Source organism: Ictidomys tridecemlineatus, chromosome 5 (genome assembly GCF_052094955.1).
Source record: "Ictidomys tridecemlineatus isolate mIctTri1 chromosome 5, mIctTri1.hap1, whole genome shotgun sequence".
NCBI lineage: Eukaryota > Metazoa > Chordata > Mammalia > Rodentia > Sciuridae > Ictidomys > Ictidomys tridecemlineatus.
Genome location: NC_135481.1, coordinates 130,144,300 through 130,216,388, shown reverse-complemented (window position 1 = coordinate 130,216,388; position 72,089 = coordinate 130,144,300).

The window sequence follows — 72,089 nt, the reverse complement described above, 5'->3', positions numbered from 1 at the left end:
GTGCATCAACTAAGAAATACTAATGTACCAGTGTTGAATAAAAATGAATTTCAAAATAAACATCATGTCCCATAGGAGTCTACTTGCATTGATGTTAAACAGGGTCAGTTACTGTAGAAATGTTAGGATTTCTTTGCACCATTCACTGAAGTCAGTATTCAGTACTAGAAAACAAATATGTATTTCAGGTGGATGAATATTTCTGAGACTAGTCTTGTGAAAAGTTGATTATAAATCCACATACATGTACATAAATTTAGGGAGTGTAAAATAAGACACATATATTTTATATTTTGAATAATCTGGAGAGTGTGTGTGTGTGTATATATACATATATATACACACAAAACACACACACACAGACACATTAAAAAGTAGAAATATATATGCCAATTGAAATTCATCATGAAATATATATCATCCACAGATCCAAAAATATTTATTTTACTGAACATGGATTTATGTATCATGTTGTTCAAGTAGGAAGCTTACCCATAGGTTGATTTTCAGTTCCAACAGCATTTAGGAGGAGTGATCTCTTCTCACAGTTTGTATCTGCCAAGTCAGCCACCTCACAAGAATGTAGCTGGGAAACCAGGTAGGATTCTATATGTGCATGTAAAAATACATGTGTTGAATAGGATACAGAGAAAGGGAGACAGGAATTCACATACTTGTTAACTTTAAAAACACATGGAGAACTATTACATTGGACTAGATTCATAACACCTACTCTTTATAATGCAAAAGGCCTGTCCAACTACACACCATGCCTCCTCTGAAGTTCTTGTATTTCTATTCTGTTTGGGTTATTTTTCTCCATCATATTAGGATTCGTAGTCAGAGTCTAGTAGGGTATGGGTTAGTGTCAGGGATTCAGTATTTGGAATGGAAAATAGGAAAATGAATCCAATGTGTATGCAAATATGTGCTACCCAAAAATCTTCCCACCTTCATCCAGAACAATGCCTTGACATTACCCTCGCCCCAAGTAAGATGCAATTGGAGGAGAAGAGTTAGAAAATCTTTGAATACATATGTGGAATGAAAAATGCTCAGGAGTTCACAACTTTGGAGGTGGTAGAGGAGTTTCCATAAGTAAGGGACAGGATAAACACTCCACAAACATGGAGCTCTGCTGGCCTAAAGACTTCTTGAGCAACTGCCTCTGAGGTTGGGCTCTTGAAATATATGTTGTTGTCAGGAGCTTTAGCTTCCTTTGTAGTGAGACCATCAAAGCTGGGTCTGCATCTATGTGACCTGGAGGACATGGTTTCTGATTTTCCAATGAACATGAGGCAGAAGTGCTGAATTCTCTCTTTGTAGGTAAACTGTGGCCACTGGGGGCTAAGTGTCTCCCCGTGGGGACTGTGAATCCATTTGGTAATCCTCATCTTTCTTGGTGTTTCTTGCTGCTACACTAGGAGTTTAAAATTTCCTTCACGAAATACAAGGAGTTCAACTGGGACACAGTGGTGGAGGGAATTCTGTGAAGTGTGGTGGGTCAAGGTCCTAGGAGTATGCACCAACCAGGCTTCTATCCCACAGAGCTTGCCCTCTTGACCATAGCAACCTCATTCTGAACATTGCCCTGAAACCTCTCCATATAACAAGATGCCTTTACATACAAGGGTCTGCTGGCTGCACCATGTCAGTCACAAGCCATTTGGAAGCCCATGGCAGATCCACATGGCCCCACCACAGATGTTTTATCACACACCTGCACACCACTGCTCTAGGCCCACTAATCAGCAGGCCCCAACTTACTGGCATCTCTTTCTAAACCATTTTCATGCAACCCAGTCAATCAAGGCCCCTGCATGGTACACTCATGATCAGCAACAGGACATCCAAAAGTTCTCCAGTGCCACCTGGTGGGAATTTCAAAGATTCCATGGTATTTATCTAGCCATTTTTAAAGGATGAATTCGGAGGAACTGTGGGTTTCCATTCATTCAGGAACCATTAAATGGTGAGGAAGATCATTTCAATGAAATCTCTGGAGAACTCTCACAAACAAGGCTTCCCAAAGAGTGGCCAAAAAGTCACATGAAACCAGGCCCACTGAGGTCTACAATGTAAGGTCCATGTGTGTCTTGACTCTCAACTATTGCTGCCAGGTCTTTAAGAATAAAATCATGTTATATCCTGGCTGATATTCCCAGTGTTTTGTGGAAAGTCACCCTGGGCTTCTATCTCAGTTTCCAAGGGTGACTCTCATGCGTGACCTCCAATAATCCCAACACAATTCATGGCAATACTTCTCGGAGGTCAGTTCCAGAACTCAGTCTCCAAGGGGAATCACACCAGAGTTCAAGCCCAGGGGGACCCAGTCATCTCTTCCACAGCCACACAAATGACCACATTTCAAACCGAAACACTGCCACAAGGCCCTCATCTTCTTCCATATAGACAATCCTCACAACCTCTGGCTGGAGGTTTCCAGGAGGGGAACAGCCTAAGACAGTGTTTACAATAAGCTTCCTTGCCCCTCATTAGCCTAATGTCAGGGTGGCCTGTACACCCTTCCTTTGAACCAGGAGTGATCAAATAATCCTGCCTTTAATACTGCTCACCTTTCCACATTGAGGCCTGCTGATGGTGGGGTATAGATTCTTTGTGTGAATTGGAGTCATGAGAAAATCTAAGCACATAATGCCTAGCCACTGCAGGGCTTTGAAGAACTCATTTGACCCAAAGGATCCCTATTCTCACTTGATGGAGGTCAGGAACCTTACAGAGGAAGGCGAGAGACTTCATCCACAATGACTGCTTTTTTGCTCTATTGGCTTTGGATGCACATATAAGATCTTTCTTGAGATCCATCAGGTGCTGACAATCTAAGCCACAGCATCACAGAAGGCCAAGAGGCTGATTCAGACACATCCCTTTGCAAAGCAATTAATCAAAGAGCCACAGGTGATGCCCATTCGTTTGCATTTGAATATGGTTTTCTTGAGGATTCACAAAGGGGTGTCCTGGGGCAAAAACCTTGCTGACATCAAGGGAAACAGAACAATAGGTAAGCAAAAGGCCCAAAGCAGAATTTCTCCACTGAGACTTTACTGGGCCCACTGATATCTGAGTTTTCTGAGATGCTGGCCATTCCTTTCAGCTATCCAGTACATAACCATGTCACCAAGTTTGCAGGTGGTACATATCTTAGACACAAAACCTTGAGCCTACTCTGAAGAGTGGCCATAATTCAGGAAGAAAAGTGGAAATTAGGAAGACAGGAGGTGTTGCCCATGGATAAGGCAAGCTGCAGTCCATTCATAAATTGAGCAGGATGAATGCTGGAAGCTTTCTACTAGACAGGACACATCCATTGATGCATTCTCTTTTCTAATGTCTACAACCACGGACACAGTGTGATACACAGACATAGCAACACTCGCCTTGTCAAAAGACATCCTAGAAACAGTCCACTTTGAACCAAACAAACCTCCTTTCCTAGCTCTTCTCAGAACATTGGACAAAACCACAAATTCACACCCTCACCCACAAAGCCACCTCCTTCCCCGAAGGAGGTGTGTGACTACCCGCAGTGTCCTCTGACTGGTGGGCCATACTATGTTCCCCTGAAATGGCCTGTCCTGTCTCAGATCTGGCCTCCGTGGCCACTTCTGTGAAGTTGACAGGAGCCAGGGGTGAGCCACTACCTGCTTTCCCAGGAAAGACCCCCTTCGGAGCTTTCCTGGCAATTGGCCATCCTCACATCTGTAGGTACCAAGAAAGACTGACTCTGCCCGTGGTAAATCCAGACAAGTGAGCCCACTGGGACTGGCACTGGGACTGCCTCTGGGTGCCTGGCTTCCTGGATCCCAAGTTCAGAGAGTTCCATCACCAAGGAAGTGTGGTGAGGTCACTTCCTTCAGGAACTGAATGAGGTCACTGCCTTGGAAACCACTTTGTCCTAACTGTTGCTTCTAAGGGTCTCATGAGATGGAGGCTGCCCCTTCTTCCTGTGACACTTTCACAAGTTAGAATGGTATATCGACCATAGGCACCAAGGAAAAGCTCTCCACACAGGCCTGGTTGGGTCCATCTTGTCTACATTAAGAAGAGAGAGGCTCATTGAGACACATCCCTTCATCCTGACCAGGTTGTCTGCCACCGAAGATGACTTTTGCTCTCTCAGATCCTTCCTAGCTGCCTACACCTTCTCCAGGGATCATTTCTCCATGGACCTTTGAGGTTCTCAGCAGGTGGAAGATCCCCTACATTCTTGTATTGTAAGACCAACTCTGTCCCTGCTCTTCTGTAAAGTTAGATTGAGGGAACAGTGTATGCTTGGGGTTAAGAACATGTTCCATTTGGGTTAGGAAACATTCTGCTGGATAAAGAATGGTATTGGGAACCTGTGATATTTATAATAATACCGAGGTGAAATATATGTATGAAAACAGAAATCTAAGTAAGATTTGAAGGCCAGAAGGGCATTGGGCCCTTGATTGGGATACTTAGCTTTCAATTACATTCTGTACAGATGTCTCTGATAAATCCATATACAATGGCACAGGACCTTGTACCTTGGATGATTCAATGTAGAAGAGAACATCCAGTCAAAAAGGGATAGTAGGTAGGATTAGGAAGATAGTAGGTTTAGGAAGAAGAGTGAGTATAAAATTTGGACCAAAAGTTCTTTAGCAATAGGCTGTCTGTTAGAGAGTGAATGTAAATGTCAGCACATGTGAAGAGTCAGTCACAATGATGAACTGGGGAAAATCGGTAGGAAAGCAAAAATGAATATCTACATTAGGAAATCAGGCAGAGTATAAAGTGAGTGATAGGATCAGACATTTTTAACAGGGTTGAGGTTGAATATATATTCTTAGGCAGAAACAAATGTGTAGTCACAAATAAAATTGACATTTGAGAGCATGTGGCAACCTGGACAAGGTTGTTTTTAGTAATCCATGCTCACTTTTAGGCTTTGGAACAATCATAAGTGTGACCTTTGCATTTTGTGTGCAGAATATCAGAATACACACCATGCCTCCTCTGAAGTGCTTGTATTTCTATTCTGTTTGGGTTATTTTTCTCCATCATATTAGGATTCGTAGTCAGAGTCTAGTAGGGTATGGGTTAGTGTCAGGGATTCAGTATTTGGAATGGAAAATAGGAAAATGAATCCAATGTGTATGCAAATATGTGCTACCCAAAAATCTTCCCACCTTCATCCAGAACAATGCCTTGACATTACCCTCGCCCCAAGTAAGATGCAATTGAAGGAGAAGAGTTAGAAAATCTTTGAATACATATGTGGAATGAAAAATGCTCAGGAATTCACAACTTTGGAGGTGGTAGAGGAGTTTCCATAAGTAAGGGACAGGATAAACACTCCACAAACATGGAGCTCTGCTGGCCTAAAGACTTCTTGAGCAACTGCCTCTGAGGTTGGGCTCTTGAAATATATGTTGTTGTCAGGAGCTTTAGCTTCCTTTGTAGTGAGACCATCAAAGCTGGGTCTGCATCTATGTGACCTGGAGGACATGGTTTCTGATTTTCCAATGAACATGAGGCAGAAGTGCTGAATTCTCTCTTTGTAGGTAAACTGTGGCCACTGGGGGCTAAGTGTCTCCCCGTGGGGACTGTGAATCCATTTGGTAATCCTCATCTTTCTTGGTGTTTCTTGCTGCTACACTAGGAGTTTAAAATTTCCTTCATGAAATACAAGGAGTTCAACTGGGACACAGTGGTGGAGGGAATTCTGTGAAGTGTGGTGGGTCAAGGTCCTAGGAGTATGCACCAACCAGGCTTCTATCCCACAGAGCTTGCCCTCTTGACCATAGCAACCTCATTCTGAACATTGCCCTGAAACCTCTCCATATAACAAGATGCCTTTACATACAAGGGTCTGCTGGCTGCACCATGTCAGTCACAAGCCATTTGGAAGCCCATGGCAGATCCACATGGCCCCACCACAGATGTTTTATCACACACCTGCACACCACTGCTCTAGGCCCACTAATCAGCAGGCCCCAACTTACTGGCATCTCTTTTCTAAACCATTTTCATGCAACCCAGTCAATCAAGTCACCTGCATGGTACACTCATGATCAGCAACAGGACATCCAAAAGTTCTCCAGTGCCACCTGGTGGGAATTTCAAAGATTGCATGGTATTTATCTAGCCATTTTTAAAGGATGAAGTTGGAGGCACTGTGGGTTTCCATTCATTCAGGAACCATTAAATGGTGAGGAAGATCATTTCAATGAAAGCTCTGGAGAACTCTCACAAACAAGGCTTCCCAAAGAGTGGCCAAAAAGTCACATGAAACCAGGCCCACTGAGGTCTACAATGTGAGGTCCATGTGTGTCTTGACTCTCAACTATGGCTGCCAGGTCTTTAAGAATAAAATCATGTTATATCCTGGCTGAGATTCCCAGTGTTTTGTGGAAAGTCACCCTGGGCTTCTATCTCAGTTTCCAAGGGTGACTCTCATGCGTGACCTCCAATAATCCCAACACAATTCATGGCAATACTTCTCTGAGGTCAGTTCCAGAACTCAGTCTCCAAGGGGAATCACACCAGAGTTCAAGCCCAGGGGGACCCAGTCATCTCTTCCACAGCCACACAAATGACCACAATTCAAACCGAAACACTGCCACAAGGCCCTCATCTTCTTCAATATAGACAATCCTCACAACCTCTGGCTGGAGGTTTCCAGGAGGGGAACAGCCTAAGACAGTGTTTACAATAAGCTTCCTTGCCCCTCATTAGCCTAATGTCAGGGTGGCCTGTACACCCTTCCTTTGAACCAGGAGTGATCAAATAGTCCTGCCTTTAATACTGCTCAGCTTCTTCACATTGAGGCCTGCTGATGGTGGGGTATAGATTCTTTGTGTGAATTGGAGTCATGAGAAAATCTAAGCACATAATGCCTAGCCGCTGCAGGGCTTTGAAGAACTCATTTGACCCAAAGGATCCCTATTCTCACTTGATGGAGATCAGGAACCTTACAGAGGAAGGCGAGAGACTTCATCCACAATGACTGCTTTTTTGCTATATTGGCTTTGGATGCACATATAAGATCTTTCTTGAGATCCATCAGGTGCTGACAATCTAAGCCACAGCCTCACACAGGGCCAAGAGGCTGATTCAGACACATCCCTTTGCAAAGCAATTAAGCAAAGAGCCACAGGTGATGCCTGTTCGTTTGCATTTGAAAATGGTTTTCTTGAGGCTTCACAAAGGGGTGTCCTGAGGCAAACACCTTGCTGACATCCAGGGAAACAGAACAATAGGTAAGCAGAAGGCCCAAAGCAGGGTTTCTCCACTGAGACTTTACTGGGCCCACTGATATCTGAGTTTTCTGAGATGCTGGCCATTCCTTTCAGCTATCCAGTACATGGCCATGTCACCAAGCTTGGAGGTGGTACATATCTTGGACACAAAACCATGAGCCTATTCTGAAGAGTGGCCAGAATTCAGGAAGAAAACAGGACATTAGGAAGATAGGAGGTGTTGCCCATGGATAAGGCAAGCTGCAGTCCATTCATAAATTGAGCAGGATGAATGCTGGAAGCTTTCTACTAGACAGGACACATCCATTGATGCATTCTCTTTTCTAAAGTCTACAACCACGGACACAGTGGGATACACAGACAGCAACACTCGCCTTGTCAAAAGACATGCTAGAAACAGTCCACTTTGAACCAAACAAACCTCCTTTCCTACCTCTTCTCACAACATTAGACAAAACCCCAAATTCACACCCACACCCACAAAGCCACCTCCTTCCCCCAAGGAGGTCTGTGACTACCCGCAGTGTCCTCTGACTGGTGGGCCATACTATGTTCCCCCGAAATGGCCTGTCCTGTCTCAGATCTGGCCTCCGTGGCCACTTCTGTGAAGTTGACAGGAGCCAGGGGTGAGCCACTACCTGCTTTCCCAGGAAAGACCCCCTTCGGAGCTTTCCTGGCAATTGGCCATCCTCACATCTGTAGGTACCAAGAAAGACTGACTCTGCCCGTGGTAAATCCAGACAAGTGAGCCCACTGGGACTGGCACTGGGACTGCCTCTGGGTGCCTGGCTTCCTGGATCCCAAGTTCAGAGAGTTCCATCACCAAGGAAGTGTGGTGAGGTCACTTCCTTCAGGAACTGAATGAGGTCACTGCCTTGGAAACCACTTTGTCCTAACTGTTGCTTCTAAGGGTCTCATGAGATGGAGGCTGCCCCTTCTTCCTGTGACACTTTCACAAGTTAGAATGGTATATCAACCATAGGCACCCAGGAAAAGCTCTCCACACAGGCCTGGTTGGGTCCATCTTGTCTACATTAAGAAGAGAGAGGCTCATTCAGACACATCCCTTCATCCTGACCAGGTTGTCTGCCACCGAAGATGACTTTTGCTCTCTCAGATCCTTCCTAGCTGCCTACATCTTCTCCAGGGATCATTTCTCCATGGACCTTTGAGGTTCTCAGCAGGTGGAAGATCCCCTACATTCTTGTATTGTAAGACCAACTCTGTCCCTGCTCTTCTGTAAAGTTAGATTGAGGGAACAGTGTATGCTTGGGGTTAAGAACATGTTCCATTTGGGTTAGGAAACATTCTGCTGGATGAAGAATGGTATTGGGAACCTGTGATATTTATAATAATACCGAGGTGAAATATATGTATGAAAACAGAAATCTAAGTAAGATTTGAAGGCCAGAAGGGCATTGGGCCCTTGATTGGGATACTTAGCTTTGAATTACATTCTGTACAGATGTCTCTGATAAATCCATATACAATGGCACAGGACCTTGTACCTTGGATGATTCAATGTAGAAGAGAACATCCAGTCAAAAAGGGATAGTAGGTAGGATTAGGAAGATAGTAGGTTTAGGAAGAAGAGTGAGTGTAACATTTGGACCAAAAGTTCTTTAGCAATAGGCTGTCTGTTAGAGAGTGAATGTAAATGTCAGCACATGTGAAGAGTCAGTCACAATGATGAACTGGGGAAAATCGGTAGGAAAGCAAAAATGAATATCTACATTAGGAAATCAGGCAAAGTATAAAGTGAGTGATAGGATTAGACATTTTCAACAGGGTTGAGGTTGAATATATATTCTTAGGCAGAAACAAATGTGTAGTCACAAATAAAATTGACATTTGAGAGCATGAGGCAACCTGGACAAAGATGTTTTTAGTAATCCATGCTCACTTTTAGGCTTTGGAACAATCATAAGTGTGACCTTTGCATTTTGTGTACAGAATATCAGAATACACACCATGCCTCCTCTGAAGTGCTTGTATTTCTATTCTGTTTGGGTTATTTTTCTCCATCATATTAGGATTCGTAGTCAGAGTCTAGTAGGGTATGGGTTAGTGTCAGGGATTCAGTATTTGGAATGGAAAATAGGAAAATGAATCCAATGTGTATGCAAATATGTGCTACCCAAAAATCTTCCCACCTTCATCCAGAACAATGCCTTGACATTACCCTCGCCCCAAGTAAGATGCAATTGGAGGAGAAGAGTTAGAAAATCTTTGAATACATATGTGGAATGAAAAATGCTCAGGAGTTCACAACTTTGGAGGTGGTAGAGGAGTTTCCATAAGTAAGGGACAGGATAAACACTCCACAAACATGGAGCTCTGCTGGCCTAAAGACTTCTTGAGCAACTGCCTCTGAGGTTGGGCTCTTGAAATATATGTTGTTGTCAGGAGCTTTAGCTTCCTTTGTAGTGAGACCATCAAAGCTGGGTCTGCATCTATGTGACCTGGAGGACATGGTTTCTGATTTTCCAATGAACATGAGGCAGAAGTGCTGAATTCTCTCTTTGTAGGTAAACTGTGGCCACTGGGGGCTAAGTGTCTCCCCGTGGGGACTGTGAATCCATTTGGTAATCCTCATCTTTCTTGGTGTTTCTTGCTGCTACACTAGGAGTTTAAAATTTCCTTCACGAAATACAAGGAGTTCAACTGGGACACAGTGGTGGAGGGAATTCTGTGAAGTGTGGTGGGTCAAGGTCCTAGGAGTATGCACCAACCAGGCTTCTATCCCACAGAGCTTGCCCTCTTGACCATAGCAACCTCATTCTGAACATTGCCCTGAAACCTCTCCATATAACAAGATGCCTTTACATACAAGGGTCTGCTGGCTGCACCATGTCAGTCACAAGCCATTTGGAAGCCCATGGCAGATCCACATGGCCCCACCACAGATGTTTTATCACACACCTGCACACCACTGCTCTAGGCCCACTAATCAGCAGGCCCCAACTTACTGGCATCTCTTTTCTAAACCATTTTCATGCAACCCAGTCAATCAAGTCACCTGCATGGTACACTCATGATCAGCAACAGGACATCCAAAAGTTCTCCAGTGCCACCTGGTGGGAATTTCAAAGATTGCATGGTATTTATCTAGCCATTTTTAAAGGATGAAGTCGGAGGCACTGTGGGTTTCCATTCATTCAGGAACCATTAAATGGTGAGGAGGATCATTTCAATGAAAGCTCTGGAGAACTCTCACAAACAAGGCTTCCCAAAGAGTGGCCAAAAAGTCACATGAAACCAGGCCCACTGAGGTCTACAATGTAAGGTCCATGTGTGTCTTGACTCTCAACTATTGCTGCCAGGTCTTTAAGAATAAAATCATGTTATATCCTGGCTGATATTCCCAGTGTTTTGTGGAAAGTCAACCTGGGCTTCTATCTCAGTTTCCAAGGGTGACTCTCATGCGTGACCTCCAATAATCCCAACACAATTCATGGCAATACTTCTCTGAGGTCAGTTCCAGAACTCAGTCTCCAAGGGGAATCACACCAGAGTTCAAGCCCAGGGGGACCCAGTCATCTCTTCCACAGCCACACAAATGACCACAATTCAAACCGAAACACTGCCACAAGGCCCTCATCTTCTTCAATATAGACAATCCTCACAACCTCTGGCTGGAGGTTTCCAGGAGGGGAACAGCCTAAAACAGTGTTTACAATAAGCTTCCTTGCCCCTCATTAGCCTAATGTCAGGGTGGCCTGTACACCCTTCCTTTGAACCAGGAGTGATCAAATAGTCCTGCCTTTAATACTGCTCAGCTTCTTCACATTGAGGCCTGCTGATGGTGGGGTATAGATTCTTTGTGTGAATTGGAGTCATGAGAAAATCTAAGCACATAATGCCTAGCCGCTGCAGGGCTTTGAAGAACTCATTTGACCAAAAGGATCCCTATTCTCACTTGATGGAGATCAGGAACCTTACAGAGGAAGGCGAGAGACTTCATCCACAATGACTGCTTTTTTGCTATATTGGCTTTGGATGCACATATAAGGTCTTTCTTGAGATCCATCAGGTGCTGACAATCTAAGCCACAGCCTCACACAGGGCCAAGAGGCTGATTCAGACACATCCCTTTGCAAAGCAATTAAGCAAAGAGCCACAGGTGATGCCTGTTCATTTGCATTTGAAAATGGTTTTCTTGAGGCTTCACAAAGGGGTGTCCTGAGGCAAACACCTTGCTGACATCCAGGGAAACAGAACAATAGGTAAGCAGAAGGCCCAAAGCAGGGTTTCTCCACTGAGACTTTACTGGGCCCACTGATATCTGAGTTTTCTGAGATGCTGGCCATTCCTTTCAGCTATCCAGTACATGGCCATGTCACCAAGCTTGGAGGTGGTACATATCTTGGACACAAAACCATGAGCCTATTCTGAAGAGTGGCCAGAATTCAGGAAGAAAACAGGACATTAGGAAGATAGGAGGTGTTGCCCATGGATAAGGCAAGCTGCAGTCCATTCATAAATTGAGCAGGATGAATGCTGGAAGCTTTCTACTAGACAGGACACATCCATTGATGCATTCTCTTTTCTAATGTCTACAACCACGGACACAGTGGGATACACAGACAGCAACACTCGCCTTGTCAAAAGACATGCTAGAAACAGTCCACTTTGAACCAATCAAACCTCCTTTCCTACCTCTTCTCACAACATTAGACAAAACCCCAAATTCACACCCACACCCACAAAGCCACCTCCTTCCCCCAAGGAGGTCTGTGACTACCCGCAGTGTCCTCTGACTGGTGGGCCATACTATGTTCCCCCGAAATGGCCTGTCCTGTCTCAGATCTGGCCTCCGTGGCCACTTCTGTGAAGTTGACAGGAGCCAGGGGTGAGCCACTACCTGCTTTCCCAGGAAAGACCCCCTTCGGAGCTTTCCTGGCAATTGGCCATCCTCACATCTGTAGGTACCAAGAAAGACTGACTCTGCCCGTGGTAAATCCAGACAAGTGAGCCCACTGGGACTGGCACTGGGACTGCCTCTGGGTGCCTGGCTTCCTGGATCCCAAGTTCAGAGAGTTCCATCACCAAGGAAGTGTGGTGAGGTCACTTCCTTCAGGAACTGAATGAGGTCACTGCCTTGGAAACCACTTTGTCCTAACTGTTGCTTCTAAGGGTCTCATGAGATGGAGGCTGCCCCTTCTTCCTGTGACACTTTCACAAGTTAGAATGGTATATCAACCATAGGCACCCAGGAAAAGCTCTCCACACAGGCCTGGTTGGGTCCATCTTGTCTACATTAAGAAGAGAGAGGCTCATTCAGACACATCCCTTCATCCTGACCAGGTTGTCTGCCACCGAAGATGACTTTTGCTCTCTCAGATCCTTCCTAGCTGCCTACATCTTCTCCAGGGATCATTTCTCCATGGACCTTTGAGGTTCTCAGCAGGTGGAAGATCCCCTACATTCTTGTATTGTAAGACCAACTCTGTCCCTGCTCTTCTGTAAAGTTAGATTGAGGGAACAGTGTATGCTTGGGGTTAAGAACATGTTCCATTTGGGTTAGGAAACATTCTGCTGGATGAAGAATGGTATTGGGAACCTGTGATATTTATAATAATACCGAGGTGAAATATATGTATGAAAACAGAAATCTAAGTAAGATTTGAAGGCCAGAAGGGCATTGGGCCCTTGATTGGGATACTTAGCTTTGAATTACATTCTGTACAGATGTCTCTGATAAATCCATATACAATGGCACAGGACCTTGTACCTTGGATGATTCAATGTAGAAGAGAACATCCAGTCAAAAAGGGATAGTAGGTAGGATTAGGAAGATAGTAGGTTTAGGAAGAAGAGTGAGTATAACATTTGGACCAAAAGTTCTTTAGCAATAGGCTGTCTGTTAGAGAGTGAATGTAAATGTCAGCACATGTGAAGAGTCAGTCACAATGATGAACTGGGGAAAATCGGTAGGAAAGCAAAAATGAATATTGACATTAGGAAATCAGGCAAAGTATAATGTGAGTGATAGGATTAGACATTTTTAAGAGGGTTGAGGTTGAATATATATTCTTAGGCAGAAACCAATGTGTAGTCACAAATAAAATTGACATTTGAGAGCATGAGGCAACCTGGACAAGGATGTTTTTAGTAATCCATGCTCACTTTCCAATTAGGCTTTGGAACAATCATAAGTGTGACCTTTGCATTTTGTGTGCAGAATATCAGTGTGATACAATGTATATGTAGATAAGGTGATGTATTTCTTTCACTATTTTTGGGAGCAATATGTTGAAGACCTATAAATTAGCATTCAGGGGTACAAATAGGTGTACCCTGGGTCTGTGAGTATAGAGATAATGCATGAATAGACCATACTGTGAATGAAGAATATAAATAGTTAAAATTTAAATAATGGATTGAATTGATATCTGAAAATATATAGGAAATCTTATACCGACACAGGATCATTCATGCCAACCCGTTATACATCTAATAGTAATATTAGGGTTATGGTTTACCCTTAATGGTGTGTGAGTTTTGCTTCAAAAGTGATTATGGAAATCCAAAATAATGTGTTTGGAAAGAAGTCTCATTAAAAGACCAGTCAAGAAACATGAAGGGATACATGTGTTCTGAAGTAGGATTTGATTGAAAGTGAACCAAATGCCTAGAAATTTGTGAACTTGAGGATGAAATATATATCCTATGATGTGCATCAACTAAGAAATACTAATGTACCAGTGTTGAATAAAAATGAATTTCAAAATAAACATCATGTCCCATAGGAGTCTACTTGCATTGATGTTAAACAGGGTCAGTTACTGTAGAAATGTTAGGATTTCTTTGCACCATTCACTGAAGTCAGTATTCATTACTAGAAAACAAATATGTATTTCAGGTGGATGAATATTTCTGAGACTAATCTTGTGAAAAGTTGCTTATAAATCCACATACATGTACATAAATTTAGGGAGTGTAAAATAAGACACATATATTTTATATTTTGAATAATCTGGAGAGTGTGTGTGTGTGTATATATACATATATATATACACACAAAACACACACACACAGACACATTAAAAAGTAGAAATATATATGCCAATTGAAATTCATCATGAAATATATATCATCCACAGATCCAAAAATATTTATTTTACTGAACATGGATTTATGTATCATGTTGTTCAAGTAGGAAGCTTACCCATAGGTTGATTTTCAGTTCCAACAGCATTTAGGAGGAGTGATCTCTTCTCACAGTTTGTATCTGCCAAGTCAGCCACCTCACAAGAATGTAGCTGGGAAACCAGGTAGGATTCTATATGTGCATGTAAAAATACATGTGTTGAATAGGCTACAGAGAAAGGGAGACAGGAATTCACATACTTGTTAACTTTAAAAACACATGGAGAACTATTACATTGGACTAGATTCATAACACCTACTCTTTATAATGCAAAAGGCCTGTCCAACTACACACCATGCCTCCTCTGAAGTGCTTGTATTTCTATTCTGTTTGGGTTATTTTTCTCCATCATATTAGGATTCGTAGTCAGAGTCTAGTAGGGTATGGGTTAGTGTCAGGGATTCAGTATTTGGAATGGAAAATAGGAAAATGAATCCAATGTGTATGCAAATATGTGCTACCCAAAAATCTTCCCACCTTCATCCAGAACAATGCCTTGACATTACCCTCGCCCCAAGTAAGATGCAATTGGAGGAGAAGAGTTAGAAAATCTTTGAATACATATGTGGAATGAAAAATGCTCAGGAGTTCACAACTTTGGAGGTGGTAGAGGAGTTTCCATAAGTAAGGGACAGGATAAACACTCCACAAACATGGAGCTCTGCTGGCCTAAAGACTTCTTGAGCAACTGCCTCTGAGGTTGGGCTCTTGAAATATATGTTGTTGTCAGGAGCTTTAGCTTCCTTTGTAGTGAGACCATCAAAGCTGGGTCTGCATCTATGTGACCTGGAGGACATGGTTTCTGATTTTCCAATGAACATGAGGCAGAAGTGCTGAATTCTCTCTTTGTAGGTAAACTGTGGCCACTGGGGGCTAAGTGTCTCCCCGTGGGGACTGTGAATCCATTTGGTAATCCTCATCTTTCTTGGTGTTTCTTGCTGCTACACTAGGAGTTTAAAATTTCCTTCACGAAATACAAGGAGTTCAACTGGGACACAGTGGTGGAGGGAATTCTGTGAAGTGTGGTGGGTCAAGGTCCTAGGAGTATGCACCAACCAGGCTTCTATCCCACAGAGCTTGCCCTCTTGACCATAGCAACCTCATTCTGAACATTGCCCTGAAACCTCTCCATATAACAAGATGCCTTTACATACAAGGGTCTGCTGGCTGCACCATGTCAGTCACAAGCCATTTGGAAGCCCATGGCAGATCCACATGGCCCCACCACAGATGTTTTATCACACACCTGCACACCACTGCTCTAGGCCCACTAATCAGCAGGCCCCAACTTACTGGCATCTCTTTTCTAAACCATTTTCATGCAACCCAGTCAATCAAGTCACCTGCATGGTACACTCATGATCAGCAACAGGACATCCAAAAGTTCTCCAGTGCCACCTGGTGGGAATTTCAAAGATTGCATGGTATTTATCTAGCCATTTTTAAAGGATGAAGTCGGAGGCACTGTGGGTTTCCATTCATTCAGGAACCATTAAATGGTGAGGAGGATCATTTCAATGAAAGCTCTGGAGAACTCTCACAAACAAGGCTTCCCAAAGAGTGGCCAAAAAGTCACATGAAACCAGGCCCACTGAGGTCTACAATGTAAGGTCCATGTGTGTCTTGACTCTCAACTATTGCTGCCAGGTCTTTAAGAATAAAATCATGTTATATCCTGGCTGATATTCCCAGTGTTTTGTGGAAAGTCAACCTGGGCTTCTATCTCAGTTTCCAAGGGTGACTCTCATGCGTGACCTCCAATAATCCCAACACAATTCATGGCAATACTTCTCTGAGGTCAGTTCCAGAACTCAGTCTCCAAGGGGAATCACACCAGAGTTCAAGCCCAGGGGGACCCAGTCATCTCTTCCACAGCCACACAAATGACCACAATTCAAACCGAAACACTGCCACAAGGCCCTCATCTTCTTCAATATAGACAATCCTCACAACCTCTGGCTGGAGGTTTCCAGGAGGGGAACAGCCTAAAACAGTGTTTACAATAAGCTTCCTTGCCCCTCATTAGCCTAATGTCAGGGTGGCCTGTACACCCTTCCTTTGAACCAGGAGTGATCAAATAGTCCTGCCTTTAATACTGCTCAGCTTCTTCACATTGAGGCCTGCTGATGGTGGGGTATAGATTCTTTGTGTGAATTGGAGTCATGAGAAAATCTAAGCACATAATGCCTAGCCGCTGCAGGGCTTTGAAGAACTCATTTGACCAAAAGGATCCCTATTCTCACTTGATGGAGATCAGGAACCTTACAGAGGAAGGCGAGAGACTTCATCCACAATGACTGCTTTTTTGCTATATTGGCTTTGGATGCACATATAAGGTCTTTCTTGAGATCCATCAGGTGCTGACAATCTAAGCCACAGCCTCACACAGGGCCAAGAGGCTGATTCAGACACATCCCTTTGCAAAGCAATTAAGCAAAGAGCCACAGGTGATGCCTGTTCATTTGCATTTGAAAATGGTTTTCTTGAGGCTTCACAAAGGGGTGTCCTGAGGCAAACACCTTGCTGACATCCAGGGAAACAGAACAATAGGTAAGCAGAAGGCCCAAAGCAGGCTTTCTCCACTGAGACTTTACTGGGCCCACTGATATCTGAGTTTTCTGAGATGCTGGCCATTCCTTTCAGCTATCCAGTACATGGCCATGTCACCAAGCTTGGAGGTGGTACATATCTTGGACACAAAACCATGAGCCTATTCTGAAGAGTGGCCAGAATTCAGGAAGAAAACAGGACATTAGGAAGATAGGAGGTGTTGCCCATGGATAAGGCAAGCTGCAGTCCATTCATAAATTGAGCAGGATGAATGCTGGAAGCTTTCTACTAGACAGGACACATCCATTGATGCATTCTCTTTTCTAAAGTCTACAACCACGGACACAGTGGGATACACAGACAGCAACACTCGCCTTGTCAAAAGACATGCTAGAAACAGTCCACTTTGAACCAATCAAACCTCCTTTCCTACCTCTTCTCACAACATTAGACAAAACCCCAAATTCACACCCACACCCACAAAGCCACCTCCTTCCCCCAAGGAGGTCTGTGACTACCCGCAGTGTCCTCTGACTGGTGGGCCATACTATGTTCCCCCGAAATGGCCTGTCCTGTCTCAGATCTGGCCTCCGTGGCCACTTCTGTGAAGTTGACAGGAGCCAGGGGTGAGCCACTACCTGCTTTCCCAGGAAAGACCCCCTTCGGAGCTTTCCTGGCAATTGGCCATCCTCACATCTGTAGGTACCAAGAAAGACTGACTCTGCCCGTGGTAAATCCAGACAAGTGAGCCCACTGGGACTGGCACTGGGACTGCCTCTGGGTGCCTGGCTTCCTGGATCCCAAGTTCAGAGAGTTCCATCACCAAGGAAGTGTGGTGAGGTCACTTCCTTCAGGAACTGAATGAGGTCACTGCCTTGGAAACCACTTTGTCCTAACTGTTGCTTCTAAGGGTCTCATGAGATGGAGGCTGCCCCTTCTTCCTGTGACACTTTCACAAGTTAGAATGGTATATCAACCATAGGCACCCAGGAAAAGCTCTCCACACAGGCCTGGTTGGGTCCATCTTGTCTACATTAAGAAGAGAGAGGCTCATTCAGACACATCCCTTCATCCTGACCAGGTTGTCTGCCACCGAAGATGACTTTTGCTCTCTCAGATCCTTCCTAGCTGCCTACATCTTCTCCAGGGATCATTTCTCCATGGACCTTTGAGGTTCTCAGCAGGTGGAAGATCCCCTACATTCTTGTATTGTAAGACCAACTCTGTCCCTGCTCTTCTGTAAAGTTAGATTGAGGGAACAGTGTATGCTTGGGGTTAAGAACATGTTCCATTTGGGTTAGGAAACATTCTGCTGGATGAAGAATGGTATTGGGAACCTGTGATATTTATAATAATACCGAGGTGAAATATATGTATGAAAACAGAAATCTAAGTAAGATTTGAAGGCCAGAAGGGCATTGGGCCCTTGATTGGGATACTTAGCTTTGAATTACATTCTGTACAGATGTCTCTGATAAATCCATATACAATGGCACAGGACCTTGTACCTTGGATGATTCAATGTAGAAGAGAACATCCAGTCAAAAAGGGATAGTAGGTAGGATTAGGAAGATAGTAGGTTTAGGAAGAAGAGTGAGTATAACATTTGGACCAAAAGTTCTTTAGCAATAGGCTGTCTGTTAGAGAGTGAATGTAAATGTCAGCACATGTGAAGAGTCAGTCACAATGATGAACTGGGGAAAATCGGTAGGAAAGCAAAAATGAATATTGACATTAGGAAATCAGGCAAAGTATAATGTGAGTGATAGGATTAGACATTTTTAAGAGGGTTGAGGTTGAATATATATTCTTAGGCAGAAACAAATGTGTAGTCACAAATAAAATTGACATTTGAGAGCATGAGGCAACCTGGACAAGGATGTTTTTAGTAATCCATGCTCACTTTCCAATTAGGCTTTGGAACAATCATAAGTGTGACCTTTGCATTTTGTGTGCAGAATATCAGTGTGATACAATGTATATGTAGATAAGGTGATGTATTTCTTTCACTATTTTTGGGAGCAATATGTTGAAGACCTATAAATTAGCATTCAGGGGTACAAATAGGTGTACCCTGGGTCTGTGAGTATAGAGATAATGCATGAATAGACCATACTGTGAATGAAGAATATAAATAGTTAAAATTTAAATAATGGATTGAATTGATATCTGAAAATATATAGGAAATCTTATACCGACACAGGATCATTCATGCCAACCCGTGATACATCTAATAGTAATATTAGGGTTATGGTTTACCCTTAATGGTGTGTGAGTTTTGCTTCAAAAGTGATTATGGAAATCCAAAATAATGTGTTTGGAAAGAAGTCTCATTAAAAGACCAGTCAAGAAACATGAAGGGATACATGTGTTCTGAAGTAGGATTTGATTGAAAGTGAACCAAATGCCTAGAAATTTGTGAACTTGAGGATGAAATATATATCCTATGATGTGCATCAACTAAGAAATACTAATGTACCAGTGTTGAATAAAAATGAATTTCAAAATAAACATCATGTCCCATAGGAGTCTACTTGCATTGATGTTAAACAGGGTCAGTTACTGTAGAAATGTTAGGATTTCTTTGCACCATTCACTGAAGTCAGTATTCAGTACTAGAAAACAAATATGTATTTCAGGTGGATGAATATTTCTGAGACTAATCTTGTGAAAAGTTGATTATAAATCCACATACATGTACATAAATTTAGGGAGTGTAAAATAAGACACATATATTTTATATTTTGAATAATCTGGAGAGTGTGTGTGTGTGTATATATACATATATATATACACACAAAACACACACACACAGACACATTAAAAAGTAGAAATATATATGCCAATTGAAATTCATCATGAAATATATATCATCCACAGATCCAAAAATATTTATTTTACTGAACATGGATTTATGTATCATGTTGTTCAAGTAGGAAGCTTACCCATAGGTTGATTTTCAGTTCCAACAGCATTTAGGAGGAGTGATCTCTTCTCACAGTTTGTATCTGCCAAGTCAGCCACCTCACAAGAATGTAGCTGGGAAACCAGGTAGGATTCTATATGTGCATGTAAAAATACATGTGTTGAATAGGATACAGAGAAAGGGAGACAGGAATTCACATACTTGTTAACTTTAAAAACACATGGAGAACTATTACATTGAACTAGATTCATAACACCTACTCTTTATAATGCAAAAGGCCTGTCCAACTACACACCATGCCTCCTCTGAAGTGCTTGTATTTCTATTCTGTTTGGGTTATTTTTCTCCATCATATTAGGATTCGTAGTCAGAGTCTAGTAGGGTATGGGTTAGTGTCAGGGATTCAGTATTTGGAATGGAAAATAGGAAAATGAATCCAATGTGTATGCAAATATGTGCTACCCAAAAATCTTCCCACCTTCATCCAGAACAATGCCTTGACATTACCCTCGCCCCAAGTAAGATGCAATTGGAGGAGAAGAGTTAGAAAATCTTTGAATACATATGTGGAATGAAAAATGCTCAGGAGTTCACAACTTTGGAGGTGGTAGAGGAGTTTCCATAAGTAAGGGACAGGATAAACACTCCACAAACATGGAGCTCTGCTGGCCTAAAGACTTCTTGAGCAACTGCCTCTGAGGTTGGGCTCTTGAAATATATGTTGTTGTCAGGAGCTTTAGCTTCCTTTGTAGTGAGACCATCAAAGCTGGGTCTGCATCTATGTGACCTGGAGGACATGGTTTCTGATTTTCCAATGAACATGAGGCAGAAGTGCTGAATTCTCTCTTTGTAGGTAAACTGTGGCCACTGGGGGCTAAGTGTCTCCCCGTGGGGACTGTGAATCCATTTGGTAATCCTCATCTTTCTTGGTGTTTCTTGCTGCTACACTAGGAGTTTAAAATTTCCTTCACGAAATACAAGGAGTTCAACTGGGACACAGTGGTGGAGGGAATTCTGTGAAGTGTGGTGGGTCAAGGTCCTAGGAGTATGCACCAACCAGGCTTCTATCCCACAGAGCTTGCCCTCTTGACCATAGCAACCTCATTCTGAACATTGCCCTGAAACCTCTCCATATAACAAGATGCCTTTACATACAAGGGTCTGCTGGCTGCACCATGTCAGTCACAAGCCATTTGGAAGCCCATGGCAGATCCACATGGCCCCACCACAGATGTTTTATCACACACCTGCACACCACTGCTCTAGGCCCACTAATCAGCAGGCCCCAACTTACTGGCATCTCTTTCTAAACCATTTTCATGCAACCCAGTCAATCAAGGCCCCTGCATGGTACACTCATGATCAGCAACAGGACATCCAAAAGTTCTCCAGTGCCACCTGGTGGGAATTTCAAAGATTCCATGGTATTTATCTAGCCATTTTTAAAGGATGAATTCGGAGGAACTGTGGGTTTCCATTCATTCAGGAACCATTAAATGGTGAGGAAGATCTGGAGAACTCTCACAAACAAGGCTTCCCAAAGAGTGGCCAAAAAGTCACATGAAACCAGGCCCACTGAGGTCTACAATGTAAGGTCCATGTGTGTCTTGACTCTCAACTATTGCTGCCAAGTCTTTAAGAATAAAATCATGTTATATCCTGGCTGATATTCCCAGTGTTTTGTGGAAAGTCACCCTGGGCTTCTATCTCAGTTTCCAAGGGTGACTCTCATGCGTGACCTCCAATAATCCCAACACAATTCATGGCAATACTTCTCGGAGGTCAGTTCCAGAACTCAGTCTCCAAGGGGAATCACACCAGAGTTCAAGCCCAGGGGGACCCAGTCATCTCTTCCACAGCCACACAAATGACCACATTTCAAACCGAAACACTGCCACAAGGCCCTCATCTTCTTCCATATAGACAATCCTCACAACCTCTGGCTGGAGGTTTCCAGGAGGGCAACAGCCTAAGACAGTGTTTACAATAAGCTTCCTTGCCCCTCATTAGCCTAATGTCAGGGTGGCCTGTACACCCTTCCTTTGAACCAGGAGTGATCAAATAATCCTGCCTTTAATACTGCTCACCTTTCCACATTGAGGCCTGCTGATGGTGGGGTATAGATTCTTTGTGTGAATTGGAGTCATGAGAAAATCTAAGCACATAATGCCTAGCCACTGCAGGGCTTTGAAGAACTCATTTGACCCAAAGGATCCCTATTCTCACTTGATGGAGGTCAGGAACCTTACAGAGGAAGGCGAGAGACTTCATCCACAATGACTGCTTTTTTCCTCTATTGGATTTGGATGCACATATAAGATCTTTCTTGAGATCCATCAGGTGCTGACAATCTAAGCCACAGCCTCACAGAAGGCCAAGAGGCTGATTCAGACACATCCCTTTGCAAAGCAATTAATCAAAGAGCCACAGGTGATGCCCATTCGTTTGCATTTGAATATGGTTTTCTTGAGGCTTCACAAAGGGGTGTCCTGAGGCAAAAACCTTGCTGACATCAAGGGAAATAGAACAATAGGTAAGCAAAAGGCCCAAAGCAGAATTTCTCCACTGAGACTTTACTGGGCCCACTGATATCTGAGTTTTCTGAGATGCTGGCCATTCCTTTCAGCTATCCAGTACATACCCATGTCACCAAGTTTGCAGGTGGTACATATCTTAGACACAAAACCTTGAGCCTATTCTGAAGAGTGGCCATTATTCAGGAAGAAAAGAGGAAATTAGGAAGATAGGAGGTGTTGCCCATGGATAAGGCAAGCTGCAGTCCATTCATAAATTGAGCAGGATGAATGCTGGAAGCTTTCTACTAGACAGGACACATCCATTGATGCATTCTCTTTTCTAATGTCTACAACCACGGACACAGTGTGATACACAGACATAGCAACACTCGCCTTGTCAAAAGACATCCTAGAAACAGTCCACTTTGAACCAAACAAACCTCCTTTCCTAGCTCTTCTCAGAACATTGGACAAAACCACAAATTCACACCCTCACCCACAAAGCCACCTCCTTCAGCCAAGGAGGTGTGTGACTACCCGCAGTGTCCTCTGACTGGTGGGCCATACTATGTTCCCCTGAAATGGCCTGTCCTGTCTCAGATCTGGCCTCTGTGGCCACTTCTGTGAAGTTGACAGGAGCCAGGGGTGAGCCACTACCTGCTTTCCCAGGAAAGACCCCCTTCGGAGCTTTCCTGGCAAATGGCCATCCTCACATCTGTAGGTACCAAGAAAGACTGACTCTGCCCGTGGTAAATCCAGACAAGTGAGCCCACTGGGACTGGCACTGGGACTGCCTCTGGGTGCCTGGCTTCCTGGATCCCAAGTTCAGAGAGTTCCATCACCAAGGAAGTGTGGTGAGGTCACTTCCTTCAGGAACTGAATGAGGTCACTGCCTTGGAAACCACTTTGTCCTAACTGTTGCTTCTAAGGGTCTCATGAGATGGAGGCTGCCCCTTCTTCCTGTGACACTTTCACAAGTTAGAATGGTATATCGACCATAGGCACCAAGGAAAAGCTCTCCACACAGGCCTGGTTGGGTCCATCTTGTCTACATTAAGAAGAGAGAGGCTCATTCAGACACATCCCTTCATCCTGACCAGGTTGTCTGCCACCGAAGATGACTTTTGCTCTCTCAGATCCTTCCTAGCTGCCTACATCTTCTCCAGGGATCATTTCTCCATGGACCTTTGAGGTTCTCAGCAGGTGGAAGATCCCCTACATTCTTGTATTATAAGACCAACTCTGTCCCTGCTCTTCTGTAAAGTTAGATTGAGGGAACAGTGTATGCTTGGGGTTAAGAACATGTTCCATTTGGGTTAGGAAACATTCTGCTGGATAAAGAATGGTATTGGGAACCTGTGATATTTATAATAATACCGAGGTGAAATATATGTATGAAAACAGAAATCTAAGTAAGATTTGAAGGCCAGAAGGGCATTGGGCCCTTGATTGGGATACTTAGCTTTGAATTACATTCTGTACAGATGTCTCTGATAAATCCATATACAATGGCACAGGACCTTGTACCTTGGATGATTCAATGTAGAAGAGAACATCCAGTCAAAAAGGGATAATAGGTAGGATTAGGAAGATAGTCAGTAGGTTTAGGAAGAAGAGTGAGTATAAAATTTGGACCAAAAGTTCTTTAGCAATAGGCTGTCTGTTAGAGAGTGAATGTAAATGTCAGCACATGTGAAGAGTCAGTCACAATGATGAACTGGGGAAAATCGGTAGGAAAGCAAAAATGAATATCTACATTAGGAAATCAGGCAAAGTATAAAGTGAGTGATAGGATTAGACATTTTCAACAGGGTTGAGGTTGAATATATATTCTTAGGCAGAAACAAATGTGTAGTCACAAATAAAATTGACATTTGAGAGCATGAGGCAACCTGGACAAAGATGTTTTTAGTAATACATGCTCACTTTTAGGCTTTGGAACAATCATAAGTGTGACCTTTGCATTTTGTGTGCAGAATATCAGAATACACACCATTCCTCCTCTGAAGTGCTTGTATTTCTATTCTGTTTGGGTTATTTTTCTCCATCATATTAGGATTCGTAGTCAGAGTCTAGTAGGGTATGGGTTAGTGTTCGGGATTCAGTATTTGGAATGGAAAATAGGAAAATGAATCCAATGTGTATGCAAATATGTGCTACCCAAAAATCTTCCCACCTTCATCCAGAACAATGCCTTGACATTACCCTCGCCCCAAGTAAGATGCAATTGGAGGAGAAGAGTTAGAAAATCTTTGAATACATATGTGGAATGAAAAATGCTCAGGAGTTCACAACTTTGGAGGTGGTAGAGGAGTTTCCATAAGTAAGGGACAGGATAAACACTCCACAAACATGGAGCTCTGCTGGCCTAAAGACTTCTTGAGCAACTGCCTCTGAGGTTGGGCTCTTGAAATATATGTTGTTGTCAGGAGCTTTAGCTTCCTTTGTAGTGAGACCATCAAAGCTGGGTCTGCATCTATGTGACCTGGAGGACATGGTTTCTGATTTTCCAATGAACATGAGGCAGAAGTGCAGAATTCTCTCTTTGTAGGTAAACTGTGGCCACTGGGGGCTAAGTGTCTCCCCGTGGGGAGTGTGAGTCCATTTGGTAATCCTCATCTTTCTTGGTGTTTCTTGCTGCTACACTAGGAGTTTAAAATTTCCTTCACGAAATACAAGGAGTTCAACTGGGACACAGTGGTGGAGGGAATTCTGTGAAGTGTGGTGGGTCAAGGTCCTAGGAGTATGCACCAACCAGGCTTCTATCCCACAGAGCTTGCCCTCTTGACCATAGCAACCTCATTCTGAACATTGCCCTGAAACCTCTCCATATAACAAGATGCCTTTACATACAAGGGTCTGCTGGCTGCACCATGTCAGTCACAAGCCATTTGGAAGCCCATGGCAGATCCACATGGCCCCACCACAGATGTTTTATCACACACCTGCACACCACTGCTCTAGGCCCACTAATCAGCAGGCCCCAACTTACTGGCATCTCTTTTCTAAACCATTTTCATGCAACCCAGTCAATCAAGGCACCTGCATGGTACACTCATGATCAGCAACAGGACATCCAAAAGTTCTCCAGTGCCACCTGGTGGGAATTTCAAAGATTGCATGGTATTTATCTAGCCATTTTTAAAGGATGAAGTTGGAGGCACTGTGGGTTTCCATTCATTCAGGAACCATTAAATGGTGAGGAAGATCATTTCAATGAAAGCTCTGGAGAACTCTCACAAACAAGGCTTCCCAAAGAGTGGCCAAAAAGTCACATGAAACCAGGCCCACTGAGGTCTACAATGTAAGGTCCATGTGTGTCTTGACTCTCAACTATTGCTGCCAGGTCTTTAAGAATAAAATCATGTTATATCCTGGCTGATATTCCCAGTGTTTTGTGGAAAGTCAACCTGGGCTTCTATCTCAGTTTCCAAGGGTGACTCTCATGCGTGACCTCCAATAATCCCAACACAATTCATGGCAATACTTCTCTGAGGTCAGTTCCAGGACTCAGTCTCCAAGGGGAATCACACCAGAGTTCAAGCCCAGGGGGACCCAGTCATCTCTTCCACAGCCACACAAATGACCACATTTCAAACCGAAACACTGCCACAAGGCCCTCATCTTCTTCCATATAGACAATCCTCACAACCTCTGGCTGGAGGTTTCCAGGAGGGGAACAGCCTAAGACAGTGTTTACAATAAGCTTCCTTGCCCCTCATTAGCCTAATGTCAGGGTGGCCTGTACACCCTTCCTTTGAACCAGGAGTGATCAAATAATCCTGCCTTTAATACTGCTCACCTTTCCACATTGAGGCCTGCTGATGGTGGGGTATAGATTCTTTGTGTGAATTGGAGTCATGAGAAAATCTAAGCACATAATGCCTAGCCACTGCAGGGCTTTGAAGAACTCATTTGACCCAAAGGATCCCTATTCTCACTTGATGGAGGTCAGGAACCTTACAGAGGAAGGCGAGAGACTTCATCCACAATGACTGCTTTTTTGCTCTATTGGCTTTGGATGCACATATAAGATCTTTCTTGAGATCCCTCAGGTGCTGACAATCTAAGCCACAGCCTCACAGAAGGCCAAGAGGCTGATTCAGACACATCCCTTTGCAAAGCAATTAAGCAAAGAGCCACAGGTGATGCCCATTCGTTTGCATTTGAATATGGTTTTCTTGAGGCTTCACAAAGGGGTGTCCTGAGGCAAAAACCTTGCTGACATCAAGGGAAACAGAACAATAGGTAAGCAAAAGCCCCAAAGCAGAATTTCTCCACTGAGACTTTACTGGGCCCACTGATATCTGAGTTTTCTGAGATGCTCGCCATTCCTTTCAGCTATCCAGTACATAACCATGTCACCAAGTTTGGAGGTGGTACATATCTTAGACACAAAACCTTGAGCCTATTCTGAAGAGTGGCCAGAATTCAGGAAGAAAAGAGGAAATTAGGAAGACAGGAGGTGTTGCCCATGGATAAGGCAAGCTGCAGTCCATTCATAAATTGAGCAGGATGAATGCTGGAAGCTTTCTACTAGACAGGACACATCCATTGATGCATTCTCTTTTCTAATGTCTACAACCACGGACACAGTGGGATACACAGACATAGCAACACTCGCCTTGTCAAAAGACATGCTAGAAACAGTCCACTTTGAACCAAACAAACCTCCTTTCCTACCTCTTCTCACAACATTAGACAAAACCCCAAATTCACACCCACACCCACAAAGCCACCTCCTTCCCCCAAGGAGGTCTGTGACTACCCGCAGTGTCCTCTGACTGGTGGGCCATACTATGTTCCCCCGAAATGGCCTGTCCTGTCTCAGATCTGGCCTCCGTGGCCACTTCTGTGAAGTTGACAGGAGCCAGGGGTGAGCCACTACCTGCTTTCCCAGGAAAGACCCCCTTCGGAGCTTTCCTGGCAATTGGCCATCCTCACATCTGTAGGTACCAAGAAAGACTGACTCTGCCCGTGGTAAATCCAGACAAGTGAGCCCACTGGGACTGGCACTGGGACTGCCTCTGGGTGCCTGGCTTCCTGGATCCCAAGTTCAGAGAGTTCCATCACCAAGGAAGTGTGGTGAGGTCACTTCCTTCAGGAACTGAATGAGGTCACTGCCTTGGAAACCACTTTGTCCTAACTGTTGCTTCTAAGGGTCTCATGAGATGGAGGCTGCCCCTTCTTCCTGTGACACTTTCACAAGTTAGAATGGTATATCAACCATAGGCACCCAGGAAAAGCTCTCCACACAGGCCTGGTTGGGTCCATCTTGTCTACATTAAGAAGAGAGAGGCTCATTCAGACACATCCCTTCATCCTGACCAGGTTGTCTGCCACCGAAGATGACTTTTGCTCTCTCAGATCCTTCCTAGCTGCCTACATCTTCTCCAGGGATCATTTCTCCATGGACCTTTGAGGTTCTCAGCAGGTGGAAGATCCCCTACATTCTTGTATTGTAAGACCAACTCTGTCCCTGCTCTTCTGTAAAGTTAGATTGAGGGAACAGTGTATGCTTGGGGTTAAGAACATGTTCCATTTGGGTTAGGAAACATTCTGCTGGATGAAGAATGGTATTGGGAACCTGTGATATTTATAATAATACCGAGGTGAAATATATGTATGAAAACAGAAATCTAAGTAAGATTTGAAGGCCAGAAGGGCATTGGGCCCTTGATTGGGATACTTAGCTTTGAATTACATTCTGTACAGATGTCTCTGATAAATCCATATACAATGGCACAGGACCTTGTACCTTGGATGATTCAATGTAGAAGAGAACATCCAGTCAAAAAGGGATAGTAGGTAGGATTAGGAAGATAGTAGGTTTAGGAAGAAGAGTGAGTATAACATTTGGACCAAAAGTTCTTTAGCAATAGGCTGTCTGTTAGAGAGTGAATGTAAATGTCAGCACATGTGAAGAGTCAGTCACAATGATGAACTGGGGAAAATCGGTAGGAAAGCAAAAATGAATATTGACATTAGGAAATCAGGCAAAGTATAATGTGAGTGATAGGATTAGACATTTTTAAGAGGGTTGAGGTTGAATATATATTCTTAGGCAGAAACAAATGTGTAGTCACAAATAAAATTGACATTTGAGAGCATGAGGCAACCTGGACAAGGATGTTTTTAGTAATCCATGCTCACTTTCCAATTAGGCTTTGGAACAATCATAAGTGTGACCTTTGCATTTTGTGTGCAGAATATCAGTGTGATACAATGTATATGTAGATAAGGTGATGTGAGTATTTCTTTCACTATTTTTGGGAGCAATATGTTGAAGACCTATAAATTAGCATTCAGGGGTACAAATAGGTGTACCCTGGGTCTGTGAGTATAGAGATAATGCATGAATAGACCATACTGTGAATGAAGAATATAAATAGTTAAAATTTAAATAATGGATTGAATTGATATCTGAAAATATATAGGAAATCTTATACCGACACAGGATCATTCATGCCAACCCGTTATACATCTAATAGTAATATTAGGGTTATGGTTTACCCTTAATGGTGTGTGAGTTTTGCTTCAAAAGTGATTATGGAAATCCAAAATAATGTGTTTGGAAAGAAGTCTCATTAAAAGACCAGTCAAGAAACATGAAGGGATACATGTGTTCTGAAGTAGGATTTGATTGAAAGTGAACCAAATGCCTAGAAATTTGTGAACTTGAGGATGAAATATATATCCTATGATGTGCATCAACTAAGAAATACTAATGTACCAGTGTTGAATAAAAATGAATTTCAAAATAAACATCATGTCCCATAGGAGTCTACTTGCATTGATGTTAAACAGGGTCAGTTACTGTAGAAATGTTAGGATTTCTTTGCACCATTCACTGAAGTCAGTATTCAGTACTAGAAAACAAATATGTATTTCAGGTGGATGAATATTTCTGAGACTAATCTTGTGAAAAGTTGATTATAAATCCACATACATGTACATAAATTTAGGGAGTGTAAAATAAGACACATATATTTTATATTTTGAATAATCTGGAGAGTGTGTGTGTGTGTATATATACATATATATATACACACAAAACACACACACACACAGACACATTAAAAAGTAGAAATATATATGCCAATTGAAATTCATCATGAAATATATATCATCCACAGATCCAAAAATATTTATTTTACTGAACATGGATTTATGTATCATGTTGTTCAAGTAGGAAGCTTACCCATAGGTTGATTTTCAGTTCCAACAGCATTTAGGAGGAGTGATCTCTTCTCACAGTTTGTATCTGCCAAGTCAGCCACCTCACAAGAATGTAGCTGGGAAACCAGGTAGGATTCTATATGTGCATGTAAAAATACATGTGTTGAATAGGATACAGAGAAAGGGAGACAGGAATTCACATACTTGTTAACTTTAAAAACACATGGAGAACTATTACATTGGACTAGATTCATAACACCTACTCTTTATAATGCAAAAGGCCTGTCCAACTACACACCATGCCTCCTCTGAAGTGCTTGTATTTCTATTCTGTTTGGGTTATTTTTCTCCATCATATTAGGATTCGTAGTCAGAGTCTAGTAGGGTATGGGTTAGTGTCAGGGATTCAGTATTTGGAATGGAAAATAGGAAAATGAATCCAATGTGTATGCAAATATGTGCTACCCAAAAATCTTCCCACCTTCATCCAGAACAATGCCTTGACATTACCCTCGCCCCAAGTAAGATGCAATTGGAGGAGAAGAGTTAGAAAATCTTTGAATACATATGTGGAATGAAAAATGCTCAGGAGTTCACAACTTTGGAGGTGGTAGAGGAGTTTCCATAAGTAAGGGACAGGATAAACACTCCACAAACATGGAGCTCTGCTGGCCTAAAGACTTCTTGAGCAACTGCCTCTGAGGTTGGGCTCTTGAAATATATGTTGTTGTCAGGAGCTTTAGCTTCCTTTGTAGTGAGACCATCAAAGCTGGGTCTGCATCTATGTGACCTGGAGGACATGGTTTCTGATTTTCCAATGAACATGAGGCAGAAGTGCTGAATTCTCTCTTTGTAGGTAAACTGTGGCCACTGGGGGCTAAGTGTCTCCCCGTGGGGACTGTGAATCCATTTGGTAATCCTCATCTTTCTTGGTGTTTCTTGCTGCTACACTAGGAGTTTAAAATTTCCTTCACGAAATACAAGGAGTTCAACTGGGACACAGTGGTGGAGGAAATTCTGTGAAGTGTGGTGGGTCAAGGTCCTAGGAGTATGCACCAACCAGGCTTCTATCCCACAGAGCTTGCCCTCTTGACCATAGCAACCTCATTCTGAACATTGCCCTGAAACCTCTCCATATAACAAGATGCCTTTACATACAAGGGTCTGCTGGCTGCACCATGTCAGTCACAAGCCATTTGGAAGCCCATGGCAGATCCACATGGCCCCACCACAGATGTTTTATCACACACCTGCACACCACTGCTCTAGGCCCACTAATCAGCAGGCCCCAACTTACTGGCATCTCTTTTCTAAACCATTTTCATGCAACCCAGTCAATCAAGTCACCTGCATGGTACACTCATGATCAGCAACAGGACATCCAAAAGTTCTCCAGTGCCACCTGGTGGGAATTTCAAAGATTGCATGGTATTTATCTAGCCATTTTTAAAGGATGAAGTTGGAGGCACTGTGGGTTTCCATTCATTCAGGAACCATTAAATGGTGAGGAAGATCATTTCAATGAAAGCTCTGGAGAACTCTCACAAACAAGGCTTCCCAAAGAGTGGCCAAAAAGTCACATGAAACCAGGCCCACTGAGGTCTACAATGTGAGGTCCATGTGTGTCTTGACTCTCAACTATGGCTGCCAGGTCTTTAAGAATAAAATCATGTTATATCCTGGCTGAGATTCCCAGTGTTTTGTGGAAAGTCACCCTGGGCTTCTATCTCAGTTTCCAAGGGTGACTCTCATGCGTGACCTCCAATAATCCCAACACAATTCATGGCAATACTTCTCTGAGGTCAGTTCCAGAACTCAGTCTCCAAGGGGAATCACACCAGAGTTCAAGCCCAGGGGGACCCAGTCATTTCTTCCACAGCCACACAAATGACCACAATTCAAACCGAAACACTGCCACAAGGCCCTCATCTTCTTCAATATAGACAATCCTCACAACCTCTGGCTGGAGGTTTCCAGGAGGGGAACAGCCTAAGACAGTGTTTACAATAAGCTTCCTTGCCCCTCATTAGCCTAATGTCAGGGTGGCCTGTACACCCTTCCTTTGAACCAGGAGTGATCAAATAGTCCTGCCTTTAATACTGCTCAGCTTCTTCACATTGAGGCCTGCTGATGGTGGGGTATAGATTCTTTGTGTGAATTGGAGTCATGAGAAAATCTAAGCACATAATGCCTAGCCTTTCCTACCTCTTCTTACAACATTAGACAGGGCTTTGAAGAACTCATTTGACCCAAAGGATCTCTATTCTCACTTGATGGAGATCAGGAACCTTACAGAGGAAGGCGAGAGACTTCATCCACAATGACTGCTTTTTTGCTATATTGGCTTTGGATGCACATATAAGATCTTTCTTGAGATCCATCAGGTGCTGACAATCTAAGCCACAGCCTCACACAGGGCCAAGAGGCTGATTCAGACACATCCCTTTGCAAAGCAATTAAGCAAAGAGCCACAGGTGATGCCTGTTCCTTTGCATTTGAAAATGGTTTTCTTGAGGCTTCACAAAGGGGTGTCCTGAGGCAAACACCTTGCTGACATCCAGGGAAACAGAACAATAGGTAAGGAAAAGGCCCAAAGCAGGGTTTCTCCACTGAGACTTTACTGGGCCCACTGATATCTGAGTTTTCTGAGATGCTCGCCATTCCTTTCAGCTATCCAGTACATTGCCATGTCACCAAGCTTGGAGGTGGTACATATCTTGGACACAAAACCATGAGCCTATTCTGAAGAGTGGCCAGAATTCAGGAAGAAAACAGGACATTAGGAAGATAGGAGGTGTTGCCCATGGATAAGGCAAGCTGCAGTCCATTCATAAATTGAGCAGGATGAATGCTGGAAGCTTTCTACTAGACAGGACACATCCATTGATGCATTCTCTTTTCTAATGTCTACAACCACGGACACAGTGGGATACACAGACATAGCAACACTCGCCTTGTCAAAAGACATGCTAGAAACAGTCCACTTTGAACCAATCAAACCTCCTTTCCTACCTCTTCTCACAACATTAGACAAAACCCCAAATTCACACCCACACCCACAAAGCCACCTCCTTCCCCCAAGGAGGTGTGTGACTACCCGCAGTGTCCTCTGACTGGTGGGCCATACTATGTTCCCCCGAAATGGCCTGTCCTGTCTCAGATCTGGCCTCCGTGGCCACTTCTGTGAAGTTGACAGGAGCCAGGGGTGAGCCACTACCTGCTTTCCCAGGAAAGACCCCCTTCGGAGCTTTCCTGGCAATTGGCCATCCTCACATCTGTAGGTACCAAGAAAGACTGACTCTGCCCGTGGTAAATCCAGACAAGTGAGCCCACTGGGACTGGCACTGGGACTGCCTCTGGGTGCCTGGCTTCCTGGATCCCAAGTTCAGAGAGTTCCATCACCAAGGAAGTGTGGTGAGGTCACTTCCTTCAGGAACTGAATGAGGTCACTGCCTTGGAAACCACTTTGTCCTAACTGTTGCTTCTAAGGGTCTCATGAGATGGAGGCTGCCCCTTCTTCCTGTGACACTTTCACAAGTTAGAATGGTATATCAACCATAGGCACCCAGGAAAAGCTCTCCACACAGGCCTGGTTGGGTCCATCTTGTCTACATTAAGAAGAGAGAGGCTCATTCAGACACATCCCTTCATCCTGACCAGGTTGTCTGCCACCGAAGATGACTTTTGCTCTCTCAGATCCTTCCTAGCTGCCTACATCTTCTCCAGGGATCATTTCTCCATGGACCTTTGAGGTTCTCAGCAGGTGGAAGATCCCCTACATTCTTGTATTGTAAGACCAACTCTGTCCCTGCTCTTCTGTAAAGTTAGATTGAGGGAACAGTGTATGCTTGGGGTTAAGAACATGTTCCATTTGGGTTAGGAAACATTCTGCTGGATGAAGAATGGTATTGGGAACCTGTGATATTTATAATAATACCGAGGTGAAATATATGTATGAAAACAGAAATCTAAGTAAGATTTGAAGGCCAGAAGGGCATTGGGCCCTTGATTGGGATACTTAGCTTTGAATTACATTCTGTACAGATGTCTCTGATAAATCCATATACAATGGCACAGGACCTTGTACCTTGGATGATTCAATGTAGAAGAGAACATCCAGTCAAAAAGGGATAGTAGGTAGGATTAGGAAGATAGTAGGTTTAGGAAGAAGAGTGAGTATAACATTTGGACCAAAAGTTCTTTAGCAATAGGCTGTCTGTTAGAGAGTGAATGTAAATGTCAGCACATGTGAAGAGTCAGTCACAATGATGAACTGGGGAAAATCGGTAGGAAAGCAAAAATGAATATTGACATTAGGAAATCAGGCAAAGTATAATGTGAGTGATAGGATTAGACATTTTTAAGAGGGTTGAGGTTGAATATATATTCTTAGGCAGAAACAAATGTGTAGTCACAAATAAAATTGACATTTGAGAGCATGAGGCAACCTGGACAAGGATGTTTTTAGTAATCCATGCTCACTTTCCAATTAGGCTTTGGAACAATCATAAGTGTGACCTTTGCATTTTGTGTGCAGAATATCAGTGTGATACAATGTATATGTAGATAAGGTGATGTGAGTATTTCTTTCACTATTTTTGGGAGCAATATGTTGAAGACCTATAAATTAGCATTCAGGGGTACAAATAGGTGTACCCTGGGTCTGTGAGTATAGAGATAATGCATGAATAGACCATACTGTGAATGAAGAATATAAATAGTTAAAATTTAAATAATGGATTGAATTGATATCTGAAAATATATAGGAAATCTTATACCGACACAGGATCATTCATGCCAACCCGTTATACATCTAATAGTAATATTAGGGTTATGGTTTACCCTTAATGGTGTGTGAGTTTTGCTTCAAAAGTGATTATGGAAATCCAAAATAATGTGTTTGGAAAGAAGTCTCATTAAAAGACCAGTCAAGAAACATGAAGGGATACATGTGTTCTGAAGTAGGATTTGATTGAAAGTGAACCAAATGCCTAGAAATTTGTGAACTTGAGGATGAAATATATATCCTATGATGTGCATCAACTAAGAAATACTAATGTACCAGTGTTGAATAAAAATGAATTTCAAAATAAACATCATGTCCCATAGGAGTCTACTTGCATTGATGTTAAACAGGGTCAGTTACTGTAGAAATGTTAGGATTTCTTTGCACCATTCACTGAAGTCAGTATTCAGTACTAGAAAACAAATATGTATTTCAGGTGGATGAATATTTCTGAGACTAATCTTGTGAAAAGTTGATTATAAATCCACATACATGTACATAAATTTAGGGAGTGTAAAATAAGACACATATATTTTATATTTTGAATAATCTGGAGAGTGTGTGTGTGTGTATATATACATATATATATATATATATACACACAAAACACACACACAGAGACACATTAAAAAGTAGAAATATATATGCCAATTGAAATTCATCATGAAATATATATCATCCACAGATCCAAAAATATTTATTTTACTGAACATGGATTTATGTATCATGTTGTTCAAGTAGGAAGCTTACCCATAGGTTGATTTTCAGTTCCAACAGCATTTAGGAGGAGTGATCTCTTCTCACAGTTTGTATCTGCCAAGTCAGCCACCTCACAAGAATGTAGCTGGGAAACCAGGTAGGATTCTATATGTGCATGTAAAAATACATGTGTTGAATAGGCTACAGAGAAAGGGAGACAGGAATTCACATACTTGTTAACTTTAAAAACACATGGAGAACTATTACATTGGACTAGATTCATAACACCTACTCTTTATAATGCAAAAGGCCTGTCCAACTACACACCATGCCTCCTCTGAAGTGCTTGTATTTCTATTCTGTTTGGGTTATTTTTCTCCATCATATTAGGATTCGTAGTCAGAGTCTAGTAGGGTATGGGTTAGTGTCAGGGATTCAGTATTTGGAATGGAAAATAGGAAAATGAATCCAATGTGTATGCAAATATGTGCTACCCAAAAATCTTCCCACCTTCATCCAGAACAATGCCTTGACATTACCCTCGCCCCAAGTAAGATGCAATTGGAGGAGAAGAGTTAGAAAATCTTTGAATACATATGTGGAATGAAAAATGCTCAGGAGTTCACAACTTTGGAGGTGGTAGAGGAGTTTCCATAAGTAAGGGACAGGATAAACACTCCACAAACATGGAGCTCTGCTGGCCTAAAGACTTCTTGAGCCACTGCCTCTGAGGTTGGGCTCTTGAAATATATGTTGTTGTCAGGAGCTTTAGCTTCCTTTGTAGTGAGACCATCAAAGCTGGGTCTGCATCTATGTGACCTGGAGGACATGGTTTCTGATTTTCCAATGAACATGAGGCAGAAGTGCTGAATTCTCTCTTTGTAGGTAAACTGTGGCCACTGGGGGCTAAGTGTCTCCCCGTGGGGACTGTGAATCCATTTGGTAATCCTCATCTTTCTTGGTGTTTCTTGCTGCTACACTAGGAGTTTAAAATTTCCTTCACGAAATACAAGGAGTTCAACTGGGACACAGTGGTGGAGGGAATTCTGTGAAGTGTGGTGGGTCAAGGTCCTAGGAGTATGCACCAACCAGGCTTCTATCCCACAGAGCTTGCCCTCTTGACCATAGCAACCTCATTCTGAACATTGCCCTGAAACCTCTCCATATAACAAGATGCCTTTACATACAAGGGTCTGCTGGCTGCACCATGTCAGTCACAAGCCATTTGGAAGCCCATGGCAGATCCACATGGCCCCACCACAGATGTTTTATCACACACCTGCACACCACTGCTCTAGGCCCACTAATCAGCAGGCCCCAACTTACTGGCATCTCTTTCTAAACCATTTTCATGCAACCCAGTCAATCAAGGCCCCTGCATGGTACACTCATGATCAGCAACAGGACATCCAAAAGTTCTCCAGTGCCACCTGGTGGGAATTTCAAAGATTGCATGGTATTTATCTAGCCATTTTTAAAGGATGAAGTTGGAGGCACTGTGGGTTTCCATTCATTCAGGAACCATTAAATGGTGAGGAAGATCATTTCAATGAAAGCTCTGGAGAACTCTCACAAACAAGGCTTCCCAAAGAGTGGCCAAAAAGTCACATGAAACCAGGCCCACTGAGGTCTACAATGTGAGGTCCATGTGTGTCTTGACTCTCAACTATGGCTGCCAGGTCTTTAAGAATAAAATCATGTTATATCCTGGCTGAGATTCCCAGTGTTTTGTGGAAAGTCACCCTGGGCTTCTATCTCAGTTTCCAAGGGTGACTCTCATGCGTGACCTCCAATAATCCCAACACAATTCATGGCAATACTTCTCGGAGGTCAGTTCCAGAACTCAGTCTCCAAGGGGAATCACACCAGAGTTCAAGCCCAGGGGGACCCAGTCATCTCTTCCACAGCCACACAAATGACCACAATTCAAACCGAAACACTGCCACAAGGCCCTCATCTTCTTCAATATAGACAATCCTCACAACCTCTGGCTGGAGGTTTCCAGGAGGGGAACAGCCTAAGACAGTGTTTACAATAAGCTTCCTTGCCCCTCATTAGCCTAATGTCAGGGTGGCCTGTACACCCTTCCTTTGAACCAGGAGTGATCAAATAGTCCTGCCTTTAATACTGCTCAGCTTCTTCACATTGAGGCCTGCTGATGGTGGGGTATAGATTCTTTGTGTGAATTGGAGTCATGAGAAAATCTAAGCACATAATGCCTAGCCGCTGCAGGGCTTTGAAGAACTCATTTGACCCAAAGGATCCCTATTCTCACTTGATGGAGATCAGGAACCTTACAGAGGAAGGCGAGAGACTTCATCCACAATGACTGCTTTTTTGCTATATTGGCTTTGGATGCACATATAAGATCTTTCTTGAGATCCATCAGGTGCTGACAATCTAAGCCACAGCCTCACACAGGGCCAAGAGGCTGATTCAGACACATCCCTTTGCAAAGCAATTAAGCAAAGAGCCACAGGTGATGCCTGTTCGTTTGCATTTGAAAATGGTTTTCTTGAGGCTTCACAAAGGGGTGTCCTGAGGCAAAAACCTTGCTGACATCCAGGGAAACAGAACAATAGGTAAGCAGAAGGCCCAAAGCAGGGTTTCTCCACTGAGACTTTACTGGGCCCACTGATATCTGAGTTTTCTGAGATGCTGGCCATTCCTTTCAGCTATCCAGTACATGGCCATGTCACCAAGCCTGGAGGTGGTACATATCTTGGACACAAAACCATGAGCCTATTCTGAAGAGTGGCCAGAATTCAGGAAGAAAACAGGACATTAGGAAGATAGGAGGTGTTGCCCATGGATAAGGCAAGCTGCAGTCCATTCATAAATTGAGCAGGATGAATGCTGGAAGCTTTCTACTAGACAGGACACATCCATTGATGCATTCTCTTTTCTAAAGTCTACAACCACGGACACAGTGGGATATACAGACAGCAACACTCGCCTTGTCAAAAGACATGCTAGAAACAGTCCACTTTGAACCAATCAAACCTCCTTTCCTACCTCTTCTCACAACATTAGACAAAACCCCAAATTCACACCCACACCCACAAAGCCACCTCCTTCCCCCAAGGAGGTCTGTGACTACCCGCAGTGTCCTCTGACTGGTGGGCCATACTATGTTCCCCCGAAATGGCCTGTCCTGTCTCAGATCTGGCCTCCGTGGCCACTTCTGTGAAGTTGACAGGAGCCAGGGGTGAGCCACTACCTGCTTTCCCAGGAAAGACCCCCTTCGGAGCTTTCCTGGCAATTGGCCATCCTCACATCTGTAGGTACCAAGAAAGACTGACTCTGCCCGTGGTAAATCCAGACAAGTGAGCCCACTGGGACTGGCACTGGGACTGCCTCTGGGTGCCTGGCTTCCTGGATCCCAAGTTCAGAGAGTTCCATCACCAAGGAAGTGTGGTGAGGTCACTTCCTTCAGGAACTGAATGAGGTCACTGCCTTGGAAACCACTTTGTCCTAACTGTTGCTTCTAAGGGTCTCATGAGATGGAGGCTGACCCTTCTTCCTGTGACACTTTCACAAGTTAGAATGGTATATCAACCATAGGCACCCAGGAAAAGCTCTCCACACAGGCCTGGTTGGGTCCATCTTGTCTACATTAAGAAGAGAGAGGCTCATTCAGACACATCCCTTCATCCTGACCAGGTTGTCTGCCACCGAAGATGACTTTTGCTCTCTCAGATCCTTCCTAGCTGCCTACATCTTCTCCAGGGATCATTTCTCCATGGACCTTTGAGGTTCTCAGCAGGTGGAAGATCCCCTACATTCTTGTATTGTAAGACCAACTCTGTCCCTGCTCTTCTGTAAAGTTAGATTGAGGGAACAGTGTATGCTTGGGGTTAAGAACATGTTCCATTTGGGTTAGGAAACATTCTGCTGGATGAAGAATGGTATTGGGAACCTGTGATATTTATAATAATACCGAGGTGAAATATCTGTATGAAAACAGAAATCTAAGTAAGATTTGAAGGCCAGAAGGGCATTGGGCCCTTGATTGGGATACTTAGCTTTGAATTACATTCTGTACAGATGTCTCTGATAAATCCATATACAATGGCACAGGACCTTGTACCTTGGATGATTCAATGTAGAAGAGAACATCCAGTCAAAAAGGGATAGTAGGTAGGATTAGGAAGATAGTAGGTTTAGGAAGAAGAGTGAGTATAACATTTGGACCAAAAGTTCTTTAGCAATAGGCTGTCTGTTAGAGAGTGAATGTAAATGTCAGCACATGTGAAGAGTCAGTCACAATGATGAACTGGGGAAAATCGGTAGGAAAGCAAAAATGAATATTGACATTAGGAAATCAGGCAAAGTATAATGTGAGTGATAGGATTAGACATTTTTAAGAGGGTTGAGGTTGAATATATATTCTTAGGCAGAAACAAATGTGTAGTCACAAATAAAATTGACATTTGAGAGCATGAGGCAACCTGGACAAGGATGTTTTTAGTAATCCATGCTCACTTTCCAATTAGGCTTTGGAACAATCATAAGTGTGACCTTTGCATTTTGTGTGCAGAATATCAGTGTGATACAATGTATATGTAGATAAGGTGATGTGAGTATTTCTTTCACTATTTTTGGGAGCAATATGTTGAAGACCTATAAATTAGCATTCAGGGGTACAAATAGGTGTACCCTGGGTCTGTGAGTATAGAGATAATGCATGAATAGACCATACTGTGAATGAAGAATATAAATGGTTAAAATTTAAATAATGGATTGAATTGATATCTGAAAATATATAGGAAATCTTATACCGACACAGGATCATTCATGCCAACCCGTTATACATCTAATAGTAATATTAGGGTTATGGTTTACCCTTAATGGTGTGTGAGTTTTGCTTCAAAAGTGATTATGGAAATCCAAAATAATGTGTTTGGAAAGAAGTCTCATTAAAAGACCAGTCAAGAAACATGAAGGGATACATGTGTTCTGAAGTAGGATTTGATTGAAAGTGAACCAAATGCCTAGAAATTTGTGAACTTGAGGATGAAATATATATCCTATGATGTGCATCAACTAAGAAATACTAATGTACCAGTGTTGAATAAAAATGAATTTCAAAATAAACATCATGTCCCATAGGAGTCTACTTGCATTGATGTTAAACAGGGTCAGTTACTGTAGAAATGTTAGGATTTCTTTGCACCATTCACTGAAGTCAGTATTCAGTACTAGAAAACAAATATGTATTTCAGGTGGATGAATATTTCTGAGACTAATCTTGTGAAAAGTTGCTTATAAATCCACATACATGTACATAAATTTAGGGAGTGTAAAATAAGACACATATATTTTATATTTTGAATAATCTGGAGAGTGTGTGTGTGTGTATATATACATATATATATATATACACACAAAACACACACACACAGACACATTAAAAAGTAGAAATATATATGCCAATTGAAATTCATCATGAAATATATATCATCCACAGATCCAAAAATATTTATTTTACTGAACATGGATTTATGTATCATGTTGTTCAAGTAGGAAGCTTACCCATAGGTTGATTTTCAGTTCCAACAGCATTTAGGAGGAGTGATCTCTTCTCACAGTTTGTATCTGCCAAGTCAGCCACCTCACAAGAATGTAGCTGGGAAACCAGGTAGGATTCTATATGTGCATGTAAAAATACATGTGTTGAATAGGATACAGAGAAAGGGAGACAGGAATTCACATACTTGTTAACTTTAAAAACACATGGAGAACTATTACATTGGACTAGATTCATAACACCTACTCTTTATAATGCAAAAGGCCTGTCCAACTACACACCATGCCTCCTCTGAAGTGCTTGTATTTCTATTCTGTTTGGGTTATTTTTCTCCATCATATTAGGATTCGTAGTCAGAGTCTAGTAGGGTATGGGTTAGTGTCAGGGATTCAGTATTTGGAATGGAAAATAGGAAAATGAATCCAATGTGTATGCAAATATGTGCTACCCAAAAATCTTCCCACCTTCATCCAGAACAATGCCTTGACATTACCCTCGCCCCAAGTAAGATGCAATTGGAGGAGAAGAGTTAGAAAATCTTTGAATACATATGTGGAATGAAAAATGCTCAGGAGTTCACAACTTTGGAGGTGGTAGAGGAGTTTCCATAAGTAAGGGACAGGATAAACACTCCACAAACATGGAGCTCTGCTGGCCTAAAGACTTCTTGAGCAACTGCCTCTGAGGTTGGGCTCTTGAAATATATGTTGTTGTCAGGAGCTTTAGCTTCCTTTGTAGTGAGACCATCAAAGCTGGGTCTGCATCTATGTGACCTGGAGGACATGGTTTCTGATTTTCCAATGAACATGAGGCAGAAGTGCTGAATTCTCTCTTTGTAGGTAAACTGTGGCCACTGGGGGCTAAGTGTCTCCCCGTGGGGACTGTGAATCCATTTGGTAATCCTCATCTTTCTTGGTGTTTCTTGCTGCTACACTAGGAGTTTAAAATTTCCTTCACGAAATACAAGGAGTTCAACTGGGACACAGTGGTGGAGGGAATTCTGTGAAGTGTGGTGGGTCAAGGTCCTAGGAGTATGCACCAACCAGGCTTCTATCCCACAGAGCTTGCCCTCTTGACCATAGCAACCTCATTCTGAACATTGCCCTGAAACCTCTCCATATAACAAGATGCCTTTACATACAAGGGTCTGCTGGCTGCACCATGTAAGTCACAAGCCATTTGGAAGCCCATGGCAGATCCACATGGCCCCACCACAGATGTTTTATCACACACCTGCACACCACTGCTCTAGGCCCACTAATCAGCAGGCCCCAACTTACTGGCATCTCTTTCTAAACCATTTTCATGCAACCCAGTCAATCAAGGCACCTGCATGGTACACTCATGATCAGCAACAGGACATCCAAAAGTTCTCCAGTGCCACCTGGTGGGAATTTCAAAGATTGCATGGTATTTATCTAGCCATTTTTAAAGGATGAAGTCGGAGGCACTGTGGGTTTCCATTCATTCAGGAACCATTAAATGGTGAGGAAGATCATTTCAATGAAAGCTCTGGAGAACTCTCACAAACAAGGCTTCCCAAAGAGTGGCCAAAAAGTCACATGAAACCAGGCCCACTGAGGTCTACAATGTGAGGTCCATGTGTGTCTTGACTCTCAACTATGGCTGCCAGGTCTTTAAGAATAAAATCATGTTATATCCTGGCTGAGATTCCCAGTGTTTTGTGGAAAGTCACCCTGGGCTTCTATCTCAGTTTCCAAGGGTGACTCTCATGCGTGACCTCCAATAATCCCAACACAATTCATGGCAATACTTCTCTGAGGTCAGTTCCAGAACTCAGTCTCCAAGGGGAATCACACCAGAGTTCAAGCCCAGGGGGACCCAGTCATCTCTTCCACAGCCACACAAATGACCACAATTCAAACCGAAACACTGCCACAAGGCCCTCATCTTCTTCAATATAGACAATCCTCACAACCTCTGGCTGGAGGTTTCCAGGAGGGGAACAGCCTAAGACAGTGTTTACAATAAGCTTCCTTGCCCCTCATTAGCCTAATGTCAGGGTGGCCTGTACACCCTTCCTTTGAACCAGGAGTGATCAAATAGTCCTGCCTTTAATACTGCTCAGCTTCTTCACATTGAGGCCTGCTGATGGTGGGGTATAGATTCTTTGTGTGAATTGGAGTCATGAGAAAATCTAAGCACATAATGCCTAGCCGCTGCAGGGCTTTGAAGAACTCATTTGACCCAAAGGATCCCTATTCTCACTTGATGGAGATCAGGAACCTTACAGAGGAAGGCGAGAGACTTCATCCACAATGACTGCTTTTTTGCTATATTGGCTTTGGATGCACATATAAGATCTTTCTTGAGATCCATCAGGTGCTGACAATCTAAGCCACAGCCTCACACAGGGCCAAGAGGCTGATTCAGACACATCCCTTTGCAAAGCAATTAAGCAAAGAGCCACAGGTGATGCCTGTTCGTTTGCATTTGAAAATGGTTTTCTTGAGGCTTCACAAAGGGGTGTCCTGAGGCAAACACCTTGCTGACATCCAGGGAAACAGAACAATAGGTAAGCAAAAGGCCCAAAGCAGGGTTTCTCCACTGAGACTTTACTGGGCCCACTGATATCTGAGTTTTCTGAGATGCTCACCATTCCTTTCAGCTATCCAGTACATGGCCATGTCACCAAGCCTGGAGGTGGTACATATCTTGGACACAAAACCATGAGCCTATTCTGAAGAGTGGCCAGAATTCAGGAAGAAAACAGGACATTAGGAAGATAGGAGGTGTTGCCCATGGATAAGGCAAGCTGCAGTCCATTCATAAATTGAGCAGGATGAATGCTGGAAGCTTTCTACTAGACAGGACACATCCATTGATGCATTCTCTTTTCTAATGTCTACAACCACGGACACAGTGGGATACACAGACATAGCAACACTCGCCTTGTCAAAAGACATGCTAGAAACAGTCCACTTTGAACCAAACAAACCTCCTTTCCTACCTCTTCTCACAACATTAGACAAAACCCCAAATTCACACCCACACCCACAAAGCCACCTCCTTCCCCCAAGGAGGTGTGTGACTACCCGCAGTGTCCTCTGACTGGTGGGCCATACTATGTTCCCCCGAAATGGCCTGTCCTGTCTCAGATCTGGCCTCCGTGGCCACTTCTGTGAAGTTGACAGGAGCCAGGAGTGAGCCAGTACCTGCTTTCCCAGGAAAGACCCCCTTCGGAGCTTTCCTCGCAATTGGCCATCCTCACATCTGTAGGTACCAAGAAAGACTGACTCTGCCCGTGGTAAATCCAGACAAGTGAGCCCACTGGGACTGGCACTGGGACTGCCTCTGGGTGCCTGGCTTCCTGGATCCCAAGTTCAGAGAGTTCCATCACCAAGGAAGTGTGGTGAGGTCACTTCCTTCAGGAACTGAATGAGGTCACTGCCTTGGAAACCACTTTGTCCTAACTGTTGCTTCTAAGGGTCTCATGAGATGGAGGCTGCCCCTTCTTCCTGTGACACTTTCACAAGTTAGAATGGTATATCAACCATAGGCACCCAGGAAAAGCTCTCCACACAGGCCTGGTTGGGTCCATCTTGTCTACATTAAGAAGAGAGAGGCTCATTCAGACACATCCCTTCATCCTGACCAGGTTGTCTGCCACCGAAGATGACTTTTGCTCTCTCAGATCCTTCCTAGCTGCCTACATCTTCTCCAGGGATCATTTCTCCATGGACCTTTGAGGTTCTCAGCAGGTGGAAGATCCCCTACATTCTTGTATTGTAAGACCAACTCTGTCCCTGCTCTTCTGTAAAGTTAGATTGAGGGAACAGTGTATGCTTGGGGTTAAGAACATGTTCCATTTGGGTTAGGAAACATTCTGCTGGATGAAGAATGGTATTGGGAACCTGTGATATTTATAATAATACCGAGGTGAAATATATGTATGAAAACAGAAATCTAAGTAAGATTTGAAGGCCAGAAGGGCATTGGGCCCTTGATTGGGATACTTAGCTTTGAATTACATTCTGTACAGATGTCTCTGATAAATCCATATACAATGGCACAGGACCTTGTACCTTGGATGATTCAATGTAGAAGAGAACATCCAGTCAAAAAGGGATAGTAGGTAGGATTAGGAAGATAGTAGGTTTAGGAAGAAGAGTGAGTATAACATTTGGACCAAAAGTTCTTTAGCAATAGGCTGTCTGTTAGAGAGTGAATGTAAATGTCAGTACATGTGAAGAGTCAGTCACAATGATGAACTGGGGAAAATCGGTAGGAAAGCAAAAATGAATATTGACATTAGGAAATCAGGCAAAGTATAATGTGAGTGATAGGATTAGACATTTTTAAGAGGGTTGAGGTTGAATATATATTCTTAGGCAGAAACAAATGTGTAGTCACAAATAAAATTGACATTTGAGAGCATGAGGCAACCTGGACAAGGATGTTTTTAGTAATCCATGCTCACTTTCCAATTAGGCTTTGGAACAATCATAAGTGTGACCTTTGCATTTTGTGTGCAGAATATCAGTGTGATACAATGTATATGTAGATAAGGTGATGTGAGTATTTCTTTCACTATTTTTGGGAGCAATATGTTGAAGACCTATAAATTAGCATTCAGGGGTACAAATAGGTGTACCCTGGGTCTGTGAGTATAGAGATAATGCATGAATAGACCATACTGTGAATGAAGAATATAAATGGTTAAAATTTAAATAATGGATTGAATTGATATCTGAAAATATATAGGAAATCTTATACCGACACAGGATCATTCATGCCAACCCGTTATACATCTAATAGTAATATTAGGGTTATGGTTTACCCTTAATGGTGTGTGAGTTTTGCTTCAAAAGTGATTATGGAAATCCAAAATAATGTGTTTGGAAAGAAGTCTCATTAAAAGACCAGTCAAGAAACATGAAGGGATACATGTGTTCTGAAGTAGGATTTGATTGAAAGTGAACCAAATGCCTAGAAATTTGTGAACTTGAGGATGAAATATATATCCTATGATGTGCATCAACTAAGAAATACTAATGTACCAGTGTTGAATAAAAATGAATTTCAAAATAAACATCATGTCCCATAGGAGTCTACTTGCATTGATGTTAAACAGGGTCAGTTACTGTAGAAATGTTAGGATTTCTTTGCACCATTCACTGAAGTCAGTATTCAGTACTAGAAAACAAATATGTATTTCAGGTGGATGAATATTTCTGAGACTAATCTTGTGAAAAGTTGATTATAAATCCACATACATGTACATAAATTTAGGGAGTGTAAAATAAGACACATATATTTTATATTTTGAATAATCTGGAGAGTGTGTGTGTATATATACATATATATATATATATACACACAAAACACACACACAGAGACACATTAAAAAGTAGAAATATATATGCCAATTGAAATTCATCATGAAATATATATCATCCACAGATCCAAAAATATTTATTTTACTGAACATGGATTTATGTATCATGTTGTTCAAGTAGGAAGCTTACCCATAGGTTGATTTTCAGTTCCAACAGCATTTAGGAGGAGTGATCTCTTCTCACAGTTTGTATCTGCCAAGTCAGCCACCTCACAAGAATGTAGCTGGGAAACCAGGTAGGATTCTATATGTGCATGTAAAAATACATGTGTTGAATAGGCTACAGAGAAAGGGAGACAGGAATTCACATACTTGTTAACTTTAAAAACACATGGAGAACTATTACATTGGACTAGATTCATAACACCTACTCTTTATAATGCAAAAGGCCTGTCCAACTACACACCATGCCTCCTCTGAAGTGCTTGTATTTCTATTCTGTTTGGGTTATTTTTCTCCATCATATTAGGATCCGTAGTCAGAGTCTAGTAGGGTATGGGTTAGTGTCAGGGATTCAGTATTTGGAATGGAAAATAGGAAAATGAATCCAATGTGTATGCAAATATGTGCTACCCAAAAATCTTCCCACCTTCATCCAGAACAATGCCTTGACATTACCCTCGCCCCAAGTAAGATGCAATTGGAGGAGAAGAGTTAGAAAATCTTTGAATACATATGTGGAATGAAAAATGCTCAGGAGTTCACAACTTTGGAGGTGGTAGAGGAGTTTCCATAAGTAAGGGACAGGATAAACACTCCACAAACATGGAGCTCTGCTGGCCTAAAGACTTCTTGAGCCACTGCCTCTGAGGTTGGGCTCTTGAAATATATGTTGTTGTCAGGAGCTTTAGCTTCCTTTGTAGTGAGACCATCAAAGCTGGGTCTGCATCTATGTGACCTGGAGGACATGGTTTCTGATTTTCCAATGAACATGAGGCAGAAGTGCTGAATTCTCTCTTTGTAGGTAAACTGTGGCCACTGGGGGCTAAGTGTCTCCCCGTGGGGACTGTGAATCCATTTGGTAATCCTCATCTTTCTTGGTGTTTCTTGCTGCTACACTAGGAGTTTAAAATTTCCTTCACGAAATACAAGGAGTTCAACTGGGACACAGTGGTGGAGGGAATTCTGTGAAGTGTGGTGGGTCAAGGTCCTAGGAGTATGCACCAACCAGGCTTCTATCCCACAGAGCTTGCCCTCTTGACCATAGCAACCTCATTCTGAACATTGCCCTGAAACCTCTCCATATAACAAGATGCCTTTACATACAAGGGTCTGCTGGCTGCACCATGTCAGTCACAAGCCATTTGGAAGCCCATGGCAGATCCACATGGCCCCACCACAGATGTTTTATCACACACCTGCACACCACTGCTCTAGGCCCACTAATCAGCAGGCCCCAACTTACTGGCATCTCTTTCTAAACCATTTTCATGCAACCCAGTCAATCAAGGCCCCTGCATGGTACACTCATGATCAGCAACAGGACATCCAAAAGTTCTCCAGTGCCACCTGGTGGGAATTTCAAAGATTGCATGGTATTTATCTAGCCATTTTTAAAGGATGAAGTTGGAGGCACTGTGGGTTTCCATTCATTCAGGAACCATTAAATGGTGAGGAAGATCATTTCAATGAAAGCTCTGGAGAACTCTCACAAACAAGGCTTCCCAAAGAGTGGCCAAAAAGTCACATGAAACCAGGCCCACTGAGGTCTACAATGTGAGGTCCATGTGTGTCTTGACTCTCAACTATGGCTGCCAGGTCTTTAAGAATAAAATCATGTTATATCCTGGCTGAGATTCCCAGTGTTTTGTGGAAAGTCACCCTGGGCTTCTATCTCAGTTTCCAAGGGTGACTCTCATGCGTGACCTCCAATAATCCCAACACAATTCATGGCAATACTTCTCGGAGGTCAGTTCCAGAACTCAGTCTCCAAGGGGAATCACACCAGAGTTCAAGCCCAGGGGGACCCAGTCATCTCTTCCACAGCCACACAAATGACCACAATTCAAACCGAAACACTGCCACAAGGCCCTCATCTTCTTCAATATAGACAATCCTCACAACCTCTGGCTGGAGGTTTCCAGGAGGGGAACAGCCTAAGACAGTGTTTACAATAAGCTTCCTTGCCCCTCATTAGACTAATGTCAGGGTGGCCTGTACACCCTTCCTTTGAACCAGGAGTGATCAAATAGTCCTGCCTTTAATACGGCTCAGCTTCTTCACATTGAGGCCTGCTGATGGTGGGGTATAGATTCTTTGTGTGAATTGGAGTCATGAGAAAATCTAAGCACATAATGCCTAGCCGCTGCAGGGCTTTGAAGAACTCATTTGACCCAAAGGATCCCTATTCTCACTTAATGGAGATCAGGAACCTTACAGAGGAAGGCGAGAGACTTCATCCACAATGACTGCTTTTTTGCTATATTGGCTTTGGATGCACATATAAGATCTTTCTTGAGATCCATCAGGTGCTGACAATCTAAGCCACAGCCAAGAGGCTGATTCAGACACATCCCTTTGCAAAGCAATTAAGCAAAGAGCCACAGGTGATGCCTGTTCGTTTGCATTTGAAAATGGTTTTCTTGAGGCTTCACAAAGGGGTGTCCTGAGGCAAACACCTTGCTGACATCCAGGGAAACAGAACAATAGGTAAGCAAAAGCCCCAAAGCAGGCTTTCTCCACTGAGACTTTACTGGGACCACTGATATCTGAGTTTTCTGAGATGCTGGCCATTCCTTTCAGCTATCCAGTACATGGCCATGTCACCAAGCTTGGAGGTGGTACATATCTTGGACACAAAACCATGAGCCTATTCTGAAGAGTGGCCAGAATTCAGGAAGAAAACAGGACATTAGGAAGATAGGAGGTGTTGCCCATGGATAAGGCAAGCTGCAGTCCATTCATAAATTGAGCAGGATGAATGCTGGAAGCTTTCTACTAGACAGGACACATCCATTGATGCATTCTCTTTTCTAATGTCTACAACCACGGACACAGTGGGATACACAGACATAGCAACACTCGCCTTGTCAAAAGACATGCTAGAAACAGTCCACTTTGAACCAAACAAACCTCCTTTCCTACCTCTTCTCACAACATTAGACAAAACCCCGAATTCACACCCACACCCACAAAGCCACCTCCTTCCCCCAAGGAGGTCTGTGACTACCCGCAGTGTCCTCTGACTGGTGGGCCATACTATGTTCCCCCGACATGGCCTGTCCTGTCTCAGATCTGGCCTCCGTGGCCACTTCTGTGAAGTTGACAGGAGCCAGGGGTGAGCCACTACCTGTTTTCCCAGGAAAGACCCCCTTCGGAGCTTTCCTGGCAATTGGCCATCCTCACATCTGTAGGTACCAAGAAAGACTGACTCTGCCCGTGGTAAATCCAGACAAGTGAGCCCACTGGGACTGGCACTGGGACTGCCTCTGGGTGCCTGGCTTCCTGGATCCCAAGTTCAGAGAGTTCCATCACCAAGGAAGTGTGGTGAGGTCACTTCCTTCAGGAACTGAATGAGGTCACTGCCTTGGAAACCACTTTGTCCTAACTGTTGCTTCTAAGGGTCTCATGAGATGGAGGCTGCCCCTTCTTCCTGTGACACTTTCATAAGTTAGAATGGTATATCGACCATAGGCACCCAGGAAAAGCTCTCCACACAGGCCTGGTTGGGTCCATCTTGTCTACATTAAGAAGAGAGAGGCTCATTCAGACACATCCCTTCATCCTGACCAGGTTGTCTGCCACCGAAGATGACTTTTGCTCTCTCAGATCCTTCCTAGCTGCCTACATCTTCTCCAGGGATCATTTCTCCATGGACCTTTGAGGTTCTCAGCAGGTGGAAGATCCCCTACATTCTTGTATTGTAAGACCAACTCTGTCCCTGCTCTTCTGTAAAGTTAGATTGAGGGAACAGTGTATGCTTGGGGTTAAGAACATGTTCCATTTGGGTTAGGAAACATTCTGCTGGATGAAGAATGGTATTGGGAACCTGTGATATTTATAATAATACCGAGGTGAAATATATGTATGAAAACAGAAATCTAAGTAAGATTTGAAGGCCAGAAGGGCATTGGGCCCTTGATTGGGATACTTAGCTTTGAATTACATTCTGTACAGATGTCTCTGATAAATCCATATACAATGGCACAGGACCTTGTACCTTGGATGATTCAATGTAGAAGAGAACATCCAGTCAAAAAGGGATAGTAGGTAGGATTAGGAAGATAGTAGGTTTAGGAAGAAGAGTGAGTATAACATTTGGACCAAAAGTTCTTTAGCAATAGGCTGTCTGTTAGAGAGTGAATGTAAATGTCAGCACATGTGAAGAGTCAGTCACAATGATGAACTGGGGAAAATTGGTAGGAAAGCAAAAATGAATATTGACATTAGGAAATCAGGCAAAGTATAATGTGAGTGATAGGATTAGACATTTTTAAGAGGGTTGAGGTTGAATATATATTCTTAGGCAGAAACAAATGTGTAGTCACAAATAAAATTGACATTTGAGAGCATGAGGCAACCTGGACAAGGATGTTTTTAGTAATCCATGCTCACTTTCCAATTAGGCTTTGGAACAATCATAAGTGTGACCTTTGCATTTTGTGTGCAGAATATCAGTGTGATACAATGTATATGTAGATAAGGTGATGTGAGTATTTCTTTCACTATTTTTGGGAGCAATATGTTGAAGACCTATAAATTAGCATTCAGGGGTACAAATAGGTGTACCCTGGGTCTGTGAGTATAGAGATAATGCATGAATAGACCATACTGTGAATGAAGAATATAAATGGTTAAAATTTAAATAATGGATTGAATTGATATCTGAAAATATATAGGAAATCTTATACCGACACAGGATCATTCATGCCAACCCGTTATACATCTAATAGTAATATTAGGGTTATGGTTTACCCTTAATGGTTTGTGAGTTTTGCTTCAAAAGTGATTATGGAAATCCAAAATAATGTGTTTGGAAAGAAGTCTCATTAAAAGACCAGTCAAGAAACATGAAGGAATACATGTGTTCTGAAGTAGGATTTGATTGAAAGTGAACCAAATGCCTAGAAATTTGTGAACTTGAGGATGAAATATATATCCTATGATGTGCATCAACTAAGAAATACTAATGTACCAGTGTTGAATAAAAATGAATTTCAAAATAAACATCATGTCCCATAGGAGTCTACTTGCATTGATGTTAAACAGGGTCAGTTACTGTAGAAATGTTAGGATTTCTTTGCACCATTCACTGAAGTCAGTATTCAGTACTAGAAAACAAATATGTATTTCAGGTGGATGAATATTTCTGAGACTAATCTTGTGAAAAGTTGATTATAAATCCACATACATGTACATAAATTTAGGGAGTGTAAAATAAGACACATATATTTTATATTTTGAATAATCTGGAGAGTGTGTGTGTGTGTATATATACATATATATATATATACACACAAAACACACACACACAGACACATTAAAAAGTAGAAATATATATGCCAATTGAAATTCATCATGAAATATATATCATCCACAGATCCAAAAATATTTATTTTACTGAACATGGATTTATGTATCATGTTGTTCAAGTAGGAAGCTTACCCATAGGTTGATTTTCAGTTCCAACAGCATTTAGGAGGAGTGATCTCTTCTCACAGTTTGTATCTGCCAAGTCAGCCACCTCACAAGAATGTAGCTGGGAAACCAGGTAGGATTCTATATGTGCATGTAAAAATACATGTGTTGAATAGGATACAGAGAAAGGGAGACAGGAATTCACATACTTGTTAACTTTAAAAACACATGGAGAACTATTACATTGGACTAGATTCATAACACCTACTCTTTATAATGCAAAAGGCCTGTCCAACTACACACCATGCCTCCTCTGAAGTGCTTGTATTTCTATTCTGTTTGGGTTATTTTTCTCCATCATATTAGGATTCGTAGTCAGAGTCTAGTAGGGTATGGGTTAGTGTCAGGGATTCAGTATTTGGAATGGAAAATAGGAAAATGAATCCAATGTGTATGCAAATATGTGCTACCCAAAAATCTTCCCACCTTCATCCAGAACAATGCCTTGACATTACCCTCGCCCCAAGTAAGATGCAATTGGAGGAGAAGAGTTAGAAAATCTTTGAATACATATGTGGAATGAAAAATGCTCAGGAGTTCACAACTTTGGAGGTGGTAGAGGAGTTTCCATAAGTAAGGGACAGGATAAACACTCCACAAACATGGAGCTCTGCTGGCCTAAAGACTTCTTGAGCAACTGCCTCTGAGGTTGGGCTCTTGAAATATATGTTGTTGTCAGGAGCTTTAGCTTCCTTTGTAGTGAGACCATCAAAGCTGGGTCTGCATCTATGTGACCTGGAGGACATGGTTTCTGATTTTCCAATGAACATGAGGCAGAAGTGCTGAATTCTCTCTTTGTAGGTAAACTGTGGCCACTGGGGGCTAAGTGTCTCCCCGTGGGGACTGTGAATCCATTTGGTAATCCTCATCTTTCTTGGTGTTTCTTGCTGCTACACTAGGAGTTTAAAATTTCCTTCACGAAATACAAGGAGTTCAACTGGGACACAGTGGTGGAGGGAATTCTGTGAAGTGTGGTGGGTCAAGGTCCTAGGAGTATGCACCAACCAGGCTTCTATCCCACAGAGCTTGCCCTCTTGACCATAGCAACCTCATTCTGAACATTGCCCTGAAACCTCTCCATATAACAAGATGCCTTTACATACAAGGGTCTGCTGGCTGCACCATGTCAGTCACAAGCCATTTGGAAGCCCATGGCAGATCCACATGGCCCCACCACAGATGTTTTATCACACACCTGCACACCACTGCTCTAGGCCCACTAATCAGCAGGCCCCAACTTACTGGCATCTCTTTTCTAAACCATTTTCATGCAACCCAGTCAATCAAGTCACCTGCATGGTACACTCATGATCAGCAACAGGACATCCAAAAGTTCTCCAGTGCCACCTGGTGGGAATTTCAAAGATTGCATGGTATTTATCTAGCCATTTTTAAAGGATGAAGTCGGAGGCACTGTGGGTTTCCATTCATTCAGGAACCATTAAATGGTGAGGAAGATCATTTCAATGAAAGCTCTGGAGAACTCTCACAAACAAGGCTTCCCAAAGAGTGGCCAAAAAGTCACATGAAACCAGGCCCACTGAGGTCTACAATGTGAGGTCCATGTGTGTCTTGACTCTCAACTATGGCTGCCAGGTCTTTAAGAATAAAAGCATGTTATATCCTGGCTGAGATTCCCAGTGTTTTGTGGAAAGTCACCCTGGGCTTCTATCTCAGTTTCCAAGGGTGACTCTCATGCGTGACCTCCAATAATCCCAACACAATTCATGGCAATACTTCTCTGAGGTCAGTTCCAGAACTCAGTCTCCAAGGGGAATCACACCAGAGTTCAAGCCCAGGGGGACCCAGTCATCTCTTCCACAGCCACACAAATGACCACAATTCAAACCGAAACACTGCCACAAGGCCCTCATCTTCTTCAATATAGACAATCCTCACAACCTCTAGCTGGAGGTTTCCAGGAGGGGAACAGCCTAAGACAGTGTTTACAATAAGCTTCCTTGCCCCTCATTAGCCTAATGTCAGGGTGGCCTGTACACCCTTCCTTTGAACCAGGAGTGATCAAATAGTCCTGCCTTTAATACTGCTCAGCTTCTTCACATTGAGGCCTGCTGATGGTGGGGTATAGATTCTTTGTGTGAATTGGAGTCATGAGAAAATCTAAGCACATAATGCCTAGCCGCTGCAGGGCTTTGAAGAACTCATTTGACCCAAAGGATCCCTATTCTCACTTGATGGAGATCAGGAACCTTACAGAGGAAGGCGAGAGACTTCATCCACAATGACTGCTTTTTTGCTATATTGGCTTTGGATGCACATATAAGATCTTTCTTGAGATCCATCAGGTGCTGACAATCTAAGCCACAGCCTCACACAGGGCCAAGAGGCTGATTCAGACACATCCCTTTGCAAAGCAATTAAGCAAAGAGCCACAGGTGATGCCTGTTCGTTTGCATTTGAAAATGGTTTTCTTGAGGCTTCACAAAGGGGTGTCCTGAGGCAAACACCTTGCTGACATCCAGGGAAACAGAACAATAGGTAAGCAGAAGGCCCAAAGCAGGCTTTCTCCACTGAGACTTTACTGGGCCCACTGATATCTGAGTTTTCTGAGATGCTGGCCATTCCTTTCAGCTATCCAGTACATGGCCATGTCACCAAGCTTGGAGGTGGTACATATCTTGGACACAAAACCATGAGCCTATTCTGAAGAGTGGCCAGAATTCAGGAAGAAAACAGGACATTAGGAAGATAGGAGGTGTTGCCCATGGATAAGGCAAGCTGCAGTCCATTCATAAATTGAGCAGGATGAATGCTGGAAGCTTTCTACTAGACAGGACACATCCATTGATGCATTCTCTTTTCTAATGTCTACAACCACGGACACAGTGGGATACACAGACATAGCAACACTCGCCTTGTCAAAAGACATGCTAGAAACAGTCCACTTTGAACCAAACAAACCTCCTTTCCTACCTCTTCTCACAACATTAGACAAAACCCCAAATTCACACCCACACCCACAAAGCCACCTCCTTCCCCCAAGGAGGTCTGTGACTACCCGCAGTGTCCTCTGACTGGTGGGCCATACTATGTTCCCCCGAAATGGCCTGTCCTGTCTCAGATCTGGCCTCCGTGGCCACTTCTGTGAAGTTGACAGGAGCCAGGGGTGAGCCACTACCTGCTTTCCCAGGAAAGACCCCCTTCGGAGCTTTCCTGGCAATTGGCCATCCTCACATCTGTAGGTACCAAGAAAGACTGACTCTGCCCGTGGTAAATCCAGACAAGTGAGCCCACTGGGACTGGCACTGGGACTGCCTCTGGGTGCCTGGCTTCCTGGATCCCAAGTTCAGAGAGTTCCATCACCAAGGAAGTGTGGTGAGGTCACTTCCTTCAGGAACTGAATGAGGTCACTGCCTTGGAAACCACTTTGTCCTAACTGTTGCTTCTAAGGGTCTCATGAGATGGAGGCTGCCCCTTCTTCCTGTGACACTTTCACAAGTTAGAATGGTATATCAACCATAGGCACCCAGGAAAAGCTCTCCACACAGGCCTGGTTGGGTCCATCTTGTCTACATTAAGAAGAGAGAGGCTCATTCAGACACATCCCTTCATCCTGACCAGGTTGTCTGCCACCGAAGATGACTTTTGCTCTCTCAGATCCTTCCTAGCTGCCTACATCTTCTCCAGGGATCATTTCTCCATGGACCTTTGAGGTTCTCAGCAGGTGGAAGATCCCCTACATTCTTGTATTGTAAGACCAACTCTGTCCCTGCTCTTCTGTAAAGTTAGATTGAGGGAACAGTGTATGCTTGGGGTTAAGAACATGTTCCATTTGGGTTAGGAAACATTCTGCTGGATGAAGAATGGTATTGGGAACCTGTGATATTTATAATAATACCGAGGTGAAATATATGTATGAAAACAGAAATCTAAGTAAGATTTGAAGGCCAGAAGGGCATTGGGCCCTTGATTGGGATACTTAGCTTTGAATTACATTCTGTACAGATGTCTCTGATAAATCCATATACAATGGCACAGGACCTTGTACCTTGGATGATTCAATGTAGAAGAGAACATCCAGTCAAAAAGGGATAGTAGGTAGGATTAGGAAGATAGTAGGTTTAGGAAGAAGAGTGAGTATAACATTTGGACCAAAAGTTCTTTAGCAATAGGCTGTCTGTTAGAGAGTGAATGTAAATGTCAGCACATGTGAAGAGTCAGTCACAATGATGAACTGGGGAAAATCGGTAGGAAAGCAAAAATGAATATTGACATTAGGAAATCAGGCAAAGTATAATGTGAGTGATAGGATTAGACATTTTTAAGAGGGTTGAGGTTGAATATATATTCTTAGGCAGAAACAAATGTGTAGTCACAAATAAAATTGACATTTGAGAGCATGAGGCAACCTGGACAAGGATGTTTTTAGTAATCCATGCTCACTTTCCAATTAGGCTTTGGAACAATCATAAGTGTGACCTTTGCATTTTGTGTGCAGAATATCAGTGTGATACAATGTATATGTAGATAAGGTGATGTGAGTATTTCTTTCACTATTTTTGGGAGCAATATGTTGAAGACCTATAAATTAGCATTCAGGGGTACAAATAGGTGTACACTGGGTCTGTGAGTATAGAGATAATGCATGAATAGACCATACTGTGAATGAAGAATATAAATGGTTAAAATTTAAATAATGGATTGAATTGATATCTGAAAATATATAGGAAATCTTATACCGACACAGGATCATTCATGCCAACCCGTTATACATCTAATAGTAATATTAGGGTTATGGTTTACCCTTAATGGTGTGTGAGTTTTGCTTCAAAAGTGATTATGGAAATCCAAAATAATGTGTTTGGAAAGAAGTCTCATTAAAAGACCAGTCAAGAAACATGAAGGGATACATGTGTTCTGAAGTAGGATTTGATTGAAAGTGAACCAAATGCCTAGAAATTTGTGAACTTGAGGATGAAATATATATCCTATGATGTGCATCAACTAAGAAATACTAATGTACCAGTGTTGAATAAAAATGAATTTCAAAATAAACATCATGTCCCATAGGAGTCTACTTGCATTGATGTTAAACAGGGTCAGTTACTGTAGAAATGTTAGGATTTCTTTGCACCATTCACTGAAGTCAGTATTCAGTACTAGAAAACAAATATGTATTTCAGGTGGATGAATATTTCTGAGACTAATCTTGTGAAAAGTTGATTATAAATCCACATACATGTACATAAATTTAGGGAGTGTAAAATAAGACACATATATTTTATATTTTGAATAATCTGGAGAGTGTGTGTGTGTGTATATATACATATATATATATATATACACACAAAACACACACACAGAGACACATTAAAAAGTAGAAATATATATGCCAATTGAAATTCATCATGAAATATATATCATCCACAGATCCAAAAATATTTATTTTACTGAACATGGATTTATGTATCATGTTGTTCAAGTAGGAAGCTTACCCATAGGTTGATTTTCAGTTCCAACAGCATTTAGGAGGAGTGATCTCTTCTCACAGTTTGTATCTGCCAAGTCAGCCACCTCACAAGAATGTAGCTGGGAAACCAGGTAGGATTCTATATGTGCATGTAAAAATACATGTGTTGAATAGGCTACAGAGAAAGGGAGACAGGAATTCACATACTTGTTAACTTTAAAAACACATGGAGAACTATTACATTGGACTAGATTCATAACACCTACTCTTTATAATGCAAAAGGCCTGTCCAACTACACACCATGCCTCCTCTGAAGTGCTTGTATTTCTATTCTGTTTGGGTTATTTTTCTCCATCATATTAGGATTCGTAGTCAGAGTCTAGTAGGGTATGGGTTAGTGTCAGGGATTCAGTATTTGGAATGGAAAATAGGAAAATGAATCCAATGTGTATGCAAATATGTGCTACCCAAAAATCTTCCCACCTTCATCCAGAACAATGCCTTGACATTACCCTCGCCCCAAGTAAGATGCAATTGGAGGAGAAGAGTTAGAAAATCTTTGAATACATATGTGGAATGAAAAATGCTCAGGAGTTCACAACTTTGGAGGTGGTAGAGGAGTTTCCATAAGTAAGGGACAGGATAAACACTCCACAAACATGGAGCTCTGCTGGCCTAAAGACTTCTTGAGCAACTGCCTCTGAGGTTGGGCTCTTGAAATATATGTTGTTGTCAGGAGCTTTAGCTTCCTTTGTAGTGAGACCATCAAAGCTGGGTCTGCATCTATGTGACCTGGAGGACATGGTTTCTGATTTTCCAATGAACATGAGGCAGAAGTGCTGAATTCTCTCTTTGTAGGTAAACTGTGGCCACTGGGGGCTAAGTGTCTCCCCGTGGGGACTGTGAATCCATTTGGTAATCCTCATCTTTCTTGGTGTTTCTTGCTGCTACACTAGGAGTTTAAAATTTCCTTCACGAAATACAAGGAGTTCAACTGGGACACAGTGGTGGAGGGAATTCTGTGAAGTGTGGTGGGTCAAGGTCCTAGGAGTATGCACCAACCAGGCTTCTATCCCACAGAGCTTGCCCTCTTGACCATAGCAACCTCATTCTGAACATTGCCCTGAAACCTCTCCATATAACAAGATGCCTTTACATACAAGGGTCTGCTGGCTGCACCATGTCAGTCACAAGCCATTTGGAAGCCCATGGCAGATCCACATGGCCCCACCACAGATGTTTTATCACACACCTGCACACCACTGCTCTAGGCCCACTAATCAGCAGGCCCCAACTTACTGGCATCTCTTTTCTAAACCATTTTCATGCAACCCAGTCAATCAAGTCACCTGCATGGTACACTCATGATCAGCAACAGGACATCCAAAAGTTCTCCAGTGCCACCTGGTGGGAATTTCAAAGATTGCATGGTATTTATCTAGCCATTTTTAAAGGATGAAGTTGGAGGCACTGTGGGTTTCCATTCATTCAGGAACCATTAAATGGTGAGGAAGATCATTTCAATGAAAGCTCTGGAGAACTCTCACAAACAAGGCTTCCCAAAGAGTGGCCAAAAAGTCACATGAAACCAGGCCCACTGAGGTCTACAATGTGAGGTCCATGTGTGTCTTGACTCTCAACTATGGCTGCCAGGTCTTTAAGAATAAAAGCATGTTATATCCTGGCTGAGATTCCCAGTGTTTTGTGGAATGTCACCCTGGGCTTCTATCTCAGTTTCCAAGGGTGACTCTCATGCGTGACCTCCAATAATCCCAACACAATTCATGGCAATACTTCTCTGAGGTCAGTTCCAGAACTCAGTCTCCAAGGGGAATCACACCAGAGTTCAAGCCCAGGGGGACCCAGTCATCTCTTCCACAGCCACACAAATGACCACAATTCAAACCGAAACACTGCCACAAGGCCCTCATCTTCTTCAATATAGACAATCCTCACAACCTCTGGCTGGAGGTTTCCAGGAGGGGAACAGCCTAAGACAGTGTTTACAATAAGCTTCCTTGCCCCTCATTAGCCTAATGTCAGGGTGGCCTGTACACCCTTCCTTTGAACCAGGAGTGATCAAATAGTCCTGCCTTTAATACTGCTCAGCTTCTTCACATTGAGGCCTGCTGATGGTGGGGTATAGATTCTTTGTGTGAATTGGAGTCATGAGAAAATCTAAGCACATAATGCCTAGCCGCTGCAGGGCTTTGAAGAACTCATTTGACCCAAAGGATCCCTATTCTCACTTGATGGAGATCAGGAACCTTACAGAGGAAGGCGAGAGACTTCATCCACAATGACTGCTTTTTTGCTATATTGGCTTTGGATGCACATATAAGATCTTTCTTGAGATCCATCAGGTGCTGACAATCTAAGCCACAGCCTCACACAGGGCCAAGAGGCTGATTCAGACACATCCCTTTGCAAAGCAATTAAGCAAAGAGCCACAGGTGATGCCTGTTCGTTTGCATTTGAAAATGGTTTTCTTGAGGCTTCACAAAGGGGTGTCCTGAGGCAAACACCTTGCTGACATCCAGGGAAACAGAACAATTGGTAAGCAAAAGGCCCAAAGCAGGGTTTCTCCACTGAGACTTTACTGGGCCCACTGATATCTGAGTTTTCTGAGATGCTCGCCATTCCTTTCAGCTATCCAGTACATGGCCATGTCACCAAGCTTGGAGGTGGTACATATCTTGGACACAAAACCATGAGCCTATTCTGAAGAGTGGCCAGAATTCAGGAAGAAAACAGGACATTAGGAAGATAGGAGGTGTTGCCCATGGATAAGGCAAGCTGCAGTCCATTCATAAATAGAGCAGGATGAATGCTGAAAGCTTTCTACTAGACAGGACACATCCATTGATGCATTCTCTTTTCTAAAGTCTACAACCACGGACACAGTGGGATACACAGACATAGCAACACTCGCCTTGTCAAAAGACATGCTAGAAACAGTCCACTTTGAACCAAACAAACCTCCTTTCCTACCTCTTCTCACAACATTAGACAAAACCCCAAATTCACACCCACACCCACAAAGCCACCTCCTTCCCCCAAGGAGGTCTGTGACTACCCGCAGTGTCCTCTGACTGGTGGGCCATACTATGTTCCCCCGAAATGGCCTGTCCTGTCTCAGATCTGGCCTCCGTGGCCACTTCTGTGAAGTTGACAGGAGCCAGGGGTGAGCCACTACCTGCTTTCCCAGGAAAGACCCCCTTCGGAGCTTTCCTGGCAATTGGCCATCCTCACATCTGTAGGTACCAAGAAAGACTGACTCTGCCCGTGGTAAATCCAGACAAGTGAGCCCACTGGGACTGGCACTGGGACTGCCTCTGGGTGCCTGGCTTCCTGGATCCCAAGTTCAGAGAGTTCCATCACCAAGGAAGTGTGGTGAGGTCACTTCCTTCAGGAACTGAATGAGGTCACTGCCTTGGAAACCACTTTGTCCTAACTGTTGCTTCTAAGGGTCTCATGAGATGGAGGCTGCCCCTTCTTCCTGTGACACTTTCACAAGTTAGAATGGTATATCAACCATAGGCACCCAGGAAAAGCTCTCCACACAGGCCTGGTTGGGTCCATCTTGTCTACATTAAGAAGAGAGAGGCTCATTCAGACACATCCCTTCATCCTGACCAGGTTGTCTGCCACCGAAGATGACTTTTGCTCTCTCAGATCCTTCCTAGCTGCCTACATCTTCTCCAGGGATCATTTCTCCATGGACCTTTGAGGTTCTCAGCAGGTGGAAGAACCCCTACATTCTTGTATTGTAAGACCAACTCTGTCCCTGCTCTTCTGTAAAGTTAGATTGAGGGAACAGTGTATGCTTGGGGTTAAGAACATGTTCCATTTGGGTTAGGAAACATTCTGCTGGATGAAGAATGGTATTGGGAACCTGTGATATTTATAATAATACCGAGGTGAAATATATGTATGAAAACAGAAATCTAAGTAAGATTTGAAGGCCAGAAGGGCATTGGGCCCTTGATTGGGATACTTAGCTTTGAATTACATTCTGTACAGATGTCTCTGATAAATCCATATACAATGGCACAGGACCTTGTACCTTGGATGATTCAATGTAGAAGAGAACATCCAGTCAAAAAGGGATAGTAGGTAGGATTAGGAAGATAGTAGGTTTAGGAAGAAGAGTGAGTATAACATTTGGACCAAAAGTTCTTTAGCAATAGGCTGTCTGTTAGAGAGTGAATGTAAATGTCAGCACATGTGAAGAGTCAGTCACAATGATGAACTGGGGAAAATCGGTAGGAAAGCAAAAATGAATATTGACATTAGGAAATCAGGCAAAGTATAATGTGAGTGATAGGATTAGACATTTTTAAGAGGGTTGAGGTTGAATATATATTCTTAGGCAGAAACAAATGTGTAGTCACAAATAAAATTGACATTTGAGAGCATGAGGCAACCTGGACAAGGATGTTTTTAGTAATCCATGCTCACTTTCCAATTAGGCTTTGGAACAATCATAAGTGTGACCTTTGCATTTTGTGTGCAGAATATCAGTGTGATACAATGTATATGTAGATAAGGTGATGTGAGTATTTCTTTCACTATTTTTGGGAGCAATATGTTGAAGACCTATAAATTAGCATTCAGGGGTACAAATAGGTGTACCCTGGGTCTGTGAGTATAGAGATAATGCATGAATAGACCATACTGTGAATGAAGAATATAAATGGTTAAAATTTAAATAATGGATTGAATTGATATCTGAAAATATATAGGAAATCTTATACCGACACAGGATCATTCATGCCAACCCGTTATACATCTAATAGTAATATTAGGGTTATGGTTTACCCTTAATGGTGTGTGAGTTTTGCTTCAAAAGTGATTATGGAAATCCAAAATAATGTGTTTGGAAAGAAGTCTCATTAAAAGACCAGTCAAGAAACATGAAGGGATACATGTGTTCTGAAGTAGGATTTGATTGAAAGTGAACCAAATGCCTAGAAATTTGTGAACTTGAGGATGAAATATATATCCTATGATGTGCATCAACTAAGAAATACTAATGTACCAGTGTTGAATAAAAATGAATTTCAAAATAAACATCATGTCCCATAGGAGTCTACTTGCATTGATGTTAAACAGGGTCAGTTACTGTAGAAATGTTAGGATTTCTTTGCACCATTCACTGAAGTCAGTATTCAGTACTAGAAAACAAATATGTATTTCAGGTGGATGAATATTTCTGAGACTAATCTTGTGAAAAGTTGATTATAAATCCACATACATGTACATAAATTTAGGGAGTGTAAAATAAGACACATATATTTTATATTTTGAATAATCTGGAGAGTGTGTGTGTGTGTATATATACATATATATATATATACACACAAAACACACACACAGAGACACATTAAAAAGTAGAAATATATATGCCAATTGAAATTCATCATGAAATATATATCATCCACAGATCCAAAAATATTTATTTTACTGAACATGGATTTATGTATCATGTTGTTCAAGTAGGAAGCTTACCCATAGGTTGATTTTCAGTTCCAACAGCATTTAGGAGGAGTGATCTCTTCTCACAGTTTGTATCTGCCAAGTCAGCCACCTCACAAGAATGTAGCTGGGAAACCAGGTAGGATTCTATATGTGCATGTAAAAATACATGTGTTGAATAGGCTACAGAGAAAGGGAGACAGGAATTCACATACTTGTTAACTTTAAAAACACATGGAGAACTATTACATTGGACTAGATTCATAACACCTACTCTTTATAATGCAAAAGGCCTGTCCAACTACACACCATGCCTCCTCTGAAGTGCTTGTATTTCTATTCTGTTTGGGTTATTTTTCTCCATCATATTAGGATTCGTAGTCAGAGTCTAGTAGGGTATGGGTTAGTGTCAGGGATTCAGTATTTGGAATGGAAAATAGGAAAATGAATCCAATGTGTATGCAAATATGTGCTACCCAAAAATCTTCCCACCTTCATCCAGAACAATGCCTTGACATTACCCTCGCCCCAAGTAAGATGCAATTGGAGGAGAAGAGTTAGAAAATCTTTGAATACATATGTGGAATGAAAAATGCTCAGGAGTTCACAACTTTGGAGGTGGTAGAGGAGTTTCCATAAGTAAGGGGCAGGATAAACACTCCACAAACATGGAGCTCTGCTGGCCTAAAGACTTCTTGAGCCACTGCCTCTGAGGTTGGGCTCTTGAAATATATGTTGTTGTCAGGAGCTTTAGCTTCCTTTGTAGTGAGACCATCAAAGCTGGGTCTGCATCTATGTGACCTGGAGGACATGGTTTCTGATTTTCCAATGAACATGAGGCAGAAGTGCTGAATTCTCTCTTTGTAGGTAAACTGTGGCCACTGGGGGCTAAGTGTCTCCCCGTGGGGACTGTGAATCCATTTGGTAATCCTCATCTTTCTTGTTGTTTCTTGCTGCTACACTAGGAGTTTAAAATTTCCTTCACGAAATACAAGGAGTTCAACTGGGACACAGTGGTGGAGGGAATTCTGTGAAGTGTGGTGGGTCAAGGTCCTAGGAGTATGCACCAACCAGGCTTCTATCCCACAGAGCTTGCCCTCTTGACCATAGCAACCTCATTCTGAACATTGCCCTGAAACCTCTCCATATAACAAGATGCCTTTACATACAAGGGTCTGCTGGCTGCACCATGTCAGTCACAAGCCATTTGGAAGCCCATGGCAGATCCACATGGCCTCACCACAGATGTTTTATCACACACCTGCACACCACTGCTCTAGGCCCACTAATCAGCAGGCCCCAACTTACTGGCATCTCTTTCTAAACCATTTTCATGCAACCCAGTCAATCAAGGCCCCTGCATGGTACACTCATGATCAGCAACAGGACATCCAAAAGTTCTCCAGTGCCACCTGGTGGGAATTTCAAAGATTGCATGGTATTTATCTAGCCATTTTTAAAGGATGAAGTTGGAGGCACTGTGGGTTTCCATTCATTCAGGAACCATTAAATGGTGAGGAAGATCATTTCAATGAAAGCTCTGGAGAACTCTCACAAACAAGGCTTCCCAAAGAGTGGCCAAAAAGTCACATGAAACCAGGCCCACTGAGGTCTACAATGTGAGGTCCATGTGTGTCTTGACTCTCAACTATGGCTGCCAGGTCTTTAAGAATAAAATCATGTTATATCCTGGCTGAGATTCCCAGTGTTTTGTGGAAAGTCACCCTGGGCTTCTATCTCAGTTTCCAAGGGTGACTCTCATGCGTGACCTCCAATAATCCCAACACAATTCATGGCAATACTTCTCTGAGGTCAGTTCCAGAACTCAGTCTCCAAGGGGAATCACACCAGAGTTCAAGCCCAGGGGGACCCAGTCATCTCTTCCACAGCCACACAAATGACCACAATTCAAACCGAAACACTGCCACAAGGCCCTCATCTTCTTCAATATAGACAATCCTCACAACCTCTGGCTGGAGGTTTCCAGGAGGGGAACAGCCTAAGACAGTGTTTACAATAAGCTTCCTTGCCCCTCATTAGCCTAATGTCAGGGTGGCCTGTACACCCTTCCTTTGAACCAGGAGTGATCAAATAGTCCTGCCTTTAATACTGCTCAGCTTCTTCACATTGAGGCCTGCTGATGGTGGGGTATAGATTCTTTGTGTGAATTGGAGTCATGAGAAAATCTAAGCACATAATGCCTAGCCGCTGCAGGGCTTTGAAGAACTCATTTGACCCAAAGGATCCCTATTCTCACTTGATGGAGATCAGGAACCTTACAGAGGAAGGCGAGAGACTTCATCCACAATGACTGCTTTTTTGCTATATTGGCTTTGGATGCACATATAAGATCTTTCTTGAGATCCATCAGGTGCTGACAATCTAAGCCACAGCCTCACACAGGGCCAAGAGGCTGATTCAGACACATCCCTTTGCAAAGCAATTAAGCAAAGAGCCACAGGTGATGCCTGTTCGTTTGCATTTGAAAATGGTTTTCTTGAGGCTTCACAAAGGGGTGTCCTGAGGCAAACACCTTGCTGACATCCAGGGAAACAGAACAATAGGTAAGCAAAAGGCCCAAAGCAGGCTTTCTCCACTGAGACTCTACTGGGCCCACTGATATCTGAGTTTTCTGAGATGCTCGCCATTCCTTTCAGCTATCCAGTACATGGCCATGTCACCAAGCTTGGAGGTGGTACATATCTTGGACACAAAACCATGAGCCTATTCTGAAGAGTGGCCAGAATTCAGGAAGAAAACAGGACATTAGGAAGATAGGAGGTGTTGCCCATGGATAAGGCAAGCTGCAGTCCATTCATAAATTGAGCAGGATGAATGCTGGAAGCTTTCTACTAGACAGGACACATCCATTGATGCATTCTCTTTTCTAATGTCTACAACCACGGACACAGTGGGATACACAGACATAGCAACACTCGCCTTGTCAAAAGACATGCTAGAAACAGTCCACTTTGAACCAAACAAACCTCCTTTCCTACCTCTTCTCACAACATTAGACAAAACCCCAAATTCACACCCACACCCACAAAGCCACCTCCTTCCCCCAAGGAGGTCTGTGACTACCCGCAGTGTCCTCTGACTGGTGGGCCATACTATGTTCCCCCGAAATGGCCTGTCCTGTCTCAGATCTGGCCTCCGTGGCCACTTCTGTGAAGTTGACAGGAGCCAGGGGTGAGCCACTACCTGCTTTCCCAGGAAAGACCCCCTTCGGAGCTTTCCTGGCAATTGGCCATCCTCACATCTGTAGGTACCAAGAAAGACTGACTCTGCCCGTGGTAAATCCAGACAAGTGAGCCCACTGGGACTGGCACTGGGACTGCCTCTGGGTGCCTGGCTTCCTGGATCCCAAGTTCAGAGAGTTCCATCACCAAGGAAGTGTGGTGAGGTCACTTCCTTCAGGAACTGAATGAGGTCACTGCCTTGGAAACCACTTTGTCCTAACTGTTGCTTCTAAGGGTCTCATGAGATGGAGGCTGCCCCTTCTTCCTGTGACACTTTCACAAGTTAGAATGGTATATCAACCATAGGCACCCAGGAAAAGCTCTCCACACAGGCCTGGTTGGGTCCATCTTGTCTACATTAAGAAGAGAGAGGCTCATTCAGACACATCCCTTCATCCTGACCAGGTTGTCTGCCACCGAAGATGACTTTTGCTCTCTCAGATCCTTCCTAGCTGCCTACATCTTCTCCAGGGATCATTTCTCCATGGACCTTTGAGGTTCTCAGCAGGTGGAAGATCCCCTACATTCTTGTATTGTAAGACCAACTCTGTCCCTGCTCTTCTGTAAAGTTAGATTGAGGGAACAGTGTATGCTTGGGGTTAAGAACATGTTCCATTTGGGTTAGGAAACATTCTGCTGGATGAAGAATGGTATTGGGAACCTGTGATATTTATAATAATACCGAGGTGAAATATATGTATGAAAACAGAAATCTAAGTAAGATTTGAAGGCCAGAAGGGCATTGGGCCCTTGATTGGGATACTTAGCTTTGAATTACATTCTGTACAGATGTCTCTGATAAATCCATATACAATGGCACAGGACCTTGTACCTTGGATGATTCAATGTAGAAGAGAACATCCAGTCAAAAAGGGATAGTAGGTAGGATTAGGAAGATAGTAGGTTTAGGAAGAAGAGTGAGTATAACATTTGGACCAAAAGTTCTTTAGCAATAGGCTGTCTGTTAGAGAGTGAATGTAAATGTCAGCACATGTGAAGAGTCAGTCACAATGATGAACTGGGGAAAATCGGTAGGAAAGCAAAAATGAATATTGACATTAGGAAATCAGGCAAAGTATAATGTGAGTGATAGGATTAGACATTTTTAAGAGGGTTGAGGTTGAATATATATTCTTAGGCAGAAACAAATGTGTAGTCACAAATAAAATTGACATTTGAGAGCATGAGGCAACCTGGACAAGGATGTTTTTAGTAATCCATGCTCACTTTCCAATTAGGCTTTGGAACAATCATAAGTGTGACCTTTGCATTTTGTGTGCAGAATATCAGTGTGATACAATGTATATGTAGATAAGGTGATGTGAGTATTTCTTTCACTATTTTTGGGAGCAATATGTTGAAGACCTATAAATTAGCATTCAGGGGTACAAATAGGTGTACCCTGGGTCTGTGAGTATAGAGATAATGCATGAATAGACCATACTGTGAATGAAGAATATAAATAGTTAAAATTTAAATAATGGATTGAATTGATATCTGAAAATATATAGGAAATCTTATACCGACACAGGATCATTCATGCCAACCCGTTATACATCTAATAGTAATATTAGGGTTATGGTTTACCCTTAATGGTGTGTGAGTTTTGCTTCAAAAGTGATTATGGAAATCCAAAATAATGTGTTTGGAAAGAAGTCTCATTAAAAGACCAGTCAAGAAACATGAAGGGATACATGTGTTCTGAAGTAGGATTTGATTGAAAGTGAACCAAATGCCTAGAAATTTGTGAACTTGAGGATGAAATATATATCCTATGATGTGCATCAACTAAGAAATACTAATGTACCAGTGTTGAATAAAAATGAATTTCAAAATAAACATCATGTCCCATAGGAGTCTACTTGCATTGATGTTAAACAGGGTCAGTTACTGTAGAAATGTTAGGATTTCTTTGCACCATTCACTGAAGTCAGTATTCAGTACTAGAAAACAAATATGTATTTAAGGTGGATGAATATTTCTGAGACTAGTCTTGTGAAAAGTTGATTATAAATCCACATACATGTACATAAATTTAGGGAGTGTAAAATAAGACACATATATTTTATAATTTTGAATAATCTGGAGAGTGTGTGTGTGTGTATATATACATATATATACACACAAAACACACACACAGACACATTAAAAAGTAGAAATATATATGCCAATTGAAATTCATCATGAAATATATATCATCCACAGATCCAAAAATATTTATTTTACTGAACATGGATTTATGTATCATGTTGTTCAAGTAGGAAGCTTACCCATAGGTTAATTTTCAGTTCCAACAGCATTTAGGAGGAGTGATCTCTTCTCACAGTTTGTATCTGCCAAGTCAGCCACCTCACAAGAATGTAGCTGGGAAACCAGGTAGGATTCTATATGTGCATGTAAAAATACATGTGTTGAATAGGATACAGAGAAAGGGAGACAGGAATTCACATACTTGTTAACTTTAAAAACACATGGAGAACTATTACATTGGACTAGATTCATAACACCTACTCTTTATAATGCAAAAGGCCTGTCCAACTACACACCATGCCTCCTCTGAAGTGCTTGTATTTCTATTCTGTTTGGGTTATTTTTCTCCATCATATTAGGATTCGTAGTCAGAGTCTAGTAGGGTATGGGTTAGTGTCAGGGATTCAGTATTTGGAATGGAAAATAGGAAAATGAATCCAATGTGTATGCAAATATGTGCTACCCAAAAATCTTCCCACCTTCATCCAGAACAATGCCTTGACATTACCCTCGCCCCAAGTAAGATGCAATTGGAGGAGAAGAGTTAGAAAATCTTTGAATACATATGTGGAATGAAAAATGCTCAGGAGTTCACAACTTTGGAGGTGGTAGAGGAGTTTCCATAAGTAAGGGGCAGGATAAACACTCCACAAACATGGAGCTCTGCTGGCCTAAAGACTTCTTGAGCCACTGCCTCTGAGGTTGGGCTCTTGAAATATATGTTGTTGTCAGGAGCTTTAGCTTCCTTTGTAGTGAGACCATCAAAGCTGGGTCTGCATCTATGTGACCTGGAGGACATGGTTTCTGATTTTCCAATGAACATGAGGCAGAAGTGCTGAATTCTCTCTTTGTAGGTAAACTGTGGCCACTGGGGGCTAAGTGTCTCCCCGTGGGGACTGTGAATCCATTTGGTAATCCTCATCTTTCTTGTTGTTTCTTGCTGCTACACTAGGAGTTTAAAATTTCCTTCACGAAATACAAGGAGTTCAACTGGGACACAGTGGTGGAGGGAATTCTGTGAAGTGTGGTGGGTCAAGGTCCTAGGAGTATGCACCAACCAGGCTTCTATCCACAGAGCTTGCCCTCTTGACCATAGCAACCTCATTCTGAACATTGCCCTGAAACCTCTCCATATAAAAAGATGCCTTTACATACAAGGGTCTGCTGGCTGCACCATGTCAGTCACAAGCCATTTGGAAGCCCATGGCAGATCCACATGGCCCCACCACAGATGTTTTATCACACACCTGCACACCACTGCTCTAGGCCCACTAATCAGCAGGCCCCAACTTACTGGCATCTCTTTCTAAAACCATTTTCATGCAACCCAGTCAATCAAGGTCCCTGCATGGTACACTCATGATCAGCAACAGGACATCCAAAAGTTCTCCAGTGCCACCTGGTGGGAATTTCAAAGATTGCATGGTATTTATCTAGCCATTTTTAAAGGATGAAGTTGGAGGCACTGTGGGTTTCCATTCATTCAGGAACCATTAAATGGTGAGGAAGATCATTTCAATGAAAGCTCTGGAGAACTCTCACAAACAAGGCTTCCCAAAGAGTGGCCAAAAAGTCACATGAAACCAGGCCCACTGAGGTCTACAATGTGAGGTCCATGTGTGTCTTGACTCTCAACTATGGCTGCCAGGTCTTTAAGAATAAAATTCATGTTATATCCTGGCTGAGATTCCCAGTGTTTTGTGGAAAGTCACCCTGGGCTTCTATCTCAGTTTCCAAGGGTGACTCTCATGCGTGACCTCCAATAATCCCAACACAATTCATGGCAATACTTCTCTGAGGTCAGTTCCAGAACTCAGTCTCCAAGGGAATCACACCAGAGTTCAAGCCCAGGGGGACCCAGTCATCTCTTCCACAGCCACACAAATGACCACAATTCAAACCGAAACACTGCCACAAGGCCCTCATCTTCTTCAATATAGACAATCCTCACAACCTCTGGCTGGAGGTTTCCAGGAGGGAACAGCCTAAGACAGTGTTTACAATAAGCTTCCTTGCCCCTCATTAGCCTAATGTCAGGGTGGCCTGTACACCCTTCCTTTGAACCAGGAGTGATCAAATAGTCCTGCCTTTAATACGGCTCAGCTTCTTCACATTGAGGCCTGCTGATGGTGGGGTATAGATTCTTTGTGTGAATTGGAGTCATGAGAAAATCTAAGCACATAATGTCTAGCCGCTGCAGGGCTTTGAAGAACTCATTTGACCCAAAGGATCCCTATTCTCACTTGATGGAGATCAGGAACCTTACAGAGGAAGGCGAGAGACTTCATCCACAATGACTGCTTTTTTGCTATATTGGCTTTGGATGCACATATAAGATCTTTCTTGAGATCCATCAGGTGCTGACAATCTAAGCCACAGCCAAGAGGCTGATTCAGACACATCCCTTTGCAAAGCAATTAAGCAAAGAGCCACAGGTGATGCCTGTTCGTTTGCATTTGAAAATGGTTTTCTTGAGGCTTCACAAAGGGGTGTCCTGAGGCAAACACCTTGCTGACATCCAGGGAAACAGAACAATAGGTAAGCAAAAGGCCCAAAGCAGGCTTTCTCCACTGAGACTTTACTGGGCCCACTGATATCTGAGTTTTCTGAGATGCTCGCCATTCCTTTCAGCTATCCAGTACATGGCCATGTCACCAAGCTTGGAGGTGGTACATATCTTGGACACAAAACCATGAGCCTATTCTGAAGAGTGGCCAGAATTCAGGAAGAAAACAGGACATTAGGAAGATAGGAGGTGTTGCCCATGGATAAGGCAAGCTGCAGTCCATTCATAAATAGAGCAGGATGAATGCTGGAAGCTTTCTACTAGACAGGACACATCCATTGATGCATTCTCTTTTCTAAAGTCTACAACCATGGACACAGTGGGATACACAGACATAGCAACACTCGCCTTGTCAAAAGACATGCTAGAAACAGTCCACTTTGAACCAAACAAACCTCCTTTCCTACCTCTTCTCACAACATTAGACAAAACCACAAATTCACACCCACACCCACAAAGCCACCTCCTTCCCCCAAGGAGGTCTGTGACTACCCGCAGTGTCCTCTGACTGGTGGGCCATACTATGTTCCCCCGAAATGGCCTGTCCTGTCTCAGATCTGGCCTCCGTGGCCACTTCTGTGAAGTTGACAGGAGCCAGGGGTGAGCCACTACCTGCTTTCCCAGGAAAGACCCCCTTCGGAGCTTTCCTGGCAATTGGCCATCCTCACATCTGTAGGTACCAAGAAAGACTGACTCTGCCCGTGGTAAATCCAGACAAGTGAGCCCACTGGGACTGGCACTGGGACTGCCTCTGGGTGCCTGGCTTCCTGGATCCCAAGTTCAGAGAGTTCCATCACCAAGGAAGTGTGGTGAGGTCACTTCCTTCAGGAACTGAATGAGGTCACTGCCTTGGAAACCACTTTGTCCTAACTGTTGCTTCTAAGGGTCTCATGAGATGGAGGCTGCCCCTTCTTCCTCTGACACTTTCACAAGTTAGAATGGTATATCGACCATAGGCACCCAGGAAAAGCTCTCCACACAGGCCTGGTTGGGTCCATCTTGTCTACATTAAGAAGAGAGAGGCTCATTCAGACACATCCCTTCATCCTGACCAGGTTGTCTGCCACCGAAGATGACTTTTGCTCTCTCAGATCCTTCCTAGCTGCCTACATCTTCTCCAGGGATCATTTCTCCATGGACCTTTGAGGTTCTCAGCAGGTGGAAGATCCCCTACATTCTTGTATTGTAAGACCAACTCTGTCCCTGCTCTTCTGTAAAGTTAGATTGAGGGAACAGTGTATGCTTGGGGTTAAGAACATGTTCCATTTGGGTTAGGAAACATTCTGCTGGATGAAGAATGGTATTGGGAACCTGTGATATTTATAATAATACCGAGGTGAAATATATGTATGAAAACAGAAATCTAAGTAAGATTTGAAGGCCAGAAGGGCATTGGGCCCTTGATTGGGATACTTAGCTTTGAATTACATTCTGTACAGATGTCTCTGATAAATCCATATACAATGGCACAGGACCTTGTACCTTGGATGATTCAATGTAGAAGAGAACATCCAGTCAAAAAGGGATAGTAGGTAG